This window comes from Pinus tabuliformis, chromosome 5_1, assembly GCF_031772625.1.
Source record: "Pinus tabuliformis cultivar Carrire ecotype Pingquan chromosome 5_1, CPIR1, whole genome shotgun sequence".
In the NCBI taxonomy this organism is placed as follows: domain Eukaryota; kingdom Viridiplantae; phylum Streptophyta; class Pinopsida; order Pinales; family Pinaceae; genus Pinus; species Pinus tabuliformis.
In genome coordinates, this window is record NC_142305.1 from 513,230,209 (window position 1) to 513,302,297 (window position 72,089).

General features: G+C 39.2%; 5 pseudogenes; all 5 read left to right on the forward strand.

Moving 5' to 3' along the window:
* The first annotated feature begins 14,221 nt into the window (after positions 1–14,221).
* Positions 14,222–26,095, forward strand: LOC149165765 (phosphoserine aminotransferase 1, chloroplastic pseudogene; annotated as a pseudogene).
* A 46-nt stretch (positions 26,096–26,141) lies between these two features.
* LOC149165766 (phosphoserine aminotransferase 1, chloroplastic-like) lies at positions 26,142–27,721 on the forward strand (annotated as a pseudogene).
* A 559-nt stretch (positions 27,722–28,280) lies between these two features.
* On the forward strand, positions 28,281–30,315 carry LOC149165767 (phosphoserine aminotransferase 1, chloroplastic-like; annotated as a pseudogene).
* Positions 30,316–31,147: 832 nt separating this feature from the next.
* Positions 31,148–32,165, forward strand: LOC149165768 (phosphoserine aminotransferase 1, chloroplastic-like; annotated as a pseudogene).
* Positions 32,166–32,185: 20 nt separating this feature from the next.
* Positions 32,186–33,323, forward strand: LOC149165769 (phosphoserine aminotransferase 1, chloroplastic pseudogene; annotated as a pseudogene).
* The last annotated feature ends 38,766 nt before the right edge of the window (positions 33,324–72,089 follow it).

Sequence of the window (72,089 nt, forward strand, 5' to 3'; positions counted from 1 at the left end):
CACTAGGAAAGTGCAATTGTTGAATCTTGTTCTCTAATGAACGAAGAAAAGAATACCATCTCATATAATGGTTAGTTGCCTTCAACATGCTTTCAGGCACTAGAAGGTTAGATGAGCTAACTGAAGAGAAATACATTATATTGTCTTTGGCAAAGCTTTTCAAGAAAGTAACTGAAATCCATATTACCAACGATAAATATGATATTTGCAGGCAGCAAGGTATCCATCGCCTAGAGAAAAACCTCTTCCATCATCATTTTCTCTATGTCACCATAATTGCCTGCAATTAATAGAGAACATCTTAAGCCAAAACGTAATGTAAAAATATAACTAGACAAATATTCATGTCAAATTGCAGATATGTTATGTCGAAAGAAATATGAGTCCTAAAGAACCATGAAAAAATCAAAGATGAAATGGTAAACCATGCAAATTTGAAGGCGGATATGCAGGTATGCTTGCATCTATAAAGTGCACTTTACAGATCATATGTGATCAAATTTAATAAAAAATTCAAATCCAATTGCACTATTGTTATGATCGGAGAAATACCAACCCTAAAGTAACATGAGAAAATAATAGATTAAAAAACAAATTATACAAATTTAAAGGGCGACATGATTCCACCAAACTACAGATCATGTTAGAGGAATCTTCACAGAAGATTCAAATAAAATATTTATGTTGTTAATCCCAAATAAATACCAACACTAAAGTACAATGATAAAATAAAAGATGAAAAGGCAAATTATGAAAACTTGAATACGAACATGATTGCACCAAGAAAAACTAGATACAATTCACAATTTAGGTTGAAGTTGTCAAGTACAAAGTGATTTTTGGACTGCTTTTCATCACTCTAAACACCTAACTAAAGTTTAGGTCAATTAGAGTCAAATAATTAACCAAAAAACACAAAATCATTAATTCGTTAAGGGTTTTAAGGGAGGCAGAAAAGAGAAGCGTGGACAATGATTTGGTGATTACCAGGAGCAGTCTGCTGCATTCAGATTCCAATGTTAATGTGCATCTGATCAAGATCCGTTTGCGTCTCAGAAAAGAATTGATACAGGTAGAAAAATGATCATAGGGGTTGTCGCCACCACCTGTTGCATGAAAGTTTATAATGCAATGACAATGATGATGGAATAAGGTAAAATTTTACTATGACCGTCACTATTGGAATGTTAAAATGGAAGGTAAAAAATGTAAAATTGTGATTCGAGGAAGAAGGCAAGGGACAGTTCACCGTATCCCATCACAATGTTATTCTTCCACTTTTCGTCATTATCTCCTTATTCCTCCCACCCTAAGCTCCTGTAAATAACATGGAGGATTGTTGAACAATAGAATAGAAAGCAAGTAACGAATAAGTTTTTAGTTTTTTTTTTTTAATAAAGGAGTCAAGTTGGATGAAAAAATGTGAATAAAGAAATCATGAGATGTAAATTAATTAGTTTGTGTGGGATTAGTCCTATCCAGGTCACATATTCAAATATTATGAGAAAGGAGTGAGGAGTGGAAGTTATTTTGGGAAATTTAAACTAGACTTGTACAATTGTGACACTCAAACTTAGTTTAAAAAGAAAAAAAAAGTAAATAAAGAATAAAAAATCCAAAATTATTTTCACAAGATGTTGGTGACAACAATAAGTTTGAGGCTTGAATTGGGTAAATTGATAGCAAGTGAAGAAGACAAAGATGGAACTCTATACCAAGTCTAGTTCAATGATATAAAAACAACAATTAGACAAAATACATTATTCTTCATCATTATTACATTTTAAGTACTAACAAAAGGATTCATTAACAGGAAGACATGGAGCAAGCAAGGTCCAACTGAATAATTTTTTTCTTATTTGTCAAAAATGAATGTGTTCACGGAATCAATCCCGTGCCTACCAATGAATCTTTCCTCTTGAACCCAATTTATTTTCTTAAAATTGTATCAATTAAAATGGGGAAAGATATGTTCCACTTCTAGTTGCTCACATTTGGTACCATCTTCAAGTTCTATTTTTATTTAAGCTGTAGTTTAAAAATTTTGGTACCATCTTCTAGTTGATCATTGAGAATGTTAGAACTTATTGGTTGTGTGACTCAAATATAAAAAAATTGATCAACCCACTCCAATATCACCTCTAATCCACTCCAATATCACCTCTAATAATAATAGTAGAGGTCAAATATGACTAGGGTTTTTTTGTGCCATCAATTAGCTTTTGCCTAAATTTTTTTCCCACAAAACTAAATTAAGCAACATTCTAATATTCTAATCTATGAGTTTCTTAAATCCCTATGCCCATGCAAATTGAAACTTGAAAAAAATTAACACTCCTAAAATTAGATCCAGGATCTCTGTAGGTAAAGATGTATCTTTGGACACGCATGTTAGGAAAAAGAGTAGAAAAGTGGGTGAACGGTTACTTTCTTTATAATGAAATTTTCTATTAAAATTGAATTGTTTTAGGACTTAGTATAAACCTAATTTAAATATGCTTTTATATTTATATTTTATTTTTATTTTTATATTTAAAATAATTATTTTTTATTTAATTAATATATATCTATATTAATAAAATTGATTAAATATTTTCTTGATCTTGGCATCTCATGATGCAAGCATTTGAAGGTTGTAGAGGGATGTGATTTCTCTCTAGTTCTTGAGCTCCAATTGAGGTATCCACCTCTTAGTTGTTATGTTGTTTTTTGTCTATCTTTCTATTTTTGGTTGGCAACAAGATAACTATATGATGATGTATTTATATGTAGAAATATGTGCTCTTATTGAAGTCATGTTTGTCCCTAATTATCGAGTCTAATAGTGTTACTGATAGTTTAGCAGTTTATTACTATGTATTTAGGACTAAAAAAAATTCTTCCATAGTTGGTCTAGTTATCCCAGTAACAAACTGACGAGCCTCAATATTGCAGCAAGAATATTGCAACTCCCAAGGCTACCAACTTTAATTATCAACCCGGGGTTCGTACAAACTTAAGAGGTATTGGCACTATATGTGCAGCATACAATGTGTCCTTCCTTTGTTGTCATGATGTAATGGAGTGCATGTAATGAAATCAAATCCTAACTAGTTGCAGAAATGGAAATGCTCGAAATGGAAACCTTAACCTATTGCAAGAAAGAAAATACAAGGAAGGAAAAACTATTCTAATTGCATAAAGTAAATATCATTAACTAAATATCAATCATTACATTTCAAAGAGTTTAGATCCATTGACAAAGTTCATTGGATGTGGCAATCAAGAAAATCATTATTGTATTATCCAATTCATAAATTTGTCCATTAACCCAATTTGCTGAGATGTTTTGCATGGGTAAAAAGGCAAGTCCTAAGTGGTGTTTATTCCTCCTCAACCATTGATTTAGATCCTAGGGGTCATGATTCAACCCTAAGGGACAAAAACAAACCTTTTTGAGAAAATCTGGGCAAGTATATACATGTTGGAAGAGTGCTACAGGAAATATGTTTGCTATAGGAAGATATAATTCACCGAATGACCAAGAAAATAAAATCCAAATTATATGGGACAATTTTTTTATTGACTAGGATGTCTTAGGTCTCCATTCCAAGTGGAATCACTCAAAAATACCCTTGTTAACACATGCTAAAAAATAGCAAAAAATTACTAGTCTAAAATCTAGAAATTCGAGAACTAGTGAGCTAGTTAATCTATCAAATGCCTAACCTAATCAAGTGAAAATGAAATGGGGTAAACTTTTTTATTAACTGGAATTTTTTTGTGATATAATGCAAGCAGAATCAAATTGATTGAAGCTCGTTGGCATGTTCTAAAAAATAGTAGAAATTTACTACTATTTTTTTTTGGCCAAGTAAGAGTGGATCCTTCAATTAACCGAACAAAGATTACATATGGTACACATCTTTACAAGTCTCAAACATACGACCGAGACATCCAACCCAATACCTTACAATCATACAGACCAGTATAAGATCAAACATACAACCGGGACATCCGAACCCAAAACCTTACAATCATACCCACCAAAGCCCCCTGGGCAAAACCTAAATGAACAAACTGCCGAACTCTCCGCAATTCATCTCCTTCAAATCTTACCGCTCAATCTCCCCCAAAACTTAATCCTCAAACCCCACCGTCGATCTAACTTTCCATCGGACGGTTGAAAATTTCTCCAATCTACCGAGATCCACCATCTATCTTTCCTTCAATCGAACGGTAGATAATCACTCCGATCAACTGAGTTGCACGGTGATCCTGCACCGTTGATCAAAACCCATTTGATCTGACGGTCCACAAGTCATCGCTGCTGAAACTTACGTGGTATTTTCCCACTTTACGGACCCGATATAGATTATAACCTTGGTCTAAAAAGATATCGGGTCCGCTCAACCCCTTAACTTCCAATCTATTTGAAACCCGATATCCATTCGATATCGAAGGCCAACAGAGTCTATGGTCTGCGGCCCATCAATAAGCACACTGTTTATCCCATCCTCCACTCCCTCCAAGCACACTATTTATGCTATGGCGTAAGCATTGACTGTGGGATCTATGGTTAGGATTCACTTTGGCACTTCAACTAGGCTCCATGACTTTTGCTCTTTCCCACTCCCGCTAGTCTTCCTCCTGCTCATTATTCATGATCTCGAAGTACTCTATATCTTTAGCCGCCTGTCTATGACAATATTCCCTCAGTTTACCAAAGGGTATAGATGTCCAGTCACACCAGATATAACTCTCCTTGCATATCACGCCTTCATTCGCCAGACGATCAGCTAACATATTGGCTTTTCTTTGCACATGAACAAAATTGACTGTTCTCAGGGTTCGCAAGTGGGAGTGAATACGCTGAAAGACTTGCGAGAGCCTCCAATGTTTCGACACTTTTCCAGGTGTCATTCCATTGCACATTTTCTTGGCTGCATTAATGACCAATTCTGAGTCAGCTTCAATGATGGCGTTGTGTAAATTTAACTCAATCAAGATTTCCAGGCACTGTTCTAAGGCCATGAGCTCCACCATGTTATTAGTGGCAATCCCCAAATGATTGTGGAAGATATCCTTTATGCTCCCCTGCTCATCTCTTATGACACCTCCAAATCCAGCCATCCCTGGGTTGCCCTTAGAGGCCCCATCTATATTGATTTTCAAAAAACCATGAGGAGGAGGCTACCAGATATCTTTACCAGAAGTTGTTTTGCTCACACCCTTAATAGTGCCAAGGGGAACCAGAGAATGGAGACCCAACTGCCTCAGAATGCGATCCTCCTAGGCTGAAGGGGGGTCCTCAGGAATTTTCCACATAAGGGCTCCTACTATTTCTTTGATCTTTCATAGAATTGAGCCAATGATATTCTAGGTTGACCCTGTTTTGTTCTTGAAAATCCTGCCATTGCGTTCTTTCCAGACATCCTAGATAATAAAGCCTGGAACCAGAGTCCAAACCTTGTTAATGATTTCGTTACCTGAGAATTATTTCCTCCAATTCTTTAATGTGTTGGTGATGCTGAGTCTATCTCTGTCAGTTTGCATGAAGACTGAGGCCGCCCAATCCCACAAGGTAGAGGTGAAGGAGCAATGGTTTAGTAAATGATCCATCGTTTCTTCCTGTAATCCACATAGATGGCATTTGGATGGGCCAACAAATCCCATTTTCAGAAGATTCTCCCAAGTGAGAATCTTCTTTTGGTGAACTAACCACATAAATAACTTGACTTTCATCCATTGCGGGTTCCTCCAAAGGTTATTCCAAACTTGGTCAGGGTTTGGATAATCAAAACCTAGGGCCATGTGTTTAGCTTCTTTGAGGTTAAAGGTGCCTTCGGTGTTTTGGCCCCATCTCAGTTGGTCAGACGAGGAAGACACTAAAATCTTCCTCTTCTCCAAGTCTAGAGCCAGGGAATCTGCCTGTGCTTTCAAAGGACTCTCTTCACTGTAACCAAGATTCTTCCACATTCGCCATTTGCCATTGTCCCTTACCTGATCCCAGAAGTCACTTACCATGAGTAGACCTTTGTTATCAATGTCATTTTTGAGAGCAGTTAGTTCTTCTCTAAACAAATTTGGTTCCTACTGCCAGTTATCCTCCCAAAACCGTTCAAGGTTCCTAGCTCTGATCTCCCAAAAACTATGCTATTGGATAATGCCTCTATTCTCCAAAAAAAAGTTCCAAATGTGGGAGCCCTTGATGATCCTTGAAATTCTGATATGATCCCTCTCCTGCTAATTCTTTGCATATTTTTGCTTCCAAAGCTTTGCCCAAGGGGTTGTCGATTCCTTTAGCCACCTCCACCAAATTTTTGCTCCCGAAACTCTGCTGAGGATTTCAAGGTCATGAAGCCCAAAACCTCCATGGGCCTTAGGTTTGCAGAGCTTGTCCCAAGCTACCAATGCCCACTTCTTTTTCTCTTCCCCATTGCCCCAAAGAAAATCTCATTGAATACTCTTGATTTGTTGTATAACACTTTGGGAGTAGGGAGAGCTAAAAACATGAAAATGGGTATAGCCTATAGAACAGCCTTTGTAAGCACAAGATGCCCCACCAAGTTCAAACACCTACAGGTCCATTTCCTAACTTTATCCTGAAGTTTATTGGTGACCGGTTCTCACACTCCCTTACTCAAAGGTTTGTCAGTAAGAGGCATTCCAAGGTACTTGGAAGGTAATTGAGCCCTTTGAAACCCAAGAATTCTGGCGAGGTTCCTCTAAATAGCAATGTCGGTTTTGAAAAAAAACCTTTGATTTGTCAAGGCTGACCTCTATACCAGCCGCTAAAGCAAAGTCGTCAGGATTTGTTTGGATGCTCTGGCTTCCTTTACCGTAGGAATGCCCTACAACATTGTATCATCCACAAATTGTTGATGAGTAGAGGCATCCCCATCTGGGGTAAGTTTCAGACCCTGCATTCTTCCTTCACCATTTTCCATTTTGATCGCTCTGCCTAGTCCTTCCATCATGAGAACAAAGAGGAAGGGGGAGAGCAGATCCCCTTGTCTAAGACCCCTAGAAGGTATAAAGGTTCTAGAGGGAGATCCATTAAGCAGAATTGAGAAACTAACTGAGGATACAAGGGCCATAACCCATCTTATCCAGTTGTGATCGAATCCATAAGCTCTTAGCACTTCCTTGATGTACGCCCAACTTAGCTTATCATAAGCTTTCGTTAGGTCTAGTTGCATGATCATACCAACTTGCTTCTTGCTCTTAAGAGATTGTACCACCTCATGTGCTTGTATGATGTTGTTGAGAATCTGTCTTCCTTCCACAAAACCAGTTTGCTCCTCTGAAACGAGAGCAAGAAGAAGAGGCTTTAGTTTGTTAGCAATCACTTTGGAGATAATTTTGTACACCACATTACATAAGGCTATGGGTCTAAATCTGTCCGATGTCATAGATTTTTCCTGCTTTGGTTTCAAAGCTATGAAAGAGGCATTAAGAGATTTCAAAACAGTTTTGGATCTTCTAGAGTCTTCCACAACCTCAAGGATATCTTGTTTAACTATTTTCCAACAAGCTTTGAAAAAATCCACATTGAAACCATCAGGGCCAAGAGCTTTCCCATTTTGCATCTCATTGTTAACCTCATTAACCTCCTCTTCAGACACTGGCCTATTAAGATCGTGGTTGTCTTCCCTGGTTACAAGCTTAGGAATGAACTTTGTGAATTTGTTAATGAACCGAGATCTATCAACGAGAGGCTTCTCTGCTATGCTAAGGAAGTGATGAACTAGGACAGATTATATTTCTATGTGTGAGCCAAGCTATTTCCCTTGAGAATCTTTAAGTTTGGAAATTATGTTATGAGATCTGTGATCCAAAGTTGATCTATGAAAAAACTTCATGTTTCTTTCTCCTTCTCTAATCCACTGCACCCTCGATTTATGTCTCCATAAAATCTCCTCTTGCAAGCACCGATCTTCCCATTTGTTCTAAAGAGAGTCAGCCTGAATTTTCCTTTCCTCGGTAAAACCCTCTAAGATGTTGATCTAATTAATCTCCTAGATTTTCTTCTCAACTTCTTTTTTGGCTTTAAAAATATTTACAAACTCTTATTTATTCCAATCTTTAAGCCTAGATTTGATGTGCTTGAGTCTCTGCTGCAGTATGAACATTTTAGTGCCTTGAACGACCCTATCTTCTGTCCACCATTTTTCAATATTGATGGTGAAGTCAGGGTGAGAGAGCCAGATATTTTCAAACCTAAAGGGTCTGTTCCTTGGTGTACCCATAAAAGTAGCTTCCATGTAGATAGGCCAGTGGTCCGAGCCTTCGAAGGGAAGGATTAAAGCTGACATATCAAGGCCTGTGATGAGGAGTTCCTCTGAGATTATGAATCTATCTAATTTAGTGGCAACTTGAGAAACTCCTCCCCTCTTATTATTTGTTTGGTCAATTTAGAGTGTCCTAAATTGCTATTGTTAATCCGGGAGTCGTAAACTGTTGAAGTGTGGCGCACTATATGTGCAAGATAACCTATTTCTTACTTTTTTGTCGTTTTTTATTTTTATTTTGTTTTTGGGGGTTTTATCTCGTTTATCTCCTAATGAAAAATGAAAATTCTAAAAGATAAGTATGGATATAAATACTCAAGGCAATTGTGTCCTTTATAATGATTTCCAAAACTTCAAACTCAGAAGGTCTTTAGAACATGCAATGATGAAATCAATTCCTAAAATAAAATAAAGATGTGCCACTATTCTAATCAAACAAATAGTGAACTATTGATCATGAAACCATTATTCCTGCTGCTGTCTAAATACAAGATAAATGAATTAAGCTAATGTACTAAAAGAAATCCAAAAATTGCAAGTAAAATAGAGCTAAAATCAAATTACATCGATTCATATTCTGACCCCTCACCATTAGTCTCGCTATGGCTTTCGGAGGTAATCATAAACAACTTGAGCAATCTGATATCTAATTTGCAGAAAACAAAACTAATATCAAATTACACACTCATACTTCAATCCCTCACCATTAGTCTCGCTATGGCTTTCGGAGGTAACTGATAATGATATGAGTAATTTAATATCTAATTTGCAGAAAAATAAACTAATATCAAATTACACACTCATACTTCAATCCCTCACCATTAGTCTCGCTATGGCTTTCGGAGGTAACTGATAATGACATGAGCAATTTAATATCTAATTTGCAGAGAAATAAACTAATATCAAATTACACACTCATACTTCAATCCCTCACCATTAGTCTCGCTATGGCTTTCAGAGGTAACTGATAATGACATGAGCAATTTAATATTTAATCTAACTAATAAAGCCAATGAACAATCTTGAAATAAACAAAACAGTGTTGGAATTAAAAGTGAAGAAAAACAAATCAGCAGAAAGACAAGGCTGATTCCATGTCATTAGTCATTGTGAAAACTATATGCAAATGCCTGGGCTGCCTACTGTAATCTGGAACAAATACACTGATCAGCGTTAACAGCAGTGTAAAGCATGTAAAATTATGGACAAAAATAAAACGTTAATACCATAAGAAATGCAATATATACAAGTGAATAACTATGGCATAATGAACGTAAGGAAACACAGCATGAAACTATACAGCAATAAACAAAACCTCGGCGTGTGCAGGGGCCCTCTGCACAACCTCGGGCAACAGCTATCAACCACGAATTATGCTTATAAACAGAGTCTTCTCATATATTCAAAACGCAGTCATAACAACGAAACAGTGTCTCGGCACAGTGGGCTCTTTAACAGTCAACAATACATTCAAAAGGCTAACTATTATGCGTATGGAAACGCATTATTTATAACAGAAGGCTACATAACTGATTTCCTAAAAACTGCGCTGATAGAGGACACGTGAACGACAATGTCCATGGATCTAGCATCATGGCTGCCGTGATGATTAAATCTATTGAGGGTGGCTGTTGGTTTCGCCTTATGGAGCAGTCCACAGGTGTCGATATGTCCCCAGAGATCTAGGAACAGCCATGAAAGTCTTCACGTGTTGAAAAATGGAGTCCTGTTGCTGTAGGACTCCTATATTTGATCACCGCTTGACCACCTTTGACCACGGCCTTCTTTGATGAATTCGACTGAGCCAATAAGACTCATGTCCACATAATTTTCAACTTGCCCATGTGGTTCGATTTGCCTGAAGACACCTGCAATATAGACTTTAACAAAAAGGTTGCGGAAAGTGACAAGATTTCGCAGCTTATGAGCAAAAAATCTAGTTCAAACAACAAACACAAGACATAGTTAGAAATCCACTTTATGTGCTCTTTTAAACTCAATATGCAATGATGTTAATAGCTTATGAGGTCTAGGTGGATGGAAAAAGTTTAAGAAAATGTGTAGGAAAAGTGTGGTTTCGGGGCTCAACATTATTCCAAGTAAAAATTCCATTTGTTGTTTATGTGTCCACTAACCCCATGCTATTCATGAAGTTCTGCAAGGCAATGGAGTCCCTGCCTAGTTTCCTTGTAGCTCCTTTTTTCTCTGTAAGAGATATGATCATATTGAAATCCCCTGCGAGAATCCAGGGCATATCAGGATGTCTCCCCCTCAGTTCCTCAAGGGATGTGAGAAGCTTTAGTTTGTCTTCTAGTTTTTGAGGGCCATAGACATTAGTGATCATGTAGATCTCCTTATACCCCAAAGGTTGAATCACCATCGATAGATAATTCCTAGAAGCTTCAGCATCCAGGATTCCAAGTTTTTTAGAATCCCATAGAGTGAGAATCTCCCCCGACAAGTTATCTTCTTTTACCTCTAGATACTCATACTTGATTAACCATTTGTTGTGTATCTCTCTGATCTTGTCCATTGAACATTTTGTTTCCTGAATAAAAATCATATCTGATTTTTCTTCTTTTATTCGACTGCTAAGATTTCTTTGTTTCATTTTACTTCCTAGACCCCTAATGTTCTAGGTTGTAAGCTTAATTAAGAAAGGTTTGTAAAGGAGTAACTGGTAAGATCCTTCATCTTGCCTGAGTTAATCATAAGTTTCACACATTCGGACAACAACTCATTCTGTTTTTCCCTTCCTCTTTTCCTACCCAGGTTCTTTGAAGAAAGCATCGGTGTATCCTCCATCATTTTCACTCCCCTATTCTCTTGGTTGTCATTCTTTCTTTTGACTTCAGAGAACTTTGTTTGTGATCTCCAAAGGAAGAGCTACTGAACCTTGTCAAACTTCGCTTTTGGCAGAGAGTCAATCCCTTTGGTGATTCCCTACTCCAGAAAATTTTCTAGATCTAAATTCTCCCTCTCTAGAATCCCTTGCAGCTCATGGTCTTCCGTTCTTGCCTCACTTGGAGTCATCTTGTGGTCCCTGTTGAGATCCATCATATTCAGCAAATCATCCGTTTCTTTGTTGTTTTCTAGTATATCCTCCATGTTAGCATCCCCTTCCTTCTCATTGGGAATATTCTCCGATTCCTGGTTTGTCATATTGTTTTCGACTTCTTCTTCTAAGATCTTGCAACTATTGTGGTTCGGTTGTCCATCTTCAGTACTTTTCTTTTGGTACCTCTTGCCTCCTTTCCCTTTACCCCCTAACTTAGTAAAGCCTTCGGGATCCTTTCCCGTAGTGGCTTTCGTGTTGCTCTCCAACTTGTTCAAAGGGCAGTCCCTGGATAGGTGCCCATGTTCATGGCACTTACGGCACCTCAATGGGACGTGTTCATAGTCTACCTTTTGCACCCATTCCTCGTCATACACTTCCAAAATGATTGCATCCAGAAGTGCCCCAGATAAGTCCATTTCCACACATATCCAAGCAAAGGAAGTGTATTTGCCTCTTAGAGTAGTATCTGAGATTTTTATAAAATGCCCTAGCTTGTTACCGATAGCCTTTAGAGACTCCAGTAGCCAATAATCTAAAGGAAGGGAATAGAGTCTTATCCATACCGGTACCAAGGTGAAAGTCTCTCGTTCTGGGACAAAGTTCATTACCCATGGTCTCATGTAAAGGCCTGCAGACGCATAAAAATAGGATCCTCCCTCGAACACTCTGTCTTTGTCCTCTAAGCTTGTGAACACCGCCGTGAAGAAACCCTTGGACCCAAGGTGAAGGTCAATTTTCCCCTTTGGTTTCCATTGGTTTTTTATCCATGCTTGCAAAGCCTTCTTTGTCGGCCAGATCCCCATAAATTTATAGATAACAGCATATTCCGCCATGTGTTCTTTGTGCACCTGCAACACTAGGTCACTTAAAACGACTCGAGGAATCGTGGTCGCCTTGGGTTTACATGCCCCTGATGTATTCATGGGAGCAACTTTCTGACTATTACCCTCTGTCCTCTTCTCCTTACTAGGTTCCTCATGGTTCTCTTCTTATTCTTGAAATCCGATGGTTTCTGATTTTTCATTATTCGTAATCTTTGTTGCCATCGCTGCTGGTTTCTTGAAGCGATGGGAATAAGTTCCCTTGCTTCTGTCCATAACTTCTTGACTGTAGGAGGGAGCTGAACTCCCTCCTCCTCGCCCCGCCATGGTAACCAGCTACACAAACCCTAAAGCAAAACCCTAGATCAGATCACCTCCGAAGCAGCAAAACAAGTAGAAATGTTCGAAATTTACTACTATTTCCCACAAGGGACGTCCACAATTTAGATTTGGGAATAAGAAAACTAATCCAAGTAGCTTAATGATTACTATGACCTTCCAAAGTTGTTCAAAGGATGAAATCATGCTTTTGATCCTACAAAAGAACTTACTTCAATCATTTAACTCAATCCTACAACAAGAAATCATCAATACTAAATGTAGAAATATTAAAAGACAAGAAAAAAAGATGCATATGAATAAGAAGTGAATGGAAGAAAAGTAAATGATACAAAAGGGCTCTGAGTCTCCTGGGATGGCCAAGCCTAAGGAAAATCAGAGTACTATGAAAGAGACCAAGATTTAGAAGCTAAACATGGCACCAATCTTCATTATTTCCATCGATACAATTACATCCCTGCGAGAAATGAAAGTGGAGCTGCAAAAATACAAGCTCTCTCCATAAGAAGACTAATAAAAATCAACCCCTAGAGGAAAATTCGACTTGGTCCTTATACAAAATGATTAGGAAGCATTCCCCATGAAAGGAGGACATTTTCCCTTCCAAAATCACTCAAATAGTGGATTTGGTTCCCAACACTAGGAATGTGCATTAAATGACAGGGAACACATTCCTAGATTTTCTCAATCACTGGAGCTCCAAAATCTGGGCAATAATTTCATAATATCTTGTTGATTTATTATCCAATATTGATCCTCCTGTAGTAGGGAGAAAGTCCCTAAATTATATCCTTCTCCAAATCTCCATAATTTGCCCAATATTCTCGAAATATTATACAAAATTAAATAATATTAGGCACAAATATGCAATTATCCATAAACCTTCCTAATGAACATATTAAAGCTAAAAAAAATTATTAAATGTAGAAGGAGAGGTTTAATATAGCCTTCATGTGCCTAAGAAAGGTTAGATGGGCTTTAATTTATGTCTAATTTAGAGGCCCATCACAAACATCTTGAAAAACTATAATATTTTTTTTTTATTGATTGAAGTTTTAATAACTTACAAAACAAAATTACTTAATATTATATAAAATTTCAAATTTTTAAATAATTATGAAAAAAACATTTTATAAAAAATTCCCAAGTTAAAATTTACACATATTTCCCAACACAAAAATCAATAACAATAAAATTACCTTGACAATGCAAAAATAGACACAAATATAATTTATATTTACACCGATAGGCATTCCTCTATGGGCTTGGCCTCGGCCGATCCAGCCAATCAGAGACGTTTATTTTTGTCCTCCTTCTTCCAGTGAGAATTTGACACGTTATACCTCCTCACACACATCATTTTGTGACCTAAGCAACGCCTTCACCCTCCTTTTCAATCAATTGCTTCGTCCCACGATCGAGCCCTGTAATCTCATTCTGTGTTTTTGTGTGTGAGTTCAATGATCTTCCCGCGCGAGTTCAAGGCCTCCACCACTGGTTCTCCTCCTTCTAATGCGAATTTGACACATTTTTCATCCTCACACATGCCATCGTGTGACCCGAGCAACAACTTCACCCTCCTTTTCGGTCGGCTGCTTCGTCCCACGATCGAGTCCTGTAATCTCTTCATGTGTTTCTATGTGTGATTTCCACCATATTCCCACGCAAGTTCAAGGCCTCCACCACTGGTGATAACCGTTAATGGCCTCCTTATTGGTAGGTCGTTCCCAATGCTAGCTAAGATCAGTGCAAACAAGTCGGGCATTGCTACAGGGCCAACGACTCTACCTATAAATGTTATAAAAATAGCTCAGGAAGAGATCTACAATTGGAGGGGCTTGGGGCTGAGCATAATGGAGATGATCCATAGAGGTAAAGATTTCACTTTTGCTATATAAAAGGTCAAGTATGATCTACGTGAGTTTCTTAGCATTCCTGCAAATTATGAGGTCCTTTTCCTTCAGGGTGGGGTTTCAACACAATTTTTTTATTTGCCATTGGATGAGCATAATGGAGATGAGCCACAGAGGTAAGGAGTTCACTTCTATTATAAAAAATGTTGATTCTGATTTGCACGAGCTTCTTATCATCCATGCAAATTATGAGGTTCTCTTCCTTCAGGGTGGGGCTTCAACACAACTTTCTTGTTTGTCGTTAAACTCATGTAGTGTAGAAGATACACCAGATTATATTGTGACTGGAACATGGGGTGACAAGGCATTCATTGAAGGTAAAAGGTTTTGCAAGACCAATCTGGATTGGTCTCAAAAGGCTACAAATTATACAAGAATGCCCTCTGAGGAGGAAATCGAGTTAAACCCGAATGTAAAATACTTGCATATTTATGCCAATGAGACCATTCATGGTGTTGAGTTGAAGAAATACCCTACGCCCAAAGGGAACACTACCTTTGTGGATGATGACATGTCCTCTGTTGAAGGAAAAGTAACTAGGTTCGGTTTTCATTATGACTTGTAACGATAATTTTATGAAGAAAATTGTTATTCCTTGCATCATGGCTTTCATGAGAAAGATATTTTTACCATAGTTTCAAGACTTCTTCTTGATGTCTTTAGGATTTTTATGTTTCATTATAAATATTATGAAAGTCATAAGGTCAAAGATAAAAGGGTACACTCCAAGATAAGTGTCACTATCATCATGCAATTTCGCTCTACAAACCGCAGTATATATCCTTGACATGTGGGCTTAGATTCAAAGGGTCTCCTGTCGGCTTGTGGCATTATCATTGACTTATATACATATAAGGGTAATGTAGAATCAATGAATAACAAGTCTTCGGAACACACATTACAGTCATCAAATACACAATGGACATATCTCGAAGGAAAGAGTTTGGGTATATCTCTTAGAAGCTTGATATATATCTCTCAAGGTCTGTAATTAAAGCTCAGACATATCTGGAAGGCAAACTCTCGGTGTATCTCTTAGATTCTCAGTATTTCTCTCAGAGTCTCAGTGTATATCTCAAAGTCTTGGTATATCTCTCAAATTCTATATGTGAAGCTCGGTATGTTTCCCAGAAGCCTATAAGGATATCTTGGAAACCTCTCAATCATACTTGGATATATATATATATATATATATATATATATATATATATATATATATATATATATATATATATATATATCGAAATCCTGAAAGGGATCCTTGATGACATCCTTTAGAAGTGCGAAAATCATCCACTGTGATGTATATATCTAAGGACTAATCAAAGGACTGCACATATACTCACACAGTAATAAGTGTTCAATGCAATGTTAACTGGTGGCATAACTTATCTCTGGTATAACTGACGAGGAACAAAATAACTGTGGCAAGTTAAGAAGAGAAGATGTCAAAGACAGTAACAGGACAATGAAAACATAAGAAGAATAAGTACAGTGATGTCAAGACAGTGAATCATAGATCAAATAGTGTAGAAGATAGTGACAAACATATTGAAGGTAACTTTGAATCTATTTTGTTAAGGGTCTTGGTATTCATCATCTAAATATCTATAAGAAGAGATTCAAGGGTTTTACTCTCAAGAGGAGAGTTTTTTCCCTGGCTTGGAGCCAACATCTTGCATACTTATCCTAATGTTTTGGTAGCATTTTGATGAAGTGAACACACACACTAATAATAAGAGAAGAAGATCAAGCTAACAAAGATACATTGTAAAAGTGCTTCACAAATTGTTATCAAGTCTAGAAGAATCCCACTATACATAATTTCGCTTGATTCTTCAACATGGTATCAGAGCTATGGTTGCAGTTTAAGGAAGGAAGAGACACAAGTAGTGTACAACAGCAAGACAAGTCAAGATCAATCTCAGTTAAAGTGAAGTCCCAATACTCATACTCAGAATTCGGATCGCTATGAATATTCAGATGGCACAAACAGGCACATAATCTCGGTGATGAAGTTCAATAGTATATTCGAACTCCTCGATTAGCACAGCATGATATCTCAACCTACAATCATAATACTCTCGGTAAAGAAGAGAATATACTCGGCATCACGGTCACAATCATTATGATACAATCTCGGCATGATATTTGAATCTCAGCATACAGTCCTAATTTCGGTATATGTAAATCACAAACTTAATAGTGACACACACAGTTTCTTCACATATACACTAATCCATGTTTCGATATAACTATAATTACAGTCTCGCATAAATGGATCACATTGAAGAACTCATGGTCTTGGCATACGTAAAGGATCATATACTCTCAGCATAATTATGATGATAAGGATCTCGGTGATCCTTTAATACTCTCTGTCTTAACACTCGAGTAATTGAGTAAACTCAGTCACAACGAAGGAAGAATCTCAGTACAACATGCATGGGTATATATGTACATCAATATGAAGAAGATATGAGTGAAGCTATAGCAATGGAGCAGCAGTCATTCGATGACAAGTTCAAGCTCACAAATACTATGCTTCTCTACACAACTTGTATAGTAGATACCACTGTCTCGTTACAGTGTCATATTGATATACTTGTCACAATCTCAGATCTGAACATGATCTCAATAGCATGGTGCTCGGATCAGAATATGAATCTCTCAATAGCACAATCATAGTTTAAATGATGCTCATACAGTCCTCTGAACATTGAATGTGATAAATTCCACTTGTGAGATAGCAATATCTCTAGCATAAAAGGAGTCAAAAGTACCTTGAAGATGATTATGATTCAAGATGATCTCAAGATCATAAAGCAGTTTCGGTGATGTCACGATCACAAAAGTCATAATGCTAGTAGGTCTCTGTTGTGCTCTACAACAACCCCCCATTTCATATCAAGTTTATTCTCTAAACTATAATATGAAATGGGCCCCTTTTTATTTTAATTGGTATCAACTTAGTATTATTCAAAAAGATCCGAAAAACAAAATAAAAACATTACAAAACCTTTTTGATAAACCAATTAATTGGTCTTATAATATATAAATGAGTAATCTTTTATCATTGCGATAAAGCGATCGCCAGATCGCATGTCGCAATGACAAAGGAGGCATAACTTAAAGACCCATTGGTTTTCTCCGACGCGACAACACGCAAAAGGCTATCGGATATCGGCAATAACAAGTTATCATAACAAAAGTCCCTTTCGCTCCGATGCGATGCGATAAAGTCCCTTTCGCTCCGATGCGATGCGATATCGCTATCAGCGATCGGAGATGTACAATGCATGCTTTTCAAAGTTCTCAGTTAATACTCCCAATGCAAATTGGCAATATCGCTATCGGCAATTGGGGATTCCAAAAGGAACCAACATAACGATTTAAGTTTTCCCCCGACGGCCGATTGAGATAAAGCCAAAAGCGTGAATTTCAAAAAATTGATAAAGCAGGGATATTACGATTAATTCGTATTAAAGGCCTTATCTTCCCAACAGCGATTCACCTGCACTCAACCGCCAAAACTTCCAAGGCACGCTTAAATGAATCATTCAGCCAATAAACGATATGATGGGCATTTAAAGGATTGACAGGTTTTAACGGCCATTTAATGAAATAGTAAGCCTAAAAAATCTTTTCACAGATTGTATCTGCGGCCACTTTAAGTTAATCCTTTATCATGCATTGATTAATATATCTCGCTCATATTTGGGTTGCGCTACCAATTCTCTGTATGATGTTCATTTTCACTCCTGTGCAGAACTCTTCCGAAGCAGTAGATTTAAGCAGAATGGGGAAGAAGTCCAAAAAGACTGCAATAGCCTCCGCTTCGCCAGCCACAGGACAACTCATCGCTGATCCAGGAACTAAGAGAAAAGGATTGATATCCGACACTACATGTCTAGGACTCGGCAAAACTACTTGGCAAACTACCTATAATTTGATTGAGGCCGAAGAACCCGAGGTGACAGCAGTACAAGCCACAGTAGATACGACTCGAAAATCTGATGCTACTCTAAAGGATTTAGCCGACTCTTTCCTTCATCGAATAGCAGCTCGGGAACAAATTCTCCCATATACGGATGTAGTGAGGTGGGCAATTGAGGAAATCCCAATCACAGACAGAACCTTTTGCACCATAGATGGGAGAATCTTCGGTTCATTTCAACCTAATGATTTGAGGCAAATGTATCATTTGCCTGTACCAGAGAAGAAGTACAACAAGGCATTCCTGGAGAAATTCAGAGAAGAGAACGAAATTGAATCCGAACCCATTCGGGATTGGAGGCAAAATCCAGCAAAACACAAGCATGAGTCTTCAGGTAAGTACTCTGTTGATTCTCTATGTTCTCCTTATTGTTATGTTGGGATAATGATGTGTAGATTGTGGGGGTTACACGATTCCGCAAATTTCACTATAGAAATGGTTCCTTTAATGGAGGCGGCATGTAATAGTGAAATAATGGATTGGGCAACTGTACTGTCAGATAAGATAGCAACCGCAGTTCTTGATTTTAGAAGCAAAACCTGTATCACTGAAAGGTTTATTCCCCCATTCTACTACAGTGCTTATATCTTGGACACCCTGTGTTTTAATTCTGAATTTCCCGTGCTTGGATGGAGGTGGACTCCACAAGACCCCATGCCCATTCATATATACCATCAGAAGTTGTGGAAAACTTACTATAAGCACCATTTATATCAAGTCTGCAATGGCTTTATGTTACCCATTCACTACTCTATTTTTGATAAACCTGCTCCTAAGATTTCCTACCAAGCAGGGGTTGATTTGACATCCATAGGAAGATGGTTCGGAGAGGAAAAATTTACTTATATAAGAATTTTCGGCAGCCAAGCCAAACCTCATGTCCTCCCTTTGTACATACCTGATAAACTGTTGGCTAGGGAGATAGCCTATCAGATTATGTCCGAAGGAGTTACACAAACTCTAAAGAAAAATAAGAAGCAGGTTTGGCCCTCTTTTCCTCTAAGATGCGGTGTCTACGCTCTGCATGACTTTAAACATGCAGAGAAAGAAGCTGAAAAAATGAAGGCATTAAGTCTAGAAACTCTTCCTAATAGGCGATTTGATCCAAACAAAGTTGCCTATAATGCACTTGAACAAGAAAAATTGACAAAGTTTGATCATAAAGATGATAAGTTCGATGACCTGTTCTCCTCAGCCAAGTCAATGTCCCAAGTTAAATTGCTGGCTAGAATGGAATATAAAGATGACGGGTTAGTTGAATTCAACAAACTTAGAGAACAGAGGTTGCAAACTCTGCCTCTAGATCTGTTAGCAACAACCCCAACGACAGAATCAAGAGAGCCTAAGCAGCGACTCATTAAGGAACCTCCTGTTACATCAAAAGAACAGGAGGAAGTGCATATGAAAAAACAAGAGGAAACCCAGACGAAAGAGCAGGAACAGAGCAGCATAGAGGTGAATGTAGATGTCCAGATTGACCCGAAATTGCTCCAGGAATGGCAGCAATTCGACTCAATCATCAACAATCTTGAGTGCTCGAAGGAAGCCGAAACATCAAAAGTGGCTGACACACAAGAGACAACTTCAAAACAGGTTCCAAGTGGAACCAGCGGCCTACCTAGTTCTAAAGAAGTAGAGATAATCCCTAAGGACCCCTCCGATCAAATTATTTTGCAAGTAGAAGAAATTCCTCCCTTAGATGTCTTTTACAGCCCAAGACATAAGGCTGTGGTAAAACAACAGCGGAAAAGGAGAAGGACTGATCAACCTTCCCTATTCCCTGAACAAACAGTGACGGGCAACGTGGTTTGGAAAGAGGAATTTGACCCCTCTGATGACCTAACAAAACTATCCAAATATGCTGGAGCCTATTCGGCAGCGACAATAGACAAGGCATCAGAGGTGAGTAATTTATTAAAAGGAAAAGACCAGGAGATCTTTTCACTACAAGCACAACTATCGAAGGCACAGCAGAAGGCGGAGCAAGCAGAACGGCAATTGTTTACGCAACAACAAATAAATAATCAATTGACTAAACAATTGTAGGAAGAGAAACAGAGGATTGATTATAGTGCAGTTCAAAAGCAGAAAGAGCTGTCTGAGGCATTGGCACAACTAAAAGCAGTGAATGAACAAATGATGAAGTCGAAAGATGAGCAAATTGCTCAATTATCAGCTCAGCTAGAGAAAACAAAGAATCTTCCACAGCTAGCTGAATTCAGAGCAGAGGCATTACAGATAAACAAGGCATTGATAACACAGATAAAGCTTTTATGTCAACAAATCGCCCAGGCGGAACCTTTATGCGATTTGACGACATCAATAAGTGAAAAATCGGAAAAAGCTAGAATAGACTTGGATCAAGCCGATGAAACACTAACTAATTTTCTTGAGTGGCAAGACACCGATCAGGGACAGGCGGCTAATTTACCAAAAATTCTAGAATCATATAAGGAGATATTATTTACGGAATGGCAGTCCCAGTTAATGAAAGCAGAGAGAGAAATTTCAAGATACAAATTAACCACAAGTAATTTGGTTGAATTGGTTAATAATACTCTCTACTTGTCTAACATGATTTCTCAATGTACTCCGGGTAAATTGACAGCGGGTAAAACATTGAAGCAGTCATGTTATCCGGAACTAGAGAAAAATGGGAGATTAATCGCAGGAATTAACAGTTTGACATGGGACACCTATTGGTTCTTCTTAGTCAAACCATACAGCCAAAGAGCTGCCCTCAAATGCCTCACAGATGCAATTGGGTATATCATTCCCGATATACAGGATGCCACCTATGCTGCCCAACTCAATTCTCGTCTCAACAGACTACCAGAAGTGGAGCCAATGCTTGCGATATGCCAGCTCAGGTTTAAAGGCAAACAACCCAAGTGATGATTCATGCCGCCGACTGCCAGATTGCCGTGAAGGAGATATTCAGAATCAAATGATACCAATTAAGTAGGATTTTAGTTTCATAGGTAGTTAGCTTAATTAAGTATTTCTAGACCCTTTCATGTATTTAGAAAGGGTCGTAAGTTTTGTATATGACTTAAAACCTGAAGTTGCACTACTATACTTCAGGCATATTCTTTTATAAAACTGGGCCAATCATTCTGATTTTGACAAAGAAGCTTTTATGCGGATGTGTACTACTGTCTTTGTTTGAAAGTATTTCTGAGTCGGAAGAAGAATTTCAAATAGCGATTGATATTGGGAGTGATTACCAACTCATATGGTACTATTATCTCTGTCTGAGTTCATTCTTTTTATATGAATTGTCATTTGATCGCTTTTTCTATTATTGGATATATGCATGTGTTTTAACAGCATTCTTTATTCCTTCCACTATTGGATGTTTACAGTATGCTTTTCTTTTGATCATATATGTATCGATAATATAAATGATAAGTGTAGCAATATTGTGTTAATCACTTTGTTTAACTACTTAAACAAAGTAATCATTGAATGAATAAATGTCTATGTTTATTAGATAGAGTCATCTATATGCCTGTCAATAAACAAAGATCATCAAGCGCTACATTTCAAAGAATAATAGTTCCCGGGATTAGTAGTAGTTCTTTTATTTTTGCTGATAGATTAAGTTATTCACCTATCGTTAGATTAGATAATCAATCGTTCATCCACCCCTTTTATTCATTATTGGGAAACTGGTCCCATTATACCTAGTCGGAGCCACCATTCCAAACAGAGAAGGAGATGTATTAAGGTCCGGACTGGGTGGTTATCCCCCAATGTTGATACAACGATTTTCGGGGCATCAACAGTCTCCAAAGAAGTTTTGGTAAAAGGATACTAGTGGTTCATGATGGGCAGCCCAAGCAAGCATCAAGGTGAAGATCTCCTCTTCACATGCCAAGTATCTCTCATGTTTAATCAATTTTTTTATTTAATGACTTCGGTTTCCAAGGCAATGGAAATGCTAGAGGATAGTCATAATACTCATGAAAAGATCCTTGCATGAAATAAGGACGATAGTTATGGTCCTCATAGATGAATGAAGCCGTTGAACAAGGTCTCTTTTGAGTTCATGAAGGTAGATATTAGGAAAGCTAGTAGAGGAATCATGAACATTATAAGAAAATTCATGTCACTAGATAGGATGGAAGGAGCATGTAGAAATAGAACAAAATGCATGGTTAGAAATATCTTCTAGAATATAGGAGCATGGTGTACATATAGCTCAAAATATTCATGTAGAAGGACCATACCTATTATTGGACCTCATCCATGATAAAAGAATAATTGATCATGATTGTAAATCATAGAAGGCCTCCATCATCAAAAGGAACAAACATTTGCAGGATGAGGATCTTCAAGATCCTATGACAAGAATCTTCAAAAGAAGGTTCATAAATAAGAGCATATGTATCAACAAGAATTCCATTCATCGAATATAAGGATGATATGCAGACAAGAATAGATGAAGCATGAAAGGCTACATCAATCAAGAAGGACCACCAAATGAAGCCAAGATGATCAAAGCAAAATCAAGATGAGGTATGTATGCATCAAAGGTTAAAGTCATATATATTATTGGGTCATGGGAACAGTTCTATAGCATGATCAAGTATAAAAAAGAATATTTTTCACCAATGACTTGCTCGAAGTCATGTACTACAATAAAGGTCAACATAAAGAAGTGCTCCCATAAGGAGTATAAGGTTGACTAGTCCAAGAAGCAAGTGAAGAAGAAATACTCTCTTAAGGAGTATAAGATTGCTAACTAAGAAGCAAGTTAAAGAAGAAATGTTGACTAGTCGAAGAAGGAAGTATAAGATTGTTATCTAAACCATTCAAGAAGAAGAAAATGATGAAAGAGATCAAACATGAGAAGAACACCATGGTCATAAGGAATCACTATCTGATAAGATCCATTAAAGACATATCCCGAAAGAAGGCATGACAACTTTGACAAAAGAAGAAAAAGATCAAAGGACCCTTGACACCTATGAAGGCCTTGGAGATATTAAGGTGCAGATAATTGATTCAACTCTACAAAGATGTCATGATGAAGAATTCATCGAACAAAAGAACTATTTAATGTTGGAGCAATGTCAAGATAAAAGTCATGAAGGGCTACTAAATCGAAGAATGGGAACAAGAAAGTACAACTAAGAATCTATTTGATAAGTCTTCTAAAGCATAGACAAATGACAAAGGAGTATCCAGATGACAAAAGAACCTGACCTACATCAAGAAGGCCACTTTCCACGAAGGAGCAATGAGATGACAAGCCAGGAAGTAAAGTGATTGATGGCCAGTGCCCTGCCAAGAAGAAGTTCAAACAAAGACTTCATGACATCAAAGGAAGGAAGGAGATCAAGCAGCTGAAGGATCCACAAAGAGAAGTTACTGATGAATGGACAAGTCCCTAGCTAAGAGGGAGTTATAACAAGTTCCCCAATTACAAAGGAGCTTGGACAAGTTCCTTGTCAGAGGAAACTTGGGCATGTCTTCTTTAATTAAGAGGAAGAGATAGACACAACATTCTTGTCTTCACTTAGGAAGAAATAATGGGAGGATTGGGTAATCATCTAGCATCCGATACTCTTTGAGGATGTGTAGGGCATCCAAGACAAGAGTAGGCAAGAGGACTAATATTCTTTGAGGGTTGGGAACCCAAGATAAGAATAATCCTAGAAGGTCATACTCAGTGAACAGCCGGGTGGGTATGTACCTTGAGAGATAGTGATGTAGGTGTCTATCATCATTGGTCTCGCCAACATTGTGCTCGGATCTATTGAGAAATAGAGTTGCTAGTCCAGGCCTTGCTATGTGACAATGTTGGTTATAATGATACTATATAGATGGATTACTAGTCCAACTCTTTTTATGAGATCTCTTTAGTGTTGAATAGCCATGTACCATTTAATGAATACCCCCCTAGTTAAGAGGGAGTGTTGAAGGAAAAGTAACTAGGTTCAGTTTTCATTATGACTTGTAACGATAATTTTATGAAGAAAATTGTTATTCCTTGCTTCATGGCTTTCATGAGCAATATGCGTTTACCATAGGTCAAAGACTACTTCTTGATGTCTTTAGGATTTTTATGTATCACCATAAATATTATGAAATTCATAAGGTCAAAGATCAAAGGGTACACTCCAAGATAAGTGTCACTATCATCATGCAAATTCGCTCTACAAATTGCAATATATCTCCTTGACATGTTGACTGATATTCAAAGGGTCTCTTGTCGGCTTGAGGCATTATCGTTGACTTATATACATATAAGGGTAACGTAGAATCAATGAAGAACAAATCTTCAGAACACACATTACAGTCATCAAATACACAGTGGACATGTCTTGAAGGACAAAGTCTCGGTATATCTCTCAGAAGCTCGATATATATCTCTCAAGGTCTGTAATTAAAGCTCAGACATATCTCAAAGGCAGAGTCTCAGTGTATCTCTCAGAGTCTCGGTATTTCTCTTAGAGTCTCAGTATATATCTCAAAGTCTCGGTATATCTCTCAGAGTCTATATGTGAAGCTCGGTATGTTTCCCAGAAGCCTGTAAGGATATCTCAGAAACCTCTCAATCATATATATATATATATATATATATATATATATATATATATATATATATATATATATATATATATATATATATATATATATATCGAAAGCCTGAAAGGGATCCTCGGTGACATCCTTCAGAAGTGTGAAAATCATCCACTGTAATGTATATATCTCAAGACTAATAAAAGGATTGCACATATACTCACACAATAACAAGTGCTCAATGCAACGTTAACTGGTGGCATAACTTATCTCTGGTATAACCGACGAGGAATCAAATAATTGTGGCAAGTCAAGAAGAGAAGATGTCAAACATAGTGACAAGACAATGAAAACATAAGAAGAATAAGTACAGTGATGTCAAGACAATGAATCATAAATCAAACAATGGAGAAGATAGTGACAAACATCTTGAAGGTAACTTTGAATCTATTTTGTTAAGGGTCCTGGTATTCATCATCTAGATATCTATAAGAAGAGATTCAAGGTTTTTACTCTCAAGAGGAGAAGTTTTTCCCTGGCTTGGAGCCAACATCTTATGTACTTATGTTTTGGTAGCAGTTTGAGGAAGTAAACACATACACTAATAATAAGAGAAGAAGATCAAGCTAACAAAGATAAATTGTAAAAGTGCTTCACAAATTGTTATCAAGTCTAGAAGAATCCTACTATACATAATTGCCCTTTATTCTTTAACATCCTCCAACTTTTTTTCCAATCTTGTGGATGTCTCTAAATTTGGGGTCATCTACATTGGAGCTCAGAAAAATGTACAGCCATCAGGTGTAACCATTACTATAATAAGAAATTACCTCATTGGCAATGCTCAACGGGTCACCCCCTCATGTTGGATTAAAAAATTCACACCGAGAACAAGTCTTTGTACAACACACCACCTTGCTTTACAATCTATAAGTGTGGCTTGGTCTTTGAGGATCTCCTTACACAGGGGATTAAGCGAAATATAGAAGAAAAATGTTTAGAAGGTTAAGATTCTCCATGATGCCATCGATGTGGGTAATGGGTTATATCGTTGCCCAGTGCAAGAACCAATGAGGTCTCTCATGAAAGTTCCATTTACACTCGAGAAGTCTGAGCTTGAGAGTGATTTTTATCAAATAGGACTCTGCCTACAAATGTTATAAAAAAAGTCAAGCTCACGTAGAGCTCTAGAACTGGAGGGGCTTGGGGATGAGCATAATGGAGATGAACCACATAGGTAAGGAGTTCACTTTTGTTATACAAAAGGCTAAGTCTGATCTGCGTTAGCTTCTTAGCATTCCTGCAAATTATGAGATCCTTTCCCTTCAGGGTAGGGCTTCAACACAATTTTCTTGTTTGTCGTTAAACTTGTGTAGTGTAGAAGATACAATAGATGATATTGTGACTAGATCATAGGGTGACAAGGTCTTCAGAGAAGGTCAAAGTTTTTGCAAGGCCAATCTGGTTGGTCTGGAAACGCTACGAAGTATACGAGAATATCCTTTGAGGAGGAAGTTAAACCAAAATACAAAATACTTGCATATTTGTGTCAATGATACCATTCATGTTGTTGAGTTTGAGAACTACCCTACACCCAAAGGGGAGACTACCTTTCTGGTTGTTGATATGTCCTCCAACTTTTGTTCCAAGCTTGTGGATGCCTCTAAATATGGGGTCATCTATACTAGAGCTCAAAAAAAGAGGGACGTTCATTCGTCCACTTCAACAGGGAAACAAAACTGAGATTTATAAATTAGAGCATAACTGAGATTTATAAAGAAGAGCATGAGAAAATTTTAGGGTCATGTGAGATTGAATGGGTTCTTTTCCAAGATCGGTATGGGACTGATGGAAACAAGATTTGTGACTCTGTTCCGATAAAGACATGTCATCAATGCAGACAGAAAAAACTTGAGCTATCGACACACTGCAGCTTACATCAAGGCCAATTTTGTGGGGATTGCTTATATATGAGATATGGAGAAAACATTATGGAGGTTTTAAAAAAATCTGAATGGGTTTATCTGGCTTGTCAAGATATTTGGAACAAAAGTTGGAGGACATGTCAGCAACCCGAAAGGTAATGTCCCCTTTGGGCGAAGGGTAGTTCTCAAACTCAACACCATGAATGGTCTCATTGGCATAAATATACAATAGATTATATTGTGACTAGATCATGGGGTGATAAGGTCTTCAGAGAAGGTCAAAGTTTTTGCAAGGCCTATCTGGCTTGGTTGGGAAAGTCTACAAGAATATCCTCTGAGCAGGAAATCCAGTTAAACCAAAATACAAAATACTTGCATATGTGTGCTAATGATACCATTGGTGTTGTTGAGTTTGAGAACTACCCCATGCCGAAAGGGGAGACTACCATTCTGGTTGTTGGCATGCCCTCCCACGTTTGTTCCAAACCTATGGGTGCCTCTAAATTTGGGGTCATCTATGCTGGAGCTCAAAAAAGAGGGAGTTCCATTCGTTCGCTTCAACACGGAAACAAACCTGAGATTTACAAAGAAGAGCACGAGAAACTTTTAGGGCCATGCGAGACTGAATTGGTTCTTTTCCAAGATGGGTATGGGCCTGATGGAAATAGGATTTATGACTATGTTCGGGGTAAGACATGTCGTCATTGCAGAGGCAAGGCACTTGGGATACGGACACATTGCAGAAAATGCAACTTACGTCAAGGCCAGTTTTGTGGGGATTGCTTATATATGAGATATGGAGAAAACATTCTGGAGGTTTTAAAAAAATATGAATGGGTTTGTCTGGTTTGGCGGGATATTTGAAACTACGGATTCTGTAGACTAAAGAAAGGGTGGGCTTCTACTGGTACTCTATATAGAAATGCAAAGAGTTTGGGTTACATGTCAGTTGCACACTATCTGATCCTTTCTTAGAAGTCTTCGGCAAAAGCAGAGAGTGCAGGAGTTGTCTCTGATAACCTTCTTTTAAAGGATAAAGATGACGTTTTACCCAATGGTGCAAGAAGATCTCGGACATTTACCTCTGCTTCCGAGAGAACAACAAAATGCGATATTCCTGTGGAAGTGTGAATGGAAGAAAACAATTCATCGTCCAATGACACAAGAAGATTTCTTTCGTTTACTTCTGCTTCCATTAGAACTACAGTATCCAATAGTTCCACGGAGATGACAAATGAAAAAAACAATTCATAACGCTGAGAACAAGTCTTTGTACAACACCCCACCCTGCTTTACAATCTATAAGTATGCCTTGATCTTTGAGGATCTCCTTACATGGGGGATTAAGCGAAAAAGAGAAGAAAAATGTTTAGAATGTTAAGATTTTCCATGATGCGATCGATGTGAGTAATGGGTTCTAACAATGCCTAGTGGAAGAATCATTCAGGTATCTGATGAAAGTGCCATTTACACTTGAGAAGTCTGAGCTTGAGAGTGATTTTATGAAATAGGACTCTGCCTACAAATGTTATAAAAAAAGCAAGCTCAGGAGGAGCTCTACAACTAGAGGGGCTTGGGGACGAGCATAATGGAGATGAACCACATAGGTAAGGAGTTCACTTTTGTTATACAAAAGGCTAAGTCTGATCTACGTGATCTTCTTAGCATTCCTGCAAATTATGAGATCGTTTTCCTTCAGGGTGGGGCTTCAACACAATTTTCTTGTCTTTCGTTAAAACTTGTGTAGTGTAGAAGATGCAACAGATTATATTGTGACGCTGAGAACAAGTCTTTGTACACACACCACCTTGCTTTATAATCTATAAGTGTGGTTTGGTCTTTGAGGATCTCCTTACACGGGGGATTAAGCGAAATAGAGAAGAAAAATGTTTAGAAGGTTAAGATTCTCCATGATGCGATCGATGTGAGTAATGGGTTATATCGTTGCCCAGTGGAAGTAATGAGGTCTTTGATGAAAGTGCCATTCACATTCGAGAAAGTCTGAGCTTGAGAGTAATTTTATCAAATAGGACTCTGCCTACAAATGTTATAAAAAAATCAAGCTCAGGCAGAGCTCTAGGACTGGAGGGGCTTCGGGATGAGCATAATGGAGATGAACCACATAGGTAAGGAGTTCACTTTTGTTATACAATAGGCTAAGTCTGTTGTGCGTGAGTTTCTTTGCATTCCTGCAAACTATGAGATCCTTTTCCTTTAGGGCAGGGCTTCAACACAATTTTCTTGTTTGTCGTTAAACTTGTGTAGTGCAGAAGATACAACAAATTATATTGTGACTAGATCATGGGGTGACAAGGTCTTCAGAGAAGGTCAAATTTTTTGCTAAGGCCAATCTGGCTTGGTCCGGAAACGGTACAAAGTATACGAGAATATCTTCTGAGGAAGAAATCTAATTAAACCAAAATACAAAATACTTGCATATTTGTGTCAATGATACCATTCATGTTGTTGAGTTTGAGAACTACCCTACACCCAAAGGGGAGACTACCTTTCTGATTGTTGATATGTCCTCCAACTTTTGTTCCAAGCTTGTGGATGCCTCTAAATATGGGGTCATCTATGCTAGAGCTTAAAAAAAAGAGGGATGTTCATTCGTCAGCTTCAACAGGGAAACAAAACTGAGATTTATAAAGAAGAGCATGAGAAACTTTTACGGTCATGCGAGACTGAATGGGTTCTTTTCCAAGATGGGTATGCGCCTGATGGAAACAGGATTTTTGACTGTGTTCCGAGAAAGATATGTCATCAGTGCAGAGAGAAGAAACTTGAGGTATCCACACATTGCAGCAAATACAGCTTACGTCAAGGCCAATTTTGTGGGGATTGCTTATATATGGAGAAAACATTCTGGAGGTTTTAAAAAAATCTGAATGGGTTCGTCTGGCTTGTCGGGATATTTGGAACAAAAGTTAGAGGACATGTCAGCAACCAAAAAGGTAGTGTCCCCTTTGGGCATAGGGTAGTTCTTAAAATCAGCACCATAAATGGTCTCATTGGCATAAATATTGTAGTGTCCCCTTTAGGCATAGGGCAGTTCTTAAAATCAACACCATGAATGGTCTCATTGGCATAAATATACAATAGATTATATTTTGACTAGATCATGGGGTGACAAGGTCTTCGGAAAAAGTCAAAGTTTTTGCAAGGCCAATCTGGCTTGGTCTGGAAAGGCTACAAAGTATACGAGAATATCCTCTCAGGAGGAAATCCAGTTAAACCAAAATATAAAATACTTGCATATTTGTGCCAATGATACCATTCATGTTGTTGTGTTTGAGAACTACCCTACCCCGAAAGGGGAGACTACCATTCTGGTTGTTGACATGTCCTCCAACATTTGTTCCAAGCCTATGGGTGCCTCTAAACTTGGGGTCATCTATGCTGGAGCTCAAAAAAAGAGGGAGGTCCATTCGTTCGCTTCAACAGGGAAACAAACCTGAGATTTACAAAGAAGAGCATGAGAAACTTTTACGGTCATGCGAAACTGAATGGGTTCTTTTCCAAGCTGGGTATGGGCCTAATGGCAATAGGATTTATGAATGTGTTCGGGAAAAGACATGTCATCATTGCAGACAGAAGACACTTGGGCTACGGACACATTGCAGAAAATGCAACTTACGTCAAGGCCAGTTTTGTGGGGATTGCTTATGTATGAGATATGGAGAAAACATTCTGGAGGTTTAAAAGAAATATGAATGGGTTTGTCTGGCTTGGCGGGATATTTGCAACTATGACTTCTGTAGACTAAAGAAAGGATGGGCTCCTACTGGTACTCTATATAGAAATGCAAAGAGTTTGGGTTACATGTCAGTTGCACACTATCTGATCCTTTCTTAGAAGTCTTCGGCAAAAGCAGAGAGTGCAGGAATTGTCTCTGATAACTGCCTTTCAAAAGATAAAGATGACGTTTTACCCATTGGTGCAAGAAGATCTCTGACATTTACCTCTGCTTCTGAGAGAACAACAATATGCAATAGTTCTGTGGAAGTGACAACGGAAGGAAACAATTCATCGTCCAAGGACACAAGAATATTTCTTTCGTTTACTTCCGCTTCCATTAGAGCTACAGAATCCAATAGTTCCACGGAGATGACAAAGGAAAAAAACAATTCATTACGCTGAGAACAAGTCTTTGTACAACACCCCACCTTGCTTTACAATCTACAAGTGTGGTTTGGTCTTTGAGGATCTCCTTACATGGGGGATTAAGCGAAAAAGAGAAGAAAAATGTTTAAAAGGTGAAGATTCTCCATGATCTGATCGATGTGAGTAATGGGTTCTATCAATGCCCAGTGGAAGAATCATTCAGGTATCTGATGAAAGTGCCATTTACACTCGAGAAGTCTGAGCTCGAGAGTGATTTTATGAAATAGGACTCTGCCTACAAATGCTATAAAAAAAGCAAGCTCAGGAAGAGAGCTCTACAACTGGAGGAGCTTGGGGATGAGCATAACGGAGATGAACCACAAAGGTAAGGAGTTCACTTTTGTTATACAAAAGGCTAAGTCTGATCTACGTGATCTTCTTAGAATTCCTGCAAATTATGAGATCCTTCAGGGTGGGGCTTCAACACAATTTTCTTGTTTGTCGTTAAAATTGTGTAGTGTAGAAGATGCAACAGATTATATTGTGACTGGATCATAGGGTGACAAGGTCTTCATAGAAGGTCAAAGGTTTTTCAAGGCTAATCTGGCTTGGTCTGGAAAGGCTGCAAAGTATACGAAAATATCCTGTAAGGAGGAAATCCAGTTAAACCAAAATACAAAATATTTGCATATTTGTGCCCATGATACCATTCATGTTGTTGAGTTTGAGAACTACCCTACGCCCATAGGGGAGACTACCTTTCTGGTTGTAGGCATGTCCTCCAACTTTTGTTGCAAGCCTGTGGATGCCTCTAAATTCAGGGTCATCTATGCTGGAGCTCAAAAAAATGTAGGGCCAGCAGTGGTAATCCTTGTTATAATCATAAATGACCTTATTGGAAATGCTCGATAGAGCACCCCCCTCATGTTGGATTACAAAATTCATGTTGAGAACAAGCCTTTGTACAACACCCCGCCTTGCTTTATAATCTATGTGTGGCTTGGTCTTTGGGGATCTCCTTGCACAAGGGGGATTGTGCGAAATAGAGAAGAAAAAATGTTCAGAAGGCTAAGATTCTCTATGATGTGATCGATGTGAGTAATGGGTTCTATCGTTGCCCATGGAAAAATCTGTTTGGTCTCTGATAAATGTGCCATTTACACTCGAGAAGTCTGAGCTTGAGAGTGATTTTATCAAAGAGGACTCTTCCTGCAAATGTTATAAAAAAAGGCTCAGGCAGAGCTCTACAACTGGAGGGGTTCAGGGATGAACATAATGGAGATAAGCCATAGTGGTAAGTTGTAAGGAGTTCACTTCTATTATACAAAAGGTTGAGTCTGATCTACGTAATCTTCTTAGCATTCCTGCAAATTATGAGGTCCTTTTCCTTCAGGGTGGGGCTTCAACAAAGTTTTCTTGCTTGTCGTCAAACTTGTGTTGTAGTGTAGAAGATACAACAAATTATATTGTGATTGGATCATGGGGTGACAAGGCCTTTAGAGAAGGTCAAAGGTTTTGCAAGCCCAATCTGACTTAGTCTGGAAAGGCTACGGAGTATACAAAATACTCTCTAAGGAGGAAATCTAGTTAAACCCAAATGCAAAATACTTACATATTTGTGCCAATGAGACCATTCATGGTGTTAGAGTTTAAGAATGCCAATGAGACCATTCATGATGTTGAGTTTAAGAACTACCATCCGGTCAAAGGGGACACTACCTTTTTGGCTAACACGTCCTCCAACATTTGTTCCAAGCCTGTGGATGTCTCTAAATTTTTGCTCATCTATGTTGGAGCTTGGAAAAACCTAGGGCCAGCAGGGGTAACCATTATTATAATCAGAAATTACCTTGTTGGAAATGCTCAACAGAGCAACCCCCTCATGTTGGATTACAAAATCCACACTAAGAACAAGTCTTTGTACAACAACCCACCTTGCTTTTACAATCTCTGTGTGTGGCTTGGTGTTCGAGGATCACCTTGCACAGGGGCGTTTGAGCAAAATAAAGAAGAAAAACGTTCAGAAGGCTAAGATTCTCTATGATGTGATCGCTGCGAGCAATGGGTTCTATCATTGCCCAATGGAAATGTCAGTCGGGTCTCTGATGAATGTTCCATTTACACTCGAGAAGTCTGAGCTCGAGAGTGATCTTATCAAATGGGCAACAAGCGAGGGCATGTTGCAGAGGAAGCGACATCTATGTGTGGGAGGAATGAGGGCTTCAATTTATAATGCAATGCCATTGGAAAGTGTGGAGAAACTCGTATCATTTATGAAGGTCTTCCAGGCTAACCATTAATTGAGTCTGACAGAATTCGTGGTCTCAAATCTGCAAGGCTATTTATCGATCTGCTCTTTTATAATTAGTTAGTCTGAATATTTTTTCATGCAATGCATATATTGAGTGTATCTTAATAGTTAGTTTGAGTTTTATTAGTCTAAGTTGTAGAGTTGAGGATCTAAGAATCTCAAGAAGATTTTGGGGTGGAGAAAGTCCAGTTGATGAATTTAGGAATTGTAGTAGAGTTGAGGATCTAAGAATCTCAAGAAGATTTTGGGGTGGAGAAAGACCAGTAGATGAATTTAGGAATTGTAGTACTACTAGATCTTTTAAGGCAATATTTGAAGAATCTTCTATGTCTACCTGCTAATAATTTTAGTTAATTGATTTGTTAATGCTGCTCTGGCCCACTTTATATCCTATTAGGGATTCTCGATGAAATATTATTTTGCTAGTTTCATCTAGAATCTAGAGCATTGAATGTAATAACCATGTAGTTGTCCTATTACATGTTGGAAAGAAGAAGCCATGATATCTTGTCTCTAATATGATCTATAGAGTGCTTATATCAATTTCTCTTACATATTGAATACTACATTTCTTCTAGTTAGTGAGGTGTTATATTACAGAGTTTTAACTTTTTCAATTCTGCATTTCTAAAAGTGAGTTACTTTTTATAGATTCAATCTATTACCACTATTTTTTTTCACGATTTGGTTCTACGATATGCCCGCAAACAGTGTAAAAGAGATCACATTCAATTGAGGCTGACTCATGAGTGGGAAAAGCAGTACTTTTGTGGAATCAAAAATATTTTTATCATTTGAATAATTAGGGATGGTAGTATGAAATAGTTTAAAACAAGTACAACTACCGGAGGGCTCGTTTGATAGTTTAAAACAAGTACAACTATTTGAGGGTTCGTTTGATATGGGAATAGTCTTACGAAAATATAATAAAACATTTTTCTATTTAAAAGTGGTAGTCTAGAACTCTTTTTTAATTGAAATGATTTAAAAAGGGTTGTGAGTGAATTTAATTGAGAGAATTTATCAGTTTGTTTTATATGCGTGAATAATAGTCAAAGTAACTAAGGAAATTATTTACTCATTCTTTTTTGTTGTTATAATTTTTAACTTAATTTGGAGTCTTGAAATATAGTAAAAATGGTACTCATAATTATAATAGGAGTTACAATTACGAAATTATTTAGCCATCCCTTTTTGTTGTTGCAATTTTTAACCTAATGTGAAGTCTTGAAACATGGTAAAAATGATACTCATAATTACAATGGGAGTTACCATATCTGAATTACTATTTATATTCAATCACAAGTAAAGATTCAAGGCAACAATACCATAAACTAAATCAATTTCGTGGGCACATTGGAGTGGATTCCAAAATTGTACATTATTCAAATTGAGTACCAATCCATTCAAAGCATCTACTTAATTGTTGTTACCACATAACCAACCACGCAAATCAGTGTTAACTTGATTCAAGTTGTTACAATATAAATTATGTGTATTCTATGGAAATTACAGTTCATGCATGCATAACAAGAAAATAACTTCATGTATTATGCATTCAAAGCTGAACTAAGAAATTATAAAAGTTTATGACCTTGTAATGAAGCCCATACCCATGGACTTCTTTTTCTCTAAATTTACCTATTAGAACAAGGTTGAGCCTATATTGAGAAAAGTTGTAAAACATTTTACATCTAATCTAAAACATAACTTGCATGATGCAAAATTGTCTATTATATAATAGAACTGCAATGGCACAATAACCAATACCATATTATTGAAAATGAAAACTTCTAAAAATAAAATAAAATTATATATATATATATATATATATAATATTATAATTTAAAATCTAAAAACACTAACTATTAAATTTGTATGATTGTGAAATCAAATTACAATTTTTTTTTTTTAATTTAACAATCCAAACGACAAATCTTTGCATCTTTTTAAAGCCATTACCAATAATAAATTCAATATAAAAATATATAAAATTAGAAAACACATAATTGAAAAAATAATACGTATCAATTTATTTTATATTACTCTATTCCGTATATAAGATAATATAAGTCAACATTTAAAAAAGAACAACTATCCAAAAAACATAATCTGGAATACTCTTGAAATCATGAACCTGGAATACCGTGATGATATTATAAAAGGAGACTCTTGAAATCATGAATTTGGAATACCTTGATGATAATAAAGACCAGATGACTGAGGGCTTATTCTAATCAGAAGTTCCAGAACTTCTTTAAATAAATAAAAGTAAGTATCCCAATGCTCCTGTATCATAAATTCCTGCAGATTTCACTCCTGTATCATAAATTCCAGCAGATTTCACTCCTGGTTGTCTGGCTCATCTGTGGGCAGCTCATAACGGCACAACGGGCAGGTATTTCTGCGATTAAGCCATTCAATGATGCAATGGCTATGATACAGATGGTTACATGGTAGTTGTTTCGCTGCTTCACCAACGGGCATCACGTCTGTACGGATGATGCAAATTGCATTTTCAGTGGTAACTTGATCAACGCAGATTATCTGTGTAACCAAGTTCTCTATTGCGGACTGAGATGCAGGAACAGTGTGTTAATGCCCATCTTCAAATTCATTAATCCACTCATATTCTTCTTCAGAGAACGAATACAACATTCCCTCTTGACTATCACCATCTTCTTCCAATTCAGATTCGTCAATGGAACTCTCCATTGGTGCATCATTGCTAGACACTACACTATGATCATCTTGATCTCCCGGAGGATCATATATCACTTTTTGATCTCCCGGAGGATCATATATGAATATAATGTTAGAAATCTGCAGTTTCTAAATCTTAATGTGACCCGATTAAAACATTAAAGCGTTAAAAGCATTAAAGCATTAAAGCATTAGATCTTAAGGAGAGAAACCGAATTCTGAGAAGAAGACAGAAGATGGCAGCCATTACTTCTTCCGCTGTTAATCAAGGTATGTCATCTTAAACAAAGATCATATTAAGTTTGTCAGTGAAATATTTGGTATTGATAATCTTTGGGCTGTAAGTTAAGATATTTTACATATAAGGCTGTTACTTGTGTAAAATTGCTATCTCAACTCCAACGTTTTGTCCTCCACATCGTGGAGAATACGTTGCCAATCCAGATTATTGCCCAGGATGCTTAGTAACACATTTTGAGATTGAGGCCTATGTGTTACTCTGACATGAAGAAAACGTGAAGTGATTGTCAGTTGTTGCGCAGCATTATCAGAACTGGAGTTAACAATACCTAAAATGGGTTCATGTCCTTCTTCACTGTCAGTGCCGTTGGAACCTTGTCTCGTTTGAGGTTCATGGAAGGCTATGTACTCTGGACTCAGTTCGATCGTTAGCCCATTCACATAATAATAAATCCAGTAAATTACTCCACCGTTTGAAAAACCCATGTGAGCAACATCTTCCAGTTTGGAAAGATCTTCATCCTGTGGAGACAGATTGGGAACTCCAACTCCAATGAAATATCTTAGAAGCTCCACGAACTTCCTTTCATTGTATTCCCTCTCCCTTTGCTGCAATTCACAATGAAAAAACACTTCTCTGCACCGACACTGGCCGCAAGAACAGATGTTCGATGCACATTCAACGCATTCTATTCCATGTATAGACACAATTTGACACCTATTTGACACATGGGATTGCTCCATGTTCAACCAAAATAGCTCCATCCCCTGTTCTTCCAATGTAAGGGAACGAAAAACAAATCAAGGACTATAATTTTATTTTCCTGGTTGAAAATTAGAAATTAAAAAACCCTAATTAAAATGTAATAGATAACCCTCCGTAGTGGGTTTATGATCCAACTATACCGCAGCACAACCAGAATTTTATTTCTTTCATTCATTCAAAATTGACTAATGTAAGTCAAGAAGAGAACTCCCCTGTCAGAAACAGGGCGGTAGGGGGGGCGCGAAAGTTTCTGCCTCTGTGGCACCTGTGACGGTAGAAGGTGGGTTTGTGGTGTGTAAGTGCTCTGCTCAGGGTACATAGGCTTGTGGTGTGTAAGTGCTCTGCTCAGGCAGGGTACATAGTCTGTCCTTTTGAGGGGGTGCGGTGTGTTGTGTAGGCAGGGATGGAATTTGACGGGCATTTTGCCTGTCATAAGGCTTTTTGAACGTATTTGACGGCTGGAATTTGTCCATGCCCGTTTTGAGTGACGTGCCCTGAAGAATTAAAAACGTATTTTTGACGTTTGGAAATTTTCCCAAAACGTTCTTACGCCCGGCCCAAGGTTAGAATTTTTCGCTATTATTGGCTATTCGAATGATGTCGGCGGATAATTGCACATGCAAAGCGTCAGAAACTTTTAAAAATAAAATAAAATAACGTTTATAATAATTTAAATTTTTACGACTTAATATTTAAGTCAGAAAGGTTATCGACATATGTAAATAAGTTATGTTGAAATAGATAGCTAGGCATTATAAATCACAGTGACAACCAATGGCATCGTAACAACCAATCTGAAAAGATCAGAGGAAAATTGCCTTTTCCTATGTACTTGCTGCTGTATGAGGCAAGTAGCTCATTGAATTGTGAATCTTGCCCAAATGTTGGAATCCTTCCCTGGACGATTTCGGGGATCTTGCATGCAATTTCCAAGTTCCAACCGTAGCAAACCCAATGCATTGCGCATTGCCCATTCTTGTTTTCTTTGTACAATCGAGTTCATGATTCACACTCTCTCTCAAGGCATTGCCCATTCAAACTTACGCCTGTCCCCCAGGCTCCAGCTCAAGATTGGCTCCAAGGCCCATTCAAACTTACGCCCGTCGCCCAGCTCAAGATTAGCTCCAAGGAAACTGGGAGGAAATTACAAATTGGTGCTTCAGGTTAGTGATTGATTTTTTATTCTTCAAACACTGTAGGTCTGATTGCTGCTACGTTTTAATTTTTGATTTAATAAATAATTTAGTTTTTTATTTCACAAGAGATTTGTATGTGTAACTGCTCACAACTCTTAACAACACTCTTATCAGTAAGATAGGTATGTAAATATGGAAAGGCATCTGAAAATTTATTAGAACAAATGAGTGTTGATATGGATAGTTTGAAAAATACCTATTCAATTAGATGGAATATGCAACATCGCACGATACAGGCTTACTAATGGAATATGTAATGTAGCCCTGTACATCCATATACTGTGATGGAAAATGTTAGATGAGCTTTCAAGTACATATAAACCAAACTATATCCAAACCTGATACCATTCCACCTATTAATATTTGTTTTTTAATCTAACATTGTAATTGATGTTGGCCTAGAGCCTAGATTCAAAGACCTATTGGGAGGAAAACAGAACTTTTGAACAGCAACAAAAACTACTTTTTCGATTAGTAAATAGACGCAAACATTGGATTTCCTGAACAAGAGAGTGGAGTAATTCCCAGAGCGAACACAATGGGCAATATAGAGAGCTTGTTCAGAAAAAAATTCGTTTCCACAACCATGATGAACACCGTGATCAAGATCTGACCCGTTGATGCGACGCAGGGCTCGTGCGGAGTCTGGCGTGAAAAGAAGCGAGGGATGCTTTGCCAAGAACAACTTGCCCACAAGACTGTAATGGGTATCCACAACAGTATGCGGGCAAGTCATTCTTGGCTGAGTAACACACTCTGCTTCTACATGCAAGACGCTACACAAATTTCTTCACAATTAGCGTAATTACTGGATAAGGGAATGGAGTCTAGACCGACGGAAGAAGGTAATTTATACAGTTAATAAGAACAAATCGGCCAAACGGAATGGACAAATCGAATCACTTGAAATCTAAAGTTTCTGCAAAAAAAATATATTCGATGCGCCGAGTATGCTCCACAGGTTGACGAGCATAAATTTTGCACGTCTCAACTAGTCTATGTATCTCGACTTTCATAGCAGCTCACCGAACTCGGAGTTATGGCATAATACATTGCAATAACTTGAGATTTAAGTGAATGATTTCAGTAGTCGGAAAAACTCGGATCAGCGTTCAAATTCCAATCCTGTCATCGTTCAGTGCGCACTCGGCAAACGATGAGATATATGTTGAAATCCTCATATCATATTCAACATATAACAACTTCCTTAATTTGATATGAGATTCAACATATAACAACTTCCTTAATTTGATATGAGGAAAGAGATGAGATATGAGGATTTCAACATATAACAACTTTCTTAATTTGATATGCCTTTGTCTTTACTTCTTCTTCAAATAAATATTAATACTTCAAATAAATATTAATATAGATATGAGGATTTCAATATATAGCACCTTCCTTAATTTGATTACCCTTGTCTTTACTTTAAATGAGCAAATTTCAAATGTTAACACTTTTTATTGAAACCTCCCTATTGAGTTTTTTCAAATTTTGGTTTTTTTTCCCTACCATAAATATATGAAAACTTTCAACATAATTATTTATTGAATGGTAATTTTTTAATCAAAACTTTATTAGTGAAGGGTTAATTTATTACGAGAACATCATTCTTGAAGGGCAAAATTTTTAATATAACGTTTCTTGACGGGAAGCATAAGGACCCAAAACGTCAAAAAAAAATTGTATGACGAGTAAAGAGAAAACCAAATTCCAACCCTGTGTGTAGGTGTGTTGCTGCGGGTTCAGCTCCAGCATTAGAGAGGACGAATTGCTAAATCTACTGGCTCACCGATTGTTAGAGGGAATTAGAGGCATAACAGGAATTCCGATAGGGCATCAACAAATAATAGGCTAGGAAATTAATATTATAAGAATGGTAAATAAAAAAGCCCAGGAATTCATATTATAAGAATGGAAAACAAAAAAGGCACAAGGAACCACAACCAATAAGGCATATGAGCTAATGGAAATCATTTTTCTAAGTAAAAAAGTGGGGAAGCCTTAAGGCGTAGCTCATTGGCTTATGTGTCAGAAGAGCAGTTTTGGATCCATCAAAGGGCTGTCAGCCCTTAGTGTGGTAGAGTTAGTGTGGTAGAGTTGAGTGGGTAAACTATAATGAGCTCAAATGGAAACTGATACATTAACAAACGTTCTATCTATTTATTTATCTATCTATCCCCAATACATACAAGGATGAGTTTGGCTTATTTACAAAAAAAACTAAAAAAAAAGAGCTTCACTGAAAAATAAAATAAAAAAATGAGGTTGTTATGAGCTCAAATAGAAACATTAACCAACATTATATCTACCAATCCTTAATTGGTCGTATTAACAAACATTGTATCTAGCTATCCCCAATACAACATTCTATCTAGCTATTCCCAATACAAATAGAGGCTTGAGACTTTAGCAACAAATGCATGGAAGTAGATAGGACCATAACCCATTACAGGAAGCATAACCCATTACAGGAAGGAAGCATTAAGACTATAACCCAAACCCCACTGTATTTGTACAAATTTGTTAAATGTACCCGATTATTGTTTTAAAAAAATGTATACAAATTTGATGATTCCATACCTGTATACTTCAAATAATATTTGATCACAGATTGCAGAATAATTTTCCCCTTAGAAAAAATAACTCTCCTCTTGGTTAATCTGTAGAAATTCAAAGACGCTCTTACTCTTGATATACTTGTTTTCTCTAAATGAGCACAACTTCAGTATATGCTCTTACTCTTGATATACTTGTTTTCTCTAAATAAGCACAGCTTCAGTATACGCTCTTACTCTTGATATACTTGTTTTCTCTAAATGAGCACAGCTTCAGTATAATACCAATATCGGATGACACGATTTCTACCTTTATAAATATCCCAAAACCTAACCACTTAACGCGCCTTAACTATGTTTGAATCTAGATATTTAGGTATATTTATATATTTAATAATTTTTTAACTGACTGACTATTAATGTATATTAGTTTTGGTTATAATTTATTTTCTAATATATATTTATAATTATAAATGGACCATTTACCTTTGTTCTAATAAGAATCTCACGAACCAAGGTTACTTTTTAATTAAATAATGGTTATAACCCTAATCCGGTCCTAACTAATCCAGTCAAATCGAGCCATTGTCAATATAGTCGTTTTATAGCCGTTGGAGTTTCTACTCTATCTATTTAACATGCAAAGCCTGATCTGCTCATTCAACTTGTCGTGACGATAAACCACACTAGTTGGTTCGAAACGCGTTGACAAATGAAATATCTTGTGATTTACGCCGAAAAATCTCTCATAAAGTTAATATGGATCACAGAACCCTCAATTCAATGATTTCTACCTTTATAAATATCCCAAAACCTAACCACTTATTGTGCCTTAATTAATGAAGTCACGTGAACTCTGTGGTGCACTCCATGGGAGTTAATTTACTATCCACGATCTACGGGAAGTTATCCATGGTATTATCTCATGGATAACATAAATACTGAGGGGAAAATGTAAATTAAAAAGTAAATGGGTGAAATATGGTTCATGTAAATTTGATATGAAGTTAATATATTTAACGTATTTAAATTTGGAGTTGTCTTTAGTGCAATTTTTTGGACTTTTCGGTGCCGAAATTTGACAGAAAAAATTTGAGGTGAAATCTTGATTTTTGTTATTTAAACTAGTTTTTTTACTGTATATATTTGAGGTGAAATCTTGATTTTTGTTATTTAAACTCGTTTTTTTACTGTATATATGTATTTAGCACCCTAAAAAAACCTTAGGGCACTTCAAATTGTAGGGGTTGTCCATCAAACTTGTGATTTCAATAAACTCCTACTATATTTTAGAAAAACTAGACCGAAAAACCCATCGGAAAAGCTTCCAAAAAGTCTCACTAAAGACAACTCGTTTAAATTTGATAATGAATTAATGCTAATTAATCTTTTTCCCATAGTTTTTCCTTTCCACTTAAATCTGGTGTATTGTTGATAACTTTTATCATTTAATTTATTTTATTTTAAGTTTATCTTTTAATACCATACAAGTCACCAATAGATATGCCCAAAACCACCTCTATTGACCTAACAACCCTAACTGTTTCACCAAAGCAAATTTACCTAATATTAACATATCCCAATACTTAACCACTTAGTGGGTAGAGTTCCAATAAAATATTGATTATTGAAATCATATTACATGGATTGTATATTTATAAATATCACAAAACCCAACCACTTATTTGTCCTTCAATAATGAAATTACATCAACTACCCATGACCATTATTTAACGATATCCCAAAATTGAACCACTTAGTTTCCCTTCATGAATGAGGCTACATCAATTACCTGGTGAATATTATTCACACACTCTAAATATGTAGTGGAACTTATTAGTCTCTGTCAACAGGGATTTGACTACTATTAATCCTTAGTTTCCCTTCATGAATGAGGCTACATCAATGACCTAGTGAACATTATTCACACACTCTAAATATGTAGTGGAACTTATTAGTCTCTGTCAACGATAGGGATTTGACTACTATTAATTTGTCTTTGAATTAGAGAAGCTATAATGTTTAAACTTGACAATAAATTATATATCTTTTTATGTAATGAAAATAATTATTTTTTAAAATATTTTATTAGAAAATAAGTTTTAGATCTTATTTAAACTTCCACTTAAATTTATTAATTATCATTTATGGTTAAGACAAACTAATAGCTAATTCGCTGGTAAATCAAAGTTAATGGAGTCGTTTCATCCATTGTTGTTGTGAAATCAAAGTGCTCCTTGATCTATGTAGAATATATATTGATAGAAGATGATTATTATTAAATTCATATTTGTGGATGTGGGATTGAGTTGTCTACATTGTATTCTTGTAGTGAAATGTAGATGCACACCATCAAACTTTCAAAGTCTAGCGATAATTAGAATCTTCTTAAAGTTTGGTTTCAGTTGGTCTATTAAACTCTACCACTATTGTTCGAATGAATTAAGTTATCTAAAAGATAGTGATTTATCATTATCCCTAAGTACCACAAGCCTAGAACATGACATCACATGCTTTCTGCATTCAATTTTATTAGAATTTGCATTCTTCTTCCCAACAAAGGTAGATTCAGAAGAGTTAATCCTCTATGCCCATGATTTCCCACCCCAGCACTAAACATGCCTCCAACATCAACATGCCTCTTTTCAACCTTCCTCCTAATCTCCTCTCCAACAAATTACCACCTAATTCCTACCCAATTTGGCATCCTAGTCATCTTACTTATTGATCAAACTTTATTTAACTTAGGTATCTTGAAATTGCTTCTACTTCTATAGTTATCAATTCTATATATTTTTTCCCATTCGTACTAATCAAACTATTTGCAATGAGGTGAGTACATTTCATTTCTATTATCTCAATGGAGTATGATTCAAATATATATGAATCTCATAGCCAAATAAATATCTTGTTTAAGAAATTATTAAATGAAAATTACTATTTTAATCACTCATAAACATCTTGATTTCTTGTCCACTCTTAGAATTGTTGCTTTTAGTATAAAGTCTCTTGTCCTGCAAGTGACTGCATTTTTCTCTTTCATACTAATACATTTAACTATAGTGATAACAATTTTCTCTTTCATACTAATTACATTTAACTATAGTGATAGCCTTTTTCTCTTTCACACTGATTACATTTAACTATAGTGATAGCCTTTGAAACTAAGTGAGCATATTATCATTTCCATTTACTAGACAAATACATAGTATAATGACAGATAACTCTTTCTAGTGTTTGGAAATATTTGTTCATCTTGAATTTTCTTTCTATATAAAATCTTCTCTTATAACCCTAGCATTTTACCCTTTCCATGGGTATCTTAAAATTTTTTTTTTTTTTTGTAAGTAAGCTTTGATATTAACAAAAAACAAAATATAGTACAAAACTTCTGCTGAAGCAGATTACTGGCCGTTAAGCTGCAAACCTTACCCCATGATACCCGAAGAGAACAGATTGACTGATGACTAGAAAAGACATAATAACAGTAAACTGAGAACAGGCACACCACGCAGGGCGGCGATTAACAAGAGTGGACAACAGACAAAGACAGAGGAAACCTGGACAGAAGACATAATAACCCGCTGAGAGGAGGAAAGCAGGGGTGGCAAGCCTCGAGGCAAAAGAAGGCCGTTGAGGACGAGGGGCCTGGTGGACTGCAAAGTCAGAGGCGCTTGAACATTTCCATGACCGGATTAGATCTTGACATGTAGATCTGCCCTGGCTTGGGCGAGTTGCCCTGCTGGTCTCCTGACGGTTCACCCTTCTGCATGTCGGAGGGCTTGTTGTCTTGCCCAATGGTTTGTTTTAGAAGCTTGATCAGCACAGTGAGTTTCTTATCCATGGTATCGACTTGTTGGTGAATCACGCTTAATTTGAATTCGTTGCTTTCCACCACCGCCATGTGGTCATGCGACATAGTTTCTGCAAATTGCTTAAGCTTACGTAGCTGCTCTATGTGCTCACCTTGGACGTCCATAGCTTTGGCGAGGAGGGTCTTCATGTGCCAACTTTCCGCTTGAGTTCTTACGAACTGAGTGGCCCTAGTGCTGGGAGTTCCAGGGTCCTGGAGCCAGTCGACTTCTTTCCCGATTTGCTGATCAGAAAGCTTGCTTTCCTCGTCCTGGCAGTGGCTTCTAAGTCAATGATTTTGCGCTTGTTCTGTTGCGAGGTTCGCCTCTCAAACATCTCTCTTGCTTGCTGCAGATCATTGTTGGCGGATTTGTTGCGGCTGCTCTCCCCAGCCATGGTGTTACTATCTTGCCTAGCTTTATCTCGAGCACTGTGTGCAGAGTGAGGAAGAATGGTTTTGCTGCACACTGAGACGATGTTTATCGTTTGGCAATTGAGAGTGGTTAAATAACAAAATTCGAGGAGATTTCCGGTGTGTGATCGATTAACTTTGTGCAACTTGCACGTCAGATCACCATAATTGCTGCGTGATGGAGTTTTGGTTGGGTTGTGGAATAATTGAATCCGTCTACGGTCACCGCGCCCTGCTTGCTCCAAATTGTGCCAAGTGTCCCTTTCCCTTATAATGTTTCGGCGGCTCATATCACCACAGATTGTGACCCTGCACAAATCTTTGTCACCTGCTTCTGTCATGGTTGCCCTCATCCTGTGTGTCCTTCGCATCCTGCTGGAAATTAAAGGAACGCGCCTAGTCAGCCTGTTCATGCAATTATGGCATTGGGCTATTCGACCCTCCGGTCGGACTCCTCTGCCGTCACCATATCTAATCGTGAGAGTTGGATGCATTTTCCCCTTAATTGCTGGTTGTCAACCTGCTGCCAACAGCTGTCCCATATTTCGTTGGGGTGTTCAATCCCATGATTTGCCAAGTGGTCAGCAACCGCATTGGCATTTCGCCTTACCGCCTAAAAGATGAGGCCTTTCATTGCTCCTATCAGCTTGGCGATGTTGTCTGTGACCTTGGAAAATTGCCAGTGTTTTGTGACTCTATTGGCTGGCGTTCCTCCATGGATTTTCCTGGCCACATTAATGGCTACCTCTGAATCTCCCTCAATTACTACTTTGCTTGTTTGGTTAATTTGAAGTATTCTTAGCCCTTTTTCCAGAGTTGCAAATTCCATCTCATTATTTGTGCCTTCCCCAAGAGCTTTGTTGTAGACGTAAAGTATTTCTCCTTCATGGTTTCGGATGATTCCTCCAATGCCTGCTTGGTCGGGATTGCCTCTCGAGGCCCCGTCAAAGTTTAGCTTTAAAAACCCTTCCGGCGGACGCTTCCAGCCCTTCGGCTCCGTGTTTAGGTTTTTCTGCTGCCCAATAGATCCCAGTTGTTGTTCGTTGAGCAGGTTGAAGGCATTCAAAATTCGCTGGTCCTCGGCTGAAGGATGGTTATCAGGGCCTGCCTTGCATTTTACCAAGATTAATTGGCTCATGTTTTGGATTAAGGTGCTTTGCAGGTACTCTATATTTCTGTGCTCATTTTGAAAGATTCTGCGATTTCTTTCTTTCCATAAGGTCCAAGTTATGAAGCCTGGTAGAATTTTCCATATGTTGTTGATTGTTATGTTGTTGGAGTACTTTCTAGGCCAATTCGTGATGGTATTTTGAATGGATTCCCTATCTCTATTTGTTTGCTGCAATATAGTTTCCATCCCTTGCCATAGGTGATCGGCCCATTCACAGGTATTGAAAATATGGTTCATGGTTTCTTCTGCTTGATTGCACATAGGGCATATGGAGGGGCCTTCAAAACCTTTTTTGCGCAGGTTCTCCCATGTGAGAGTTTTTCTTCTCATGAGGAGCCATAAAAAGGTTTTTATTTTAGGCCAGAACATGGCATCCCAAACCTTGCTGCACCATTGTATCGCCTCCATTTGCTCCAAAAGTTCTAGCTGTTCTCTGGCCTCTTTGAGAGTGAAGTTACCGCTCCCTTTCATACCCAATCTCAGTATGTCGCTTTCTGCGGTCTTTCTGATAGTGCGATTGTTTATGCATTTCAGGAGGTCCTTTGTGTTGTTGTTTTCTTCAATTGGGTTCTCAGCATCCTGGAGAGCCCATTCTCTCCATTCCTGGTCGCGGCTGTTAGGATTCCAGTAGTGGTGGACTGTAAATTTTCCCCTGTTCTGGCATTCTCTTTTGAACTCTTCTAGCTCTGGTTTTTCCAGCTTTGGGAGCTGCTGCCATGCGTCTTCCCAGAAGAGGGTCGTTTCCCCATTGCGGATCTCCCAGAAGCTGTGGTCCTGAACTAAGTTGCGGTTTCTCCTAGCTAAGTTCCATATTGGAGAACCCTCCGGTGTTCCCTGTATCCTGATTAGGTCCTGATCGTTGTAGTTAGGAGTGTATTTCTCCTTCCAGTGTCTAACCCAAGGTAGGTTGGTTTCCTTCAGCCAGTGCCACCACAACTTGGCTCCACATGTCATATTGATGGTGTGGGGGTCAATTAAGCTTAAACCACCTGCTGCTTTCGAGGTGCATAGCTTGTTCCAGGCTACCAGTGCCCATTTCCTTTTTTCCGCATTGCCACTCCATAGAAAGGATCTTTGAATGTTTCTAATTTTCTGCAGGATACCGCTAGGGGCCGGCATGATGGATAGCAAATATTGCGGGATGGCCTGCAGTATTGCTTTGGTGAGGACAAGTCTCCCAGCAAAGTTAAGAGCCCTGTGAGTCCAATGCTTGCATTTTTTCTCCAGTTTCGCTAAGATGTTTTCCCAGTGAATTTTTTGCCAAGGCTTAGTAGTGAGAGGGGCTCCCAGATACTTAGATGGTAGAGTGCCTTTTCGGAAGCCAAGAATGCTGGAGAGATGGTTCTGGATGGCAGGATGAGTGTTAAAGAAGAAGATAGTTGATTTAGCATGGTTAATCTCCATGCCTGAAGCTTTGCTAAAGAGATGAAGAATGTTTTTGAAGGCCATAGCTTCTTTGACAGTTGGAGTGCCATGCAACATTGTGTCATCGACAAACTGCTAGTGCGTTGTAGCAGGAATGGAGGGGAAGGGGTGTAAGCCTTTAAGCTTCCTTTCCTCTCTTGCTTTGCGAATGAGCCTGCTGAGCCCTTCCATGAGGATTACAAATAGGAAGGGGGAGAGAGGGTCTCCTTGTCGAATGCCTCGGGAGGGGGAGAAAGGAGCAGAAGGGGAGCCATTCACCAGAATGGAAAAATTGGTAGATTTGATCAGAGCAAGGATCCATTTGGTCCATTGCTTGTCAAAGCCAAAGGCATTTAGAGTGGCCTCCAAGTAATTCCAGTTGACCTTGTCGAATGCTTTGGAGAGATCTAGCTGCATCAGCATGCCTGGAAGTTTCCTTGTCTGCGGGGTGTGAACCATCTCCTGTGCTAAAAGGATGTTGTCTAGAATTTGCCTGCCTTCCACGTAACCTGACTGCTCTTCTGAGATTAAGTCAGGTAGAATAGGCTTAAGTCTGTTGGCTATGACTTTAGAAATGATTTTATATAGCACATTGCAGAGAGCTATAGGTCGAAACTTATTAGGGGAATTGGCTTCTTCTTCCTTAGGGATTAGTGCGATGAAAGTGGAATTCAGGGATTTGAGAATAGAGCGTGAATGTCTGGAGTCTTCGACAACTTCCCATACCTCTGTTTTGATAGTTGGCCAGCAAGCTTTGTAGAAGTTGATTGTAAAGCCATCAGGCCCCGGTGCCTTATCATTTGGCATACTTTTGACCGCGTCTTCCACCTCCTCCATTGAGACCTTTCTTAACAGAGCAGAGTTTTGCTCAGAGGTTATGATGCTGGGTATAGCTTGAGTGAGTTCCTCTATGGCCTCGGATCTTTCTTCCTGCGTTTCCTGAGCTATATGCTTGAAGTGCCTGGTGAGCAGCGTTGATATGTCCTTGTGGTTTTGAAGATTTTCCCCTGCTTCATTTTTTAGCCTGAGGATTTTGTTTGCCCCCCTGTAGTCCAGCGTCGATCTGTGAAAAAACTTTGTATTTTGTTCTCCCTCCTTCAGCCATTGGATCCTTGATTTTTGTTTCCATAAAGTTTCTTCCTGTTGGCAGCGGAGTTGCCATTGCTGCAACAGAACCTTCTCCTGTTCTTTTGAGTCTTCTCTATAGTTCCCGGAAGCCCATTCTTTGTGAATTAGATTGAACTTACCTTCAATGATGTTCTTTTCCTGGAAGATGTTTCCAAACTCTGCTGTATTCCACTCTTTAATTCTGTTTTTGATGTGTTTTAGTTTGCTTTGGAGCTTGAACATTTTGGTTCCTCTTAGATCTAATGGTTCACACCACCATTCCTTTAGCAGGTTTGTAAAGTCGGGATGAGTTAACCAGAACTTTTCAAATCTGAAGGGCTTGTTTCTAGGGGTGCATAGGATGGCTGCTTCCAAAGCTATAGGCCAGTGATCTGATCCTCCACTGGGAAGGATGTCAGAGTCCACTGTTGTTCCTTCGAGTAAGATACTTTCCGAGATCAGAAATCTATCCAGACGGGAGGCAATCCTATTGTCTCCTCCTCTTCTGTTGTTCCAAGTGTAGGAACCATTTTTGGGGAGAATGTCTACTAGCTTGGCAGCTTCTATGAAATCAACAAAGAGTTCTGTATCTTTGTTAAGCTCTCTGAGACCTCCTTTCTTCTCCAGTAGAGAGGTAATCATGTTAAAATCTCCCCCCATGATGATCTTAGAGGTTGGGTATCTTAACTTTAAATTCATAAGAGAATTAAGAAAAGAAAATTTGTCATCTAATCTTTGCGGTCCATAGGCATTTATGCATAGGTAGGTTTCAGAGTTACCTGTTATTTGAACTTCTGTGGCAATAAACAATTGTGCAGCCTCCATTGAGATACTGTTTATTGCTCGGGTGTCCCAAAGGGTAGCTATGCCTCCTTCCCATCCTTGACTGGCTACATCTATATATTTGATAGGTTTGCCTAGCCTTTTGCTGATGTTCTCCATTTGGTTAGTGGCGCATTTGGTCTCCTGTATGAACATAATATCTGGCTTTTCTTGTTGGAACTTTCTCTTGAGAAGTCTTTGCTTAGCTTGGCTATTGAGCCCTCTTGCATTCCATGAAATGACTTTCATTGATAACTAAAAACTTATTGGTAGGACGGGAAGGCGTGAAGAGCCTTCATTTTTCCAGAGTTGATCATTAGAATCCCCAGATCGTGCAACACCTCCCCACTGGTTCTTCTGCCTCTTCTTTTATTTTGCTTCCGGCCTGTTGGGTTAAGAGATATGCTCTTTGACTGATTACCTGTGCCTTTTGCAATTCCTAATCTTCTGTTTTGCCTATCTAGTTCCGCTTTTTGTCTTGCGATGAAGAGATCACTGATCTTCCTGATTTCTTCTTCCGGAATGTTGTCCAGCCCTTGGGTTTTCCAGTTTTTTTCCATGGCTGGGAGGTTGACTCCTTCCTTTTCCAGGACTGCATTGAGCTCTAAATCCTCACTACCTCCGTCGCTGGTTATCATATCAGTGTCTTCATCATGTTCGTCTTCGAACTCTTGCATTTGAACTTCTATTCTGAGTATATTTTCCTCCCCGTCCTTAGTTGTGTGTTCTGGATTGTTTTTTGGTGCTTCAATAAGTTTTGTTTCCCTATTAGTGCCTTCTGAATCTGTATCAGTTTCTAGAATGCTGAAGGTGTTACTGATGATGCCAGGTCCTGTCTCTGCTCTGTATATTCTTTTTCTGTTAGCTCTCTGTCTTATTTTTGGCTTTGTGAAGGCCTCGTTACTCTTTGCTGCTTGCTCTTCTTTGTGTTCGTCCCCTGTTCTGTTTAGAGGGCACTCTCTAACAAGGTGTCCATGTTCATGACACTATCTGCAATGGAAGGGGATTTGTTCGTAGTCGATGGCTTGATAGTAATCCTCATCTCTGAATTCCAACCACAGACCTTCATGCAGGGCTCCTGAGACGTCCATCTCGACAAAAATCCGTGCGCAGGAAGTATATCTTCGTTGCACCATTGCTTCTGAAGCTTTAATGAAGGTTCCAAGCCAGTCTCCTATCTGCTTAAGCGTTGCCAGTCCCCAGTAGTCTATAGGGAGGGAGAATAGGCGGATCCACACTGGAACCTGTGTGAATGTCTCTTTTTCAGGTACAAAGTTTGCCTTCCAGGGTCTCATGTAGAGTCCAGCTGAGGCAAAGAAGTAAGGTCCACCATCGAAGACTCTATCCTTGTCTTCCAAGTTTGTAAAGACAACAGTAAAGAAGCCTTTTGCTCCAAGGTGGAGTTTAACATCACCTTTTGGTTTCCAGTGTTGTTTGATCCATTGGCAGAGTGTGCGTTCTGTTGGCCACAGTCCCATAAATTTGCAAATAATTGCATGTTCCATCATGTGGTCTCTATAGGCCTGAATGTCCGGATCTGAGAAGACCACTCGAAGGGTTTCCTTTTTCTTTGGTTTGCATGCTCCTTGGGTTGCCTGTTTGGAGCCGGGGTTAGCAGTCTTTGCTTGCTCCTCTTCCTCTTGTGAGTGCTGCTCTATTCCATTTTCTTTTTCGCCTTCTGTTTGGGTTATTATTGGTGCTGTGTTTCTTTGTTCTGCTTCTAGTCTTTTGTCGTTTTTCTCCTGTCCATTATTGGCTTTACCCGTCATCTTTGGGTTTTTTCTTGTCTCTTTCTGCAGCTACTGTGTTCTTTCTCCATTGTTGCCGCTGCCATCCTTACGATCTCCATAACCATTGATTTTAAATCCTTCCTGTGTTTTCTGCTTTTGCATGACTGCCTGCTTGAAGGTTGGGGTCCTAGTGGACCCCTCGTTTACCATTTGTCGGGTCAGTCCTCGACCTCTGAGAAGTAAATCTGCTAATCTGTCTCTTTGTGCTTCCAGAACTGTTGCTGAGCCTGCAAGTTGCGGCCCCAAACCCTAGGTATCGAACGACGCTCGCTCCATCCTCCTTCTTTATTATGCTTACTAACTTAACATATGTGGTATCTTAAAATATTTATGGAAGACAAGTGTATTTATCTTTTTTCTTGATGTTTTATTGCATCTAAAATGTCAAAAGAGAGCATCATTAAATTTCACTCGCTCAACACTATAATATTTAAATCACACACTCTATACTAAGATATGTGTGTGTGTGTGTGATCCTTCACTTATTCTTCCTCAAATGAGACTATCAAATCTTACAACTCGTCGCCATAAACCATTTAAATGAAAATGTGGAGGGTATTTATACTCATAAGACAATGTTTTAGAAGATAGGAGGTTGAACACTTGATCGTTAAGGATTACATGCTTAAGTGTCATGAAGATGTGATTGACTTTAATAGAAGCAATAAAATGCTAGACTTTTCTCTTTAATTCATTGTATAATTATACCCAAGCTAGGCAAAATCATTGTCTAGATATTTCATTGTTATTTAATGTGAAATTCTTGTATTTTTAAGAAATTTTGAAGCGTGTAATGGATACTTTTAGACAAGGGAGTAATCATGATGAAGACTTTCATTTTTGTTGTTATTATAAAATGTTAAGACTTTTCTCCATACTTCATTGTGTAACAACTTAAGTTAGCCAAACCATAGACCTCATATTTCATTATCCTTAAATGTTAAATGTTTGTATTTTTAAGAATTTTTGGAGCACATAATGTTTACTTTTTATAGATTAGTCACTATTTGATGAAAAATTTCATTCTTATTATTCCTAGAGGATTTGTCACTAAAAGTCCACTCAATAATTAGAGAATTTCTTTGATGTAATTGGTCATGCCATGGTCCATATAAAAGCCAAAGTATTTCAACATAGTTATTTGTGGAGATTTCGATATCATTAGAATAACAATGTTAAGCATTTCAACATGGGTATTTGTAGAGATTTCTATATTATTGTGTTGTAGCGGCTGCAACACCCTCCAAAATTTTGGCCTGCATCCAATTTCAGAGTCTTCCTTGGGTTTTTCCTTGATGTTTTCAAGCACTCGGGCTCATCCCGTGAACTCATGTCGAGTCTTTTCACCCTCCTCACTTGACCGTTCAGCGGACATCTTTATGCATGTTGGTCACAATGTCATGCTTGCAGCCATGTTCTGGATGTGCACAAGGTTTTCCTTCATGTGTACAAGTTGTGTCCGCTATGTAAACATTTGTTGCACTCACACACGAAGTTGTATGCACTGTCGCGCAAGCATCTTCACGGTCATTCAACGATCTATCACAAGTGTTGCATTTGTCACTCACACCGTCAGTCAGTCACAATGAGTGTATGTTGTCTTGTTGGTTCGAGGTGTCTTGTCGTCAAGTCATGTTGAGTGTGTGTTTGTGAGTTCATGCATGTACGAAGTCACTCATTCACACACTTGGTCATTTGGTCGACGCTTTGTCGACTGGACCATCCTCCAATAGTGAGACATCCGATGAGATGCATTGCACAGTTTCATATATCAGTGATTATGTACTGCTACCCAAAATTATGCAGAGCTTGAGGCTGCTTCCCAAGCAGTTTGCATTGTGCAACCATGGAATCAACTCGATTGACTGCCACCTAGAACAGTGCAGAAGTTTCCTTGAAAGCCATTTCAATCTGCGTTGCCTGCAAGCACATCAACCGAGCCTCTAGTTTGTCAACCAGAGAGTTTGACCGAGCAGTGACCCTAGAACTCACTCCCCAAAAAATTTGCGCAAAGGATGCAAAGCATGCCTACTCCACCGACTGAAGAAACTGCGCAGATATGCTGGAAAGACAGCCTGTGCCCGTCATTGTCTCCCTCAAAAAATTGCATAGTTTTTCTAGCCAATCACCTAGTCAGCCGACCTGCTGCTCGCCCGGAAAACTATGCAGTTTTCATAAGCAGTTCCTCAGCTACCCACCGTCCCGCTTAGCTTAGAAACTCTGGAAGGATGTCCAGCAGGCCAGCCTCCCTGCATTGTGCAGTTTTTTCCAGCAGCACTCCCGTAGCCTACTGTCAACTCCCTAGAAAAATTGTGCAGCGTTTGTCAGCAACACTCCTACAACCCGCTGCCAACTCCCCGAAGAAATTATGCAATTTTTGCTACCAATCCCCCTCTATTTCCTACACTACCTCCCTGAAAAAACTGTGCAGATCTTCCCTCCAGCTGAGCCAGATCCCGCGGACAGTCACTGCTGATCCAAATTGTCCATCTCAAGCTCCTAGTGACCTCTGCGCAACTTTCACCAGTAGTGCCCAAAGCCCACATCCCAGCTTGAAATCTTCCTTGCGTAGTTTTATAGCCATGTCCTCTCTCTCGGTCACTTGCATCCGAAAGAAAACAAAAATGCATCATGGTAGACTAGGAGATTTCTGGATTTGATGTCATCTCGTCATGAGTGATTGCAAATAGAGGTACATGGATGAGACACGACACAATGACAAACGAGATGAACAAGGAGACCATGCGAGGAGATTTGTTCACGAATAGATGAATGAGGAATGCATGCGAGGATATTTGTTCATGAACGGACGAACAAGGAATGCATGCGAGGAGATTTGTTCGCGAACAGACGAACACATGAAGCATACCAAAGTACAAGTGAAGGACCGACATGCACATGCAACATCAAGCAAACACCAAGACCATCGATGACTCCACACATCTTGCCATGCAGAGGTGGAGCTATGATACAACAAGAGGACATCCATCACTGAGTAGCACTGTAGCTCGACATGCACACCACTAGCAACATGAACACACCAGCTCTGTCGTGTCGAGTCATGTCATGAGTCATCTCGGCCACATCATTACTGTGGGCCATGCTATTGTAATCAATGTAATGTAATGTGGAACTCCAAGAGATCCACACGTAAATTTGAAGAGTCATGTAAAGTAGAAGAGTCATGTAAGTCAAATAGTCATGAGGGAAGTCGAATATTCACAAGGGCCAGTTTTACCCTTGGCTATAAATACCCCTCATTTTACATGCAAAAGACTTTTAACCTTGGCTCCTCCCACATAGCCTTGAGAGTCTGTAATATTTTCTTTAAGGAGCGAGTAATGGCTCCAGTTCCCCACTATCGGGTTAGTGATGTAATGGTGTACGACTGTGTCTTGGAACTTTTTCTTAATTCAGAAGCTTGTTAGCAGGCCAACACGTTTTCACACATGTATTGCAATTGTTTGTAAGACTATTATTTGGACACTTGTAATACATGTTGCTTAAACCCGTGTTAAGACAATTGAACTATTTCGGTTGTTCTAATACATATGCTTATGAAAATGTGTTGTATAGGTTGTTAACATTGTCTCAGTCGTGTGGGAAATCTCGCCGAACACTCAACAGATTCATTCGTGTAAACTTGCTATAACGTCCATTGCACTTCTGTGGACTATTCTGCTGTGTGTTGTATGTGCTATTTGTTCACCTTATGTTTGTGACTGCCGCATCCTGTGGACTACTTCACCAAAAGTTATGCACGTCATGTTGTGTTGTGTGTCTCTAGCAGAGTTGGGGCTATTCCCTTTCAACCTGAGACTCACCTCCACCCTCTCCCTATGCAGTGAAATAACTTTGACACAAGTAACACCAAACACTCACCAGGCACACGAACCTCATTATTCGAAGACAAAGCAGACCACTCGCACGTGCTGACAAGCAAGACCTAAGGCATATCTTTAAGATAATGGAAACTGGGCCATTGTATCGGATGGGACTCCTACACCAAATGGTGTGAGGTCTAGTTGGGACTTCATATCAGGGAGATCCCCTGAATGTTGGCAGGTCCAGCACCATCAACAATTGACATAACAAAACATGGGATCCCCATTCTAATTTTTTATTATGTCTATGAAACCAACACAATTTACATTGCCCAATGGTGTATCATCAAAATTATGTATTGTAGAAGGAGTTGGATGTATCCAACTTACTTCACAAGCCATAATTAAAGAAGAAAAACATGAAGATGGATTAAATATGTGAACAAAGTTGTTCCAAAATACCAATTTATCTTCTTAATATTGCTTAGCGCCAAAAGGCACTCATAATGTGTCTATGTTGTTTCCCTTTATATATATATATATATATATATATATATATATATATAGATATATATATCTTTTAAAGACCTCTAATCAAGATGAAAATAAATGTTGAGGCCATATTCACACAACTTGGAATATATATTTTGTTGACGAAGAGTATCCAATCTCATCCTAATGTGAATCTAGTCCAAGATGCCTTAGACCAAGTAAAGATGAAATGGATAAGTGATCTATAGTCTTAGATTTATTAGGGCATGCACATTACAAAATATGATGGCCATGGCAAGATTAATTTCTTGATGTTTTTTCAAGTGAGTTATACTTTCATGCCAACTACCAAAGAAAAATTGAGATTCTCATCCACTTCCTGCTATTCCAAATATTTAACCAAATTTTCTTCTTTGCACCACTTTGATTTATTTCATTATCCTTCTCTAAAACTTTGGAGATGATAAAATTCCCAAACCCATGTTTGCTCAATCTAAAGACCATGGATGCCCATGTCATATTTAAAAAAAAATTGCCATTCATGTAATTCAAAAAGATATTTGTTGTGCCATTGAAGTAGGTATGTCGATAATTTCAAAAAAGACATTCCTAGGAAGTGATGTTGAATTGGAGAGATTGGACTTTGTTCCAAAAGCCTTCCCGGAACAAACCTAAACAACCATCCTAACTTTTGAATTTTTTTTTTTATAAAATTATTAATTAATTTAATTTCATAAATCTTCTCAAAACAAAGTTAAAAAATAAATCTCGATTTAACAAAAACAAATAATGTTCTAAAATCTTTGTTTAATCTATTTTCATAAAAATTCTCAAAACAAAGCTAAAAGTTAATCTCAACCTCCCATTTCTTTTAGCGTTATTTACACTAATTCACTATCCCACCTTTCCGTCTCCGTTAACAAAGATGAACGTTGACATTCACTATCAAAATTGTCAAAATGGTTTATAGTCGGAAAACTTTAGCGACCGGAAGCCTACCATGAATAAGGGTACGCCAAAGAATATTATTGCCAATAGAAAAAGGTACGCCAAAGAATAGGATTGAAACGTTGTTTATTTTTTCTATCATTATAGTATCATATGATTAATCAACTGGCAAATTTGTATCTAGAGAGGGGATTGCCCTAGAAAGGGATGGTGGAGTATAAAATATGTAAATTTCCTGTACTTTTTGTGTCCGTGGAATTTTTAGATCTTAGATTCTCGTGACCCCCCACCTCACATCGTATGTAGATACTTCATTTGATAGTGTTTTTCCCTCTAGTCTCACCCTTGGGTTTTGAATGGCGTCAGAAACAATGATAGACACATTCCCCACCACAACCATAAAATCAGCAAAAATTTCCCCTTTTCTTAATGGTTTGGTCCACTATGGTTTATGCCTAGTTCTAGTTGAACAGTCAACGAGCATTGCTCAGATCAAATACATTGGACACAGTTCGGTAATAAGATTACAAACTTCTATTTAGATGTATTTAAGGTACTTATCTTAAAATATATTTCCTAGAATTATTACATGTTTCTACAGATAGATTTTTAACCTGTTTCGATTATTAGAAAATAATAACTTGTAAATACATTTTCTTAACTTGTAAATACAAACATGAAACTCCTTGGATGAAACTTATTCAACCATTCCTGAATTTGAAATTCAGATATTTAGAGTTTGGGCGGGCGTTTTTAAAATTCAAATAAGTATTATATATTTCAAATCCACTCTGGATTTCAAAATCGAAGCGCACTAACTACATTAATTCCTGTATGCTCATGTATGTATGAATATCTTCATGAATCCACGACTAGATTTACAGGTACCATAATTGTCATTGTACTCTTAAGGCATTAAATATCATATAACATTGGAAATAAGGCTTACCCATACATGAGCATATAAGAATTAATGCAATTAGTGCGCTTCAATTTTGGAATTCGGAGTGGATTTTAAATATACGATACTTATTCGAATTTTGAAAACACCTGCCCAAACTCTAAATATCTGAATTTCAAATTCGGGAATGGTTGAATCAGTTTCATCCAAGGTGATCCAGGTGGATATTGGTGGCCACCCACCAAGTCCACTTGGACCCCCACCATTGTTTCTTTCATCTTTTCAGTTTCCTTAATTGTAGCACAGTTTACTATTTTTAGCAGTTTTTCGGGTCCTGAACTTCCGAAGTCGTTTTAAGGCCCTAAACAATGGTTTTTGGGAAAACTAGGAGCAACATGGGTCCATTGACCGATGTTTCTCTTCCCAAAGTTGTAGTTCTCGGATAGATCTTTCTAATGAGATATTGTGCGTGTCAAACGGAGATCATATGCCAAAGTTGCAACCTCGGGAAGTGGATGTACCAATTTACCCAAATGGGGTCCACAGTTTGGTGTTTCATATTCTAGGGTTAGGTTTTTGGATGTTTATGGTTTTCCATTATTTCTCAACAATAAATAGGCCTTCAAGACTCATTGTAACAAAGTTCAGAGGCAGGTAGCCACCACATCTCTCTTCAGAGATAAGTTACCATCGCCCTAACTGGTTTATTTCCATTTATGTTTGTAAGCATATTTCAGTGTTTTACATTAATGAAATGAAGTATTATTTCCACTACATCTTTGTGCTTATGGTTATCTTTGTAATTTGTTGCGTACCTATTTAAATCCAGATCAGTGGTATCAGAGGGGTTTGCTTTTTCTCTGTTTTTTCTTTGCATGTCCCCAACGAGGTCAGGATATAAGGAGTTAGGGCTGGAACTGGTCGAACCTTTGCAAGACCAACCTCGTAAATCCTGACAGCCTCCCATGGCGGATGAAAATAAAGACGAGGGGGCAGAAGATCCTATCAAAATCATGCTCGAAGAAGCCCTCGAGCGACAAAGGAACGCGATCATGGACAACTTTGCCTAGATCCTTCAGCGACTACCTAGGGGCGACGCATCAGCTTCCAACAGCTACTCTGGAAATGCCACACCATTTAATGAACAAGTTAATTTTGAAATCCCCATATTCGAGAGTCAGATAGATGCAGATGCCATCGATAAATGGTTAAATCTGCTAGAGCATTATTTTTTTGTTCATGATTTTTCCAATTGGGAAAATATTATTTTCGCTCTTCTCAAAGAAGCCCCCCATGTCAAGGACTGGTTGAAAACCTACTTCGAGCAGAAGGATGAAAGTACCGGCTCACTATTTTCAACCGCACCCACTTGGAATTCATTACGGGATGCCATCAAGGAGCAGTACTACTCGGTCAGAAGCTATGAGGATCAATACATAAAGTGGACCACACTGCGGCAGGGAAGAGACCAAAATGTGCCGAAGTTTACCAACATCTTCCATACCCTTAGAACAAAGTTGGGTATCAAGGATTCAGAGTAGCATTTGATACTCAAATACCGCAGCTGCCTGCACAAGTACATCCAAGAAGAAATAGAATTCCTGAACATCTCGCTCGGCACGACATACCGATATGCTGTCAAGGTCGAACAAAATTTTAAACAGAAGAAGCGAGACTTTGGATCTACGAATCCAAAGCAAGGGAAAGGTGCCCCCAAACTGCAGAACAAAGGAAAAAGCCAAGGCGGGGCGGACCAAGACAACCTGCCAAAGTTGCAAGCAAAGAACAATGCCGCGAAGCCGAAAAAGGACACAGGAAAGTGGTGTGAGTTCCATAAGAGCTCCACTCACAACACAAGTGAGTGTTAAGCCAAGCAGTCACTGGTGGCCAAGTTAAAGGTTTCAGAATCAGATGCATTTTCCGACTCTGAGTCAAAACCTGAAAAGGGGAATGACAAAGGGAAGCAGATTATTGATGCGGAGCCCAACACCACCATTGCTACCACGAAGATCAAGAAGGAGGAACTTGAAGATCCAGAGGAGGAGGAGCGTCTCTTCCACTCCTAGATGTGGGTAAAGGGCTCCCCGCTATAGTTCATTATTGGTAGCAGGAGCCAAAAGAACCTCATTTCGGTAGAGGTTGTGAAGCGGCTGGGCTTACCGACCACAACACATCCACAACCCTACACCATTAGGTGGCTTCACCAAGGACGGGATCTTCGCGTGAGCCGACAGTGTCACCTTCCATACAACATCAGGCCCTTTGCGGATGAGGTATTGTGTGACATTGCTCCCCTTGAAGTTTGTGATGTATTATTAGGACAACCATACTTGTGGAAGCGACATGCTATGTATGAATCAAGGCCCAATGCTGTTATTGTTACTTTGGGAAATAAGTTGTACATGATCCCAGAGGTAGCACCGCCTACCACCATCTCTTTCGTTACTATAAAATAATGCAGTAATCTCATTTCCAAAACTGGGACATTTGTTTTCCTGATGATACGCCCTCAAGGAAAGAAGAAGACAGTGGCCACGACCCCCAGACAGGGCCCCTTTGCATGACAACTACAGATGGACAAGGTCGTGGAGGAGTACGAGGACATCTTCATCTCCCCCACAGGGGTTCCTCTGCATTGTCAGGTCAAGCACTCCATCGATATGACCCCAGGTGTGCCGCTACCCAATGGACCAATCTATCGGTGCTCCGTTCTGGAGAACGATGAAATCAAGAGGCAGATTCAGGAGCTGTTGCAGAAAGGTCACATCCGTCCAAGTTCATCGCCCTGTGGGAGCCCGATCGTGTTGGTATAGAAGAAGGATGGGACTTGGAGACTTTGTATTGGCTATCGGGCACTGAACAAGATCACTATCCGTAATAGGTACCCGATCCCACAGATTGATGACCTCCTGGACCAACTAAAGGGGAAAAATATTTCAGCAAGATCGATTTGAATTCAGGATATCACCAGGTACCAATCAAACCCTTCGATGTGTGGAAGACTGCCTTCAAAGCCAAGGAGGACCTTTTCGAATGGTTGGTTATGCCTTTAGGATTGACAAATGCTCCTGCAACCTTCATGAGGCTAATGGATGACATCTTGTAGCCATTCACCAACTCATTTTTAGTGGTATACTTGGATGACATCCTAATCTTCAGCCAGAGTTGGGAAGAGCACCTCCAACACATCCGACAGGTTCTCCAAACACTGCGACAACACAAGTTATGTGCCAATTTGGAGAAATGAACTTTTGGCATGACCCAGGTTCAGTATCTGGGATACATTATTGATGAACAGGGGGTGCATGTGGATCCAGCCAAGATCCAATTCATTTGGGATTGGCCATCTTCAACCACTCTAAAAGGGCTTCGCAACTTTCTAGGACTTGCCAACTTCTACCGCAGGTTCATGTTGGGATTTTCTCATATCATTTGGACCTTGAGTCAAGTCACCAAGGGAGGAGCGAAAGTAAAATTATTTTGGTCTAAATCTCAATAGAAGGCATTCACAGAGTTGAAAGATCGCCTCTGCTCAGCACTAGTGCTCGCATTACTAGAGTTGCAACAACCATTTGAGGTCGAGACAAATGCCTCTGACTATGCTATTGGGGCAGTCGTTACTCAACACGAGCATCTAATGGCATATCACAATGAGACACTTTCAGACATAGTACGGAAGTATCCCACTTATACAAAGAGATGTATTCCATTATGCAGGCCTACCAACAATGGAAGCATTACATTTTAGGGAAGAAAACGGTCATCCACACAGACCACCGACCCTTGCGGTTCATACAAACCCAAGGGAAATTGCAGAATGATCGCCATCAGAAGTGGTCCACATACCTGCAATAGTTCCATTTGAATATCAAGTATAAGAAGGGAAGCACCAATAATGTTGCAGATTGCCTCAGTTGACCACCAATCATGGCGTTAACCACTGTGCTCAACTCTTGTGGGAACGAGACTTCTGATTGGCCACTTCTCTACAAAAGCGACCCAGAATTCGGCCACACATACCAGACACTCCTGGAGGGTTAGCACATTCCAGATTTTCACCTTTAGGATTCCATGTTATGCCACCTGGGTTGCCTTTGTGTTCTTTCAAGCGAGCATGCCAAGATGATTTGGGAGGCACACTACAATCGGGCTGTTGGGCATTTCAGGGTCGAGAAAATGGTGGCAGTACTGCAGAAGTATTTCTATTGGTTGAATCTTCGACAAGATGTCGGGAAGTACATTAGATCATGCACTGCCTGTGCCATTACCAAACAGACCATCAAGAAGCAAGGCCTCTATACCCCGCTGCCTACCCCTAGTCGACCTTGGGAATCCATCTCCATGGATTACATGTCAAGCCTTCCTTCCACTAAGCATGGAAACAACTATGTTTTTGTGGTCGTCGACAGGTTCTCGAAGATGGCCATTATGGCAGCCTCCAAGGAATATCACAGCAGAAGCCACTGCTAAACTCTTCTTTGAACGAGTGTGGGTACACTTTGGGATCCCACAGTCTATCATCTCAGATCTGGAAATCAGTTTCCTTAGTACATTTTGGTCCAGTCTCTAGTCGATGTTGGACACCAAACTCACTAAGTCCACAACCTTCCATCCTCAAACTGATGGCCAGACAGAGGTTGTCAATAGGATGATCGTACACATTTTGCGCATGTACAACTCAAAGCATCCACGCGCATGAGACGAGAGCCTCCCCTATGATCAGCATAACTACAACTGAGCTCTCCACAGCTCGACTAGCCACAATCCTTTTCAGGTGGGCTTGGGATTCCAGCCACTATGTCCCATTGATGTGGCCATGCCATTTGCAGCTACTCATGCAGATTCGGCTCATTTCCAATCCAAAACAGATAAGGCAAACAACTTAATTGAGCACATCAAACATATTTGCCAGCAGGTCCATGGAATTCTGGAGAAATCAAATGCCAAGTACAAGCAGCGACATGATCAACATCGGGTGCCACACAAGTGTTAGGTGGGCGACAAAGTCTGGTTGCATTTGCAAAAGGAACGCCTTACTGGAGCCTATCAGAAACTCAGACCACTCCGATATGGTCCTTACACCATTACCAAGGCTGTGGGAGACAATGCATTTGAGCTCAACATTCCGCCATTCCTTGGCCTGCACCCAGTGTTCAATGTGGACTGCCTTCGGCTATACTTTCGACCATTACTAGACACATCCGACATTGCAGAACAACTCACACCCACAGAGTTAAATCTAGATTGCATGGAACAAGCTACAACTAATCGGATCATGGACACACAGATCAAGCACACTCGCCAGCAGAATATCCAACTGTATCGAGTTTTCAAAGCAGGCCAACTCCTTCACCAGGGCAAGTGGCTCACCAGGGACCAAGTTTAGCAGAAGTTTCCTCATCTCATGGAGGAACTCAACGTAATGGGGACTATTTCTTCCTCAGGAGGGAAGAATGATCCAAGTGGATATTGGTGGCCACCCACCAAGTCCACTTGGACCCTCACCATTGTTTCTTTCAGCTTTTCAGTTTCCTTAATTGTAGCACAATTTACTATTTTTAGCAGTTTTTTAGGTCCTGAACTTCCGGAGTCGTTTTGGGGCCATAAATGTTGTTTTTTGGGAAAACTGGAAGCAACATGGGTCCATGGACGAATGTTGCTCTTCCCAAAGTTGTAGTTCTTGGATATATTTTTCCGCGAGATATTGTGCGCGTCAAATGGAGATTGTATGCCAAAGTTATGACCTCGGGAAGTTGATGTACCAATTTACCCAAACGGGGTCCACAGTTTGGCGTTTCATCTCCTAGGGTTAGGTTTTTGGATGTTTAGGGTTTTCCATTGTTTCTCAACAATAAATAGGCCTTCAAGCCTCATTGTAACATAGTTCAGAGATAGATGGCCACCACATCTCTTCTCAGAGATAAGCTACCATCGCCCTAGTTGATTTATTTCCATTTATGTTTGTAATCATATTTCAGTATTTTACATTAATGAAATGAAGTATTATTTCCGCTACATCTTTGTGCTTATGGTTATCTCTGTAATTTGTTGCGTTCCTGTTTAAATCCAGATCAGTGGTATCAGAGGGGTCTACTTTTTCTCTATTTTTTTCTTTGCATGTCCCCAACGAGGTCAGGATATAAGGAGTTAGGGCTTGAACTGGTCGAACCTTTGCAAGACTAGCCTCGTAAATCCTGACGGCCTCCCATGGCGGATGAAAAGAAAGACGAGAGGGCAGAATATCCTATCAAAATCTTGCTCGAAGAAACCCTCGAGCAACAAAGGAATGCGATCATGGACAACTTTGCCTAGATCCTTCAGCAACTACCCAGGCGCGACGCATCGGCTTCCAACAGCTACTCTAGAAATGCCACACCATTTAAGGTACAAGTTAATTTTGAAATCCCCATATTCGAGGGTCAGATAGATGCAGATGCCATTGATAAATGGTTAAATCTACTAGAGCGTTATTTTTTTGTTTATGACTTTTCCAGTTGGGAAAATATTATTTTCGCTCTTCTCAAAGAATCCCCCCACGTCAAGGACTGGTTGGAAGCCTACTTTGAGCAGAAGGATGAAAGTACCAACTCACTATTTTCAGCCGCACCCACTTGGAATTCATTACGGGATGCCATCAAGGAGCAGTACTACTTGGTCGGAATCTATGAGGACCAATACATAAAGTGGACCATGCTGCAGCAGGGAAGGGACCAAGATGTGCCGGAGTTTACCAACGTCTTTCATACCCTTCGCACAAAGTTGGGTATCAAGGATTCAGAGCAGCATTTGATACTCAAATACCGCGGCTGCCTACACAAGTACATCCATGAAGAAATAGAATTCCTGAACATCTCCTCGCTCGGCACGACATACCGATATGCCGTCAAGGTCGAACAAAAGTTTAAACAGAAGAAGCGAGACTTTGGATCTGCGAATCCAAATCAAGGGAAAGATGCCTCCAAACTGCAAAACAAAGGAAAAAGCCAAGGCGGGGCAGACCAAGACAACCTGTCAAAGTTGCAAGCAAAGAACAGTGTTGCGAAGCTGAAAAAGGACATAGGAAAGTGGTGTGAGTTCCATAAGAGCTCCACTCACAACACAAGTGAGTGTCAGGCCAAGCAGTCCAAGCTAAAGGTTTCAGAATCAAATGTATGTTCCGACTCTGAGTCAAAACTTGACAAGGGGAATGACAAATTGAAGCAGATTATCGATGCGGAGCCCAACGCCACCATTGCCACCTCGAAAATCCAGAATGAGTAACCCGAAGATCTAGAGGAGGAGCGTCTCTTCCACTCCTAGATGTGGGTAAAGGGCTCCTGTTACAGTTCATTGTCGACAGCGGGAACCAAAAGAACTTCATTTCGGCAGAGGTCATGAAGCGGCTGGGCTTACCGACCATAACACATCAACAACAGTACACCATTGGGTGGCTTCACCAAGGACGGGATCTTCGCATGAGCCAACAGTGTAGCCTTTCATACAACATCAAGCCCTTCACGGATGAGGTATTGTGTGACATTGCTCCCCTTGAAGTTTGTGATGTATTATTAGGACAACCATACATGTGGAAGTGACATGCTGTGTATGAATCAAGGCCTCGTGCTGTTATTGTTACTTTGGGAAATAAGTTGTACATGATACCGGAGGTAGCACCGCCTACCACCATCTCTTTCGTTACTACAAAACAATGCAGTAAGCTCATTTCCAAAACCGGGACATTTGTTTTCCTGATGATACGCCCTCAAGGAAAGAAGAAGACAGTGGCCACGACCTCTAGACAGGGCCCCTCTGCACGATAACTACAGATGGACAAGGTCGTGGAGGAGTACGAGGACATCTTCATCTCCCCCGTAGGGGTTCCTCTGCACTGTCAGGTCAAGCACTCCATCGATCTGCCCCAGGTGCGCCGCTACCCAATGGACCAATCTATCGGCGCTCTGTTCTGGAGAACGATGAAATTAAGAGGCAGATTTAGGAGCTGCTGCAGAAAGGTCACATCCATCTGAGTTCATCGCCCTGTGGGAGCCCAATCGTGTTGGTACAGAAGAAGGATGGGACTTGGAGACTCTGTGTTGACTATTGGGCGCTGAACAAGATCACTGTCCGTAATAGGTACCCGATCCTACAGATTGATGACCTCCTGGACCAACTGAAGGGGGAAAAATATTTCAGCAAGATCGATATGAGGTTAGGATATCACCAGGTACCAATCGAACCCTCCGATGTGTGGAAGACTGCCTTCAAATCCAAGGAGAACCTTTTCGAATGGTTGGTTATGCCTTTTGGATTGACAAATGCTCCTGCAACTTTCATGAGGCTAATGGATGACATCTTGCAGCCGTTCACCAACTCATTTGTAGTGGTATACTTGGATGACATCCTAATCTTCAGCTAGAGTTGGGAAGAGCACCTCCAACACATCCGACAAGTTCTCCAAACACTGCGACAACACAAGTTATGAGCCAATTTGGAGAAATGAACTTTTGGCATGACCCAGGTTTAGTGTCTGGGATACAATATTGATGAATAGGGGGTGCATGTGGATCCAGCCAAGATCCAAGTCATTCGGGATTGGCCATCTCCAACCACTCTAAAAGGGCTCTGCAGCGTTTTAGGACTTGCCAACTTCTACCGCAGGTTCATGTTGGGATTTTATCATATCACTTGGCCCTTGAGTCAAGTCACCAAGGGAGGAGCGAAAGCAAAATTCTTTTGGTCTGAATCTCAACAAAAGGCATTCACGGAGTTGAAAGATCGCCTCTTCTCAGCACAACCATTTGAGGTCAAGACAAATGCCTCTGACTATGCTATTGGGGCAGTCTTTACTCAACACGGGCATCTAATGGCATATCATAGTGAGACACTGTCAGACATAGTACGAAAGTATTCCACTTATGACAAAGAGATGTATTCCATTGTGTAGGCCTGCTAACAATGGAAGCATTACATTTTGGGGAAGGAAATGGTCATCCACACAGACCACTGACCCCTGCAGTACATACAGACCCAAGGGAAATTGCAGAATGATCGCCATCAGAAGTGGTCCACATACCTGCAACAGTTCCATTTGAATATCAAGTATAAGAAGGGAAGCACCAATAATGTTGCAGATTGCCTCAGTCGACCACCAATCATGGCATTAACCACCGTACTCAACTCTTGTGGGCACGAGACTTCTGATTGGCCACTTCTCTACAAAAGCGACCCAGAATTCGGCCACACATACCAGACACTTCTGGAGGGTCAGCATGTTCCATATTTTCACCTTCAGGATGCCATGTTATGCCACCTGGGTCGCCTTTGTGTTCCTTCAAGCGAGCATGCCAAGATGATTTTAGAAGCACACTATAGTCGGGCCGTTGGGCATTTCGGGGTCGAGAAAATGGTGGCAGTACTACAGAAGTATTTCTATTGTCTGAATCCTCGACAAGATGTCGGGAAGTACATTAGATCATGCACTGCATGTGCCATTACCAAACAGACCATCAAGAAGCAAGGCCTCTATACCCCGCTGCCTACCCCTAGTCGACCTTGGGAATCCATCTCCATGGATTACATGTTAGGCCTTCCTTCCACTAAGCATGGAAATGACTATGTTTTTGTGGTCGTCGACAGGTTCTCGAAGATGTCCATTATGGCAGCCTCCAAGACGAATATCACAGTAGAAGCCATTGCTAAACTCTTCTATGAACGAGTGTGGGTACACTTTGGGATCCCACAGTCTATCATCTCAGATCTGGACATTAGTTTCCTTAGTACATTTTGGTCCAGTCTCTGGTCGATGTTGGACACCAAACTCACTAAGTCCACAACCTTCCATCCTCAAACTGATGGCCAGACAAAGGTTGTCAACAGGATGATCATACACATTCTGCGCATGTACAACTCAAAGCGTCCATGCGCATGAGACGAGAGCCTCCCCTATGATCAACACAACTACAACTGAGCTCTCCACAGCTCGACTAGCCACAACCCTTTTCAGGTGGGCTTGGGATTCCAGCCACTATGTCCCATTGATGTGGCCATGCCATTTGTAGCTACTCACGCAGATTCGGCTCATGTCCAGTCCAAAACAGATAAGGAAAACAACTTCATTGAGCACATCAAACATATTCTTCAGCAGGTCCATGGCATTCTGGAGAAATCAAACACCAAGTACAAGCAGTAACATGATCAACATCGGGTGCCACACAAGTGTTAGGTGGGTGACAAACTATGGTTGCATTTGCAAAAGGAACGCCTTACTGGAGCCTATCAGAAACCCAGACCACTCCGATATGGTCCTTACACCATTACCAAGGCTGTGGGAGACAATGCATTTGAGCTCAGCATTCCGCCATTCCTTGGCCTTCACCCAGTGTTCAATGTGGACCACCTTGAGCCATAATTTCCACCATTACTAGACACATCCGACATTGCAGAACAACTCACACCCACAGAGTTAAATCTAGATTGCATGGAACAAGCTGCAACTAATTGGATCATGGACACACAGATCAAGCACACTCGCCAGCAGAATATCCAACTGTATCAAGTTGTCAAAGCAGGTCAACTCCTTCACCAGGGCAAGTGGCTCACCAAGGACCAAGTTCAGCAGAAGTTTCCTCATCTCATGGAGGAACTCAACGTAATGGGGACTATTGCTTCATAAGGAGGGAGGAATGATCCAGGTGGAATTCTGTGTATATATATCGTAGGTGTAATTTTTAGATCTTAGATTCTCGTGACCCCCCACCTCACATTGTATGTAGATACTTCAAGTTGTAGAAATGGAGATATGAATTTTTGAAGTTATGGAGTGGGTTTGCACGATATGAGTTAAGGTCGGCCTGAGTTAAATAAGCCTCTTGATAGCTGGACATGCCCATAGATGAAGGTTTGAGGAGCCCTTTTATTGTGTATATATATAAGGTGATGGAGGACATTTAGAGCATCCATTTTATTCAACACATCATAAACAAGGAACTCGTTGAGGAGAAGGGATACCTTTGTGGTAGCCGCAGCAAGAAGGAAAGAACAATGAGGGAACAAAGGACTGTTTTAGGGTCATTTTAGGCTAACTGAGTTATTTTTAGGAGGGTCAAGGAGCTGGGCTAGAAGGACAAGCGAGTTGAGAGCTGAACGCGGGTACAATATGGAAAATTAAGTTGAGTAAAACTCTGTTTTGTGTGTGTTGTAGGTGCTGAAGGACAGTTATGGTAGGCCTCAAGCCATACCACCACAAAGAAGTCTGATAAAAATGATATCAGACTTGAAGTTGAAGGTTGTCTTGTGTTAGGTCAAAGTGTTGATCAATTTTGAATCGTTTTTATATGTAGCTTGTGGGAGCCATGAATTGTAGGTAACTTGTGAAGTATTGGGAGCCATTGATCTGGTGGAGGGCAGCATGTTGGATACCCAAAGCAGCCCTAGACAAGAAATCTTGAAGTGACAAAGATAGCTAAAGGTTGGGTAAAGTTTTGATCTGTAATTTCCACTTGAAGGTGATATACAAATTGCAAGTGAAATTTTAGGTGTGTTTTGGGTAATGGATCAAGTTACTAAACAAATAAACAAGTGATTTTTAAACAAAATTTACAACCAAAACAAAGACAAAATACCATATCAGAAACACATAAGAACAAACATGATAAAGGATTTCACCCTTCTCCTGGGCTACATCTCTTGGTTCAGCTTCCAATGCAAGACCTATTTCATTAAGTGCTCAAATTTCTATTTTCATGGTTTTACAATGCTCAAAATGCAAAACAAATGTCTTCAATAGATCCAAAAATGTCAAAAACCCCCATGCGGGTTCTTTTTGCACCTCATTTGGGCAAAAATTGAGAAAGTTGTGCTTGTTACAAGTTTTTTCCCAAATTCCATAGCTAGTCATCCTACAATTCGACCCAAATTCGGCTTGAACGTCCCAAACCCGAAACCGGTGCACAAACCTGGCATACAATCCCGCCCGTTGGGAGAAATTGTTGGATAGTTAAACTGTCCATTAACCCCCCACTTTTGAAAAACGTGATCATATGGGGGCCACGTGCTTAAGGGCTTGGGCTAACCGCCCACCCTCGTCGGTCGGGACCCCAACCCATTACTTGTTTAGAAATTCCAATGTATCTTCTTGATGATAGCAAATTGTTATGAACCAACCTCTTGATAAAGCGTGGAAATCAAGGCAATAACCCATGAACGACTTTCATGATTTCTCAATCCAATCCCTTGATCCCGACAGACTCCCCATCTTATTGACAAACCTCCCAACAATAAAACCTTCCAACATTTTTTTTATAGAATCAAGGCCTAATTCATCACCAACCACTATAGCAAGAATTTTCTAGGCCTTAATAGATTTTTACGCATTTTGATTTAGGGATTGGATTTGGTTTTTTGATACTAGGGAGGGAACTCAAATGAGAAATGCAACTTCTTTGGATCCATCGAGAAGGCCATCCACCTAATGAACAATTATGACCTCTGCATTGGTTGACTTTGGAAACTAAGATGATTCCTCCTGCGATCGATCCTCATTAGACCACCCCCTGCGAAACTACAAAAGATCTCCCAAATCAAGAAAAATGACTCTATGGACCAAACTGCCTCGCTCGTAATCTATGGCTTCCAACTCCATTTAAGAAAATTATAAGGGATTGTACCATTGATATGAAAAAACACCACCTATATTCAAAGTAGTAATCCGTAAGCCCATAAAGTGTTTGGAGAAAAGAATTCAGAAACGAAACTGACATTGGTGCAAAAAATGAAGAAACGATGTTGAAATAACAAAAAGGGTAGGCTCAAAACCACGGGGGAACATCAACCCTATATTTTTTTATGGATGGTGTAGATTTAATAATGTGAGAATATTCTTCCTGGTGTTACAAATTCTCAATGTTACCTAACCTCTGCTCATGTGTTGGTGTTACTAATTATCATAGTTATAAATGGCATATAAGTATTTTTATGGATCTTGTCCTTTACCAACCCTTTAATTTATGTATATGTGCTAGTAAGTTAATACACAAGGAACCAATATATCCCTTAGACAAATAAAAATATAATAACAAATTTTATTTTATTTTTCGCAGGAAAAAAACCGTAACTTTTATTAAAGAGAATACAAATTAGACTTGTAAACACATGAAGTGTGTATGTTGTAGAGGATTGAAAGAGAAATACAATACGCTAGTAAGCAGTAATGTGCATCTGGAGCTAAAATGTCCAAAAACACCCTGACTTATGCTGAGAGAAAATAAGAAGAAGAGAAAAACAGTAAAAGAAGAAATTATGGATGATAAGAAGAGCTAGTTTTTTATTTTTTTCCTTTCCTTCTTTGAGCTTGTTTCCACCCATTTGGATCTAGATCAACCAGAACCAAATCTAGTTCTAGACCATCCTTTAGATGTGGGAGATCGTTGTCTTAATTTGAACCCTCTTAGGAATGTGCTTGTTTGGTTCCACCTAGACCTATCAAAGGCCAATGTTCTTCTAATACTAGACCTGTCAATGGTGGAGTGTTTGATTCATCATGAACCAAAACCTCCCCCTCCATTTTTTTGTGGTTTGTTATGGCTGTATCATTTTTTTGTCCTCTTCCTCTTTTTCTGAAAGAGGAGGATTACTAAACTTCCACCCTTTTGGTCAGGTTGGCTATTTATTTTTCTTTTTCAGGATCTTATTTACCATAGGACATACGTGTTGATTTTTGAGTAGCTTGGGAGGTACTCCAAGCCCTAGGGTTCAGGGTTTGGAGGGAAAATAACAATAAGAGTCACTTGTGGGCTTGGAACTGAAAGTTGGGGTTTTGCACCCATTGTAATTTGGGCCAAAACAATGAGCACATTTTGACATGTGATCAATGAGTATGATATCTCTCGTCAAGATGAATCTAATGCAAAGAAGATCATCTGATTCCAAGTTGTTGAAATGGAGATATGAATTTTTGAAGTTATGGAGTGGGTTTGCATGATATGAGTTAAGGTCGGCCTGAGTTAAATAAGCTTCTTGATAGCTATACAAGCCCATAGATGAAGGTTTGAGGAGCCATTTTATTGTGTGTATATATAAGGTGATGGAGGAAATTTAGAGCATCCATTTTATTCAACACATCATAAACAAGGAACTCGTTGAGGAGAAGGGATACCTCTATGGTAGCCGCAGCAAGAAGGAAAGAACAATGAGGGAACAAAGGATTGTTTTAGGGTCATTTTAGGCTGACTAAGTTGTTTTTAGGATGGTCAAGGAGCTGGGCTAGAAGGACAAGTGAGTTGAGGGCTGAACGCAGGTCTAATATGGAAAATTAAGGTGTGTAAAACTTTGTTTTGTGTGGGTCATAAACGCTGAAGGATAGTTGTGGTAGGCCGCAAGCCATACCACCACAAAGAAGTGTCTATGTAGGGTTGTTTGAGGTTTTTATATGCCATAATAGAATCATGAAAGGAGGGCATACTCACATGGTTAGGACATAATGAATTAAAGGTTGTTTGAGTGGTGAATTAAGGGTTGTTACAACATTTAAGTGCCCTAACCAGGGATAACGATGATATCAGACTTGAAGCTGAAGGTTGTCTTATGTTAGGTCAAAGTGTTGACCAATTTTAATCGTTTTTATATGTAGCCCATGGGAGCCATGAGTTGTAGGTA